This window comes from Lutjanus erythropterus, chromosome 10, assembly GCF_056507025.1.
Source record: "Lutjanus erythropterus isolate fLutEry1 chromosome 10, fLutEry1.hap2, whole genome shotgun sequence".
NCBI lineage: Eukaryota > Metazoa > Chordata > Actinopteri > Lutjaniformes > Lutjanidae > Lutjanus > Lutjanus erythropterus.
Window position 1 is genome coordinate 40,347,194 of NC_139326.1, and position 72,089 is coordinate 40,419,282.

General features: G+C 39.2%; 1 protein-coding gene across 1 annotated transcript; it reads left to right on the forward strand.

The window, feature by feature from the left end:
* Positions 1–1,771: 1,771 nt before the first annotated feature.
* Positions 1,772–39,143, forward strand: olfml2a (olfactomedin-like 2A). The gene is made up of 8 exons (XM_084729314.1): positions 1,772–2,045; positions 22,159–22,422; positions 23,781–23,888; positions 24,017–24,193; positions 25,813–26,059; positions 29,991–30,296; positions 30,487–30,672; positions 35,629–39,143. The coding sequence occupies exons 1-8, from the start codon at positions 1,977–1,979 to the stop codon at positions 36,231–36,233; spliced, it is 1,962 nt and encodes a 653-aa protein (XP_084585440.1). The 5' UTR covers positions 1,772–1,976; the 3' UTR covers positions 36,234–39,143.
* The last annotated feature ends 32,946 nt before the right edge of the window (positions 39,144–72,089 follow it).

Consider the following 72,089-nt stretch of genomic DNA (forward strand, 5'->3'; position numbering starts at 1 on the left):
TAATCTCTGTATATTACAGTGTGAGACAGGAAGAATGGAACAATTTGCAATGCAGCAAACTAACTGAACTATCACTTAAACACTAAAAAAAATACTGTTGTGTGGTCTGTTTTGTTATGGTTGGGATGGTTGCACCAACATGTTGCAACTGTCCCCTCTCTACCAGCCATGACAGAACATCATGTGTTGTTAGACACACTGAAAGGTCCAACAAAGTATGTATAGTATGAGTGTCATCACTCTAGCATGTTTCTGATTGAATAAAAAAGATTTGTTGCAACTGAGCCCGATTACAGCTGTCCCAAGTAGGATAGACTGGAAGACAGGAGACATATTCAACATCTGCTGCTGGATTTATAGAAAATGTTTGTTTTGTTGGTATACCTGTTTTGGGGGTATGAAAGTAATCTTTTTATGAGCTGTATTTTTGTTATACTGTTCCGATAATTTTTGGGAGTCTATCAAAACATTCGTAGTTTGAATCCTTGTTTTGTTGACTTCTATGTGACATTGTCAACATATGTCTGGGTCAATGTGACTAACTAGCACATGATGTTCCGTCATGGCTGAAAGAGTGGGGACAGTTGCAACAATTTGTTGAAACCGTCCCCAAGCTGAGCAGCCACATCAAAACAGACCACACAACAGTATTTTTCAACATGTCAACATTGTGGGGCACATAAAAGGATAGTTCACCCAAATACACTGGTTCACACACAGGAGTGTGAGAAAAAAATGTTTTTAAAACAGATGCAGATGCAAAATAAACAATAACAAAAGTTTGGTGCATTGCAATAACTTAATAACATCTGTAACATCTGCACATTGACTCAAAGTAAGTACATAAACAAACAAAACTCAGTAATAAAACAATAATATTATCATCAAAATTACATTTTCAGAATACTATGCTTATTGAAACAAAAAACAAAAGTTAATTGGAGGAATTTGATGTATTTTGCACCTGTTGCTTTCTCTTGATTGTGGTGCAACTACCCCCAGGGTTGGGGTCAGTTGCAACAACTGACGTCTTGCTGTCAAATAATATTCATAATATACATCATATATAATCATCTTTAAAGGGATAGTTCAGCCCAAAATCAAAAAAATATTTTTTGTTAATTTTTATTGTCTACAGTTTCCTACAAGAAATTCTCACAACAAGGTGTGTGGATTTTCTTGAGTAACTGGGATTTTTGGAAAGAGATGCTGGTTTTGAATGTTTTCAAATGTATTTTCTCAGTCCTTGGAGCAACACAGGACTTGTGTGATTTAGTCCTATTTTCCACTAAACTGGAGAGACGGCAGGCATCTCTACATCTCTACTACATAACAGAACTCTGCAACTCACACCAAAATATCTACATTGATAAACAGCACTACAGGTCAGGGGAATATGTATTCTTGATTTTGGGGTGAACTGTCCTTTTAAATGGTTTGGGTAATAAGCAGACCTGAGCAAGTTTAATATATCAAGATTTGGTTGCACTAGTCCAAATAATCTTTGAGCACATGAGGTAAATGCAAAGCATTACAAGCGTCCCTAGTCTCCCCTACTAAATGCAGGAGTTAAACTTGCAAAAGAGTGATTTTACTTTGTGGTATACGTACTTTTACTTAAGTAAATGTCTGAGTATATCTTCCGCCACTGCTGAACACACGCGCTGACGAACTTTGTGTGTGTGTGTGTGTGTGTGTGTGTGTGTGTTAACCCCTCCCCTCGCTGGAGGACAGCGGATGACAGATGATGCGCACTGTGCGCCTGGCTGGAGACGGAGCAGACAGGGCGCACTAAACAGCACACACAAACATACATACAGACAGACAGACAGACGGACACACACCGTATGATCTGATCCTCCCTGTGTGAGAAGGACATGGAGTTAAAATAGACGCACTGCTTCCCCTCCTGGACTGAACGCACTGACTGGCGCTTTGGATTTCTGAACTTTACGCGTAGAAACAGAGGAGACAAAATGTGGAGATACACCAATCTGCTCGCGTGCCTGCTGGTTCTGTGTAAGGGAGCGTCCTCGCAGAGCAAGGTAAGAAACAACATGTCTTGTTCACTGTATTTGACAGCACCCATGCATCACTGCATGGATCACAGCACTGCACTGAAACATGACTCAGTAATGGTCAGCGTTTAATCTCCGCATGTATCCAACCTCCACTTACTCTACTCTGCCTCACCTCTTACCTGCGTCATGTTCCGTGTCATGGTGCCTCTGCTGCAGACAAATTAGGGTCTTGACCGGGACCCAGCACCCCCCCCCCCCCCCCCCCCCCTCATACACACACCTTTAAATTTCCTGTCTAACGCAGCAGATGGTTCTGGTTATGTGTCATTTTTTATGATTGCAGGTAATCCTCCCAATGAGGGCTTTGTGTGACATGAGTAACAATAGGTTCGTGTAATGATAGCTCCAGTGTGTATGTGTGTGTGTGTGAGTGTGGGAGAGATGGCACTCAGTGGGGCAACAGTAATATCTGGCTGCCCTTGTTTGCACAGCTGCTGGACAGCAGTAACCCCTCACTCTCCCTCAGCTAATCCAGCTCCACACACACACACACACACACACACACCCACACACACGCACATAGAAGACAAAACACATGTACTGTATACATTATATACAGTAAGAAGACAAGAGGCTCTGTTGCATATTTCTAGCAGTCTGGTGTGTGATGGTTGTGGATTCAGAGTAGCATGCAGTGGCAGCAGTGTTTGCAGAATGTTTAGTTACAATAGTGACAAATGTGCTGTGTATGTGTTAGAGTTAGGAGTTGGATTGTGAAATATGGCAAAACAATCTTACTGATATTGCAATATCATTCACAGTTATAGGGAATGATGATTTTGCATCACAAATTTCATTTTCAATGAAGAACCTGTAAAAATAATGATGATGTGACATTTGTTGGGGTCTGTACTAAACAAACATGTTTTCTTACATCTGGAGAACAAGACTTGTAGGTCAGAGCATCTCTGCAGCTCTACAGCACTTCAATACAATGCTGTTTGTGACATACTTTACCTTCATCAAAAACTTGCAGCTTCTTTATTTTTGGATATCACACCTGTTCATACTGTAAATTTTGACAATGTTTTGATCAGTCGTGCAGTCCTTGTTGCCAATAGTATGTGGACACCCCTGTGTCTGGTTTGGTGAGTCCCTGTACTTCCAATGACTGGAAATCTTTATTTGATTTTGATCACATACTATCTTGAATGTTCCTTAACAACAAACTTTGCCCAGCATTTCCAATGACCAATTACAGACCTTAAGAGGGGAAAAAAGAAACTGAATAAAATAACACAAGCAAAATAAATAAATAAGTAAAAGGGGACAGATATGATCTTGAAGGAGATACAGTTATCTCCACAGAATATACTTTTTCTGTACACATTCCAACATATAATACAACTGATTCAAAGGTGAAACCTCTAAAATGGCTGTAATCTTATTTTCAATATTATCCCAAAATGTGTGCAGTTTTGGACAGTCCCAAAAAATATTGGTATGATCCCCAATCATTCTACAGCCTCTCCAGCATAATGGTGAGGATCCACCAACAAACCCTGACACTACTGGAGGGGTCCTTAAGTATCTAACCTTAACTTTCCAGTCAAACACCCTCCACATAGGACTGTTTGTGATCTTATGGCTACTTAAGTAACTTTCCTCTCATTCTACATCTAATTGTAAAATTTTAAACACTGAATATACACTTTTTCCAAATCTGAATGGAAATCTTAACACTAGAGCTTGGTAACAGCTTGTGTTTGTCTTCTTCCTCTTTGATTATGACGATGCCCCCATGCACAAGCAGCTCCGTAACTGTTTTTCTCAGTTTGTTGAGGACCAATCTCTATTACAAAAAAAAAGTGTCAGATGATTAAGCTGATGACTTCTGAGACGGGGCATGGAGGAACTCAACTGACCTGCACTGAGCCCTGACCTCAACCCTATCCAACACCTCTGGGATGGACTGTAACACTGAGAGCCAGAACTTACCCCCCCCCCACCCACCACACGCATCAGCTCTGGACCTCAGTCACGCTCTTAAGTCTGAATGGAATATAATCTGTGCAGCCAGCTTTCCAGCATCTGGTGGAGGGACTGAAATCAGAAGAGAGGAGGCGGTTGTAGCAGCACATTAATGCCAGACCATGTAGTGTAAATCTAGTAAAAGAAGACTGAGAAGCAGTAGTGTCAGTAGTAGGAGTAATTGTATGTGAAGACACTTTGTAATGGCATTAGTGGTAATACTACTTCTGAAACAGGGGCAGTTCCAGTTTTTTTTGACTGCTGTGGGCCAAGTGTGTGTGTGTGTGGCGGGGGGGGGGGGGGGGGGGGGGAGACTTATACAGGCATAAAGGTAAAGTAGAAGGTAGCATGACGTACGTACACACATGCTCACATTAATGTACCATTTCTCATATCTACTTTACATTATAGTATCCTACGGTTTTGTCCATGTCTGTATTGTAAATTTTTAATTTAATACATTCTACCATTTTTAATACTATTATACTTATATACTTTATTTCCTCAAAACTAAATTGTACTGCCAGTGTACTTCTTCCCTCAGGCTGTGAGCCCAAATTCATCCTCAGCATTCCACCATGAAAAACTTTTATTACTTTTATTCTTTATTATAATTTCTTTTATCATTTATGATATATTATATAATTTAACCTTGTAAAAATTTAATAGATGGTTACATCCAAAAGAAAATGATGCACATTTAAAAACAGTTACCAAACAACTGGTTCAAACTAAGGTCCCACCTCTCACTGGACAGATAACCAGTCATACTTGTGGATAATGAGATTTCAAGGGTGGCCAAATTCTGTTAAGTAAATTATGATACGTGTGCTACAGTGTTTTAATGATATCAATATCCTCTCACAGATGAAACAGGGACTGATTTAAATACTAGCTGTTTTTTTTAACTTACAATAAAGGACTAGTGTGTAGAATCTCCCCCTGGGGATTAATAAAATAGGAAATAGGTTTTTGTAGTCCTACGATGCATGTTACATTCTCACACACTAATGCAGAGGCTGCCATGCAAGATGCTCTGCTCCAAAACTAACCACACACACACACACACACACACACACACACACACACACAGATATTTTGACATGAGGAAGCCAGATTTCAAACTGCCAGTCCTCCCAGTTGTGGCCGACCCCACTTTTCTACTGAGCCACAGCTGTTGGTTTGCTCATCTACTAACAGGGAACGTGAGCTGGGGTGAAGCAGGTTAGTTTAGACAAAGAAATGAGAAAATACAATATATAAACAAATAATTAATTAAATTAGAATAGAATATGATAAAAAACTAAGCAAAATAAAATAATGTATGCAGTTATTTACATGCATCAAAATACACCTATTCACCAGGGAAATAATTCTGTAATGCATTTTTAGAATTTGCATTAACAGCAGCAACAAGATGGTGATGATAATATGGCCAAATATGACATCTTCATGTTAAAAATTCGACATTTAGGAAACATCCGTCAACTGTGACTGTGTCTGAGCACAAAGTACCATTGATCATCCTCCCCTCATGCTGCCAGAGTCTTGCATGTTGCGTCCCTCCAGCTCAGAACTGGTCCGCTCATCAAGTGCATTAGCTTGATCCGTGATGTGGTGGTGGAGCAGGTCTCTGTAACATGTGGGCACACCAGTCACTGGTTTCCTGTTGTTTGACCAGCCTGTGTCCCATTTCATCTGTTTCATTTTCCTCCCTGAAACTCCTCCTCCTCAAACTCCACAAATCCTTTTCCAGTGCCCATGAGGACATTTCTGTATTGTGGTATAGTTAGTGGCATCTAGCAGTGAGCTTGCAGATTCCAAACACCTCGACTCGCCCTCCCCTTCCAAGCATGTAGGAGAACCTACAGTGACTGCAAAGCTTGCAAAGAGTCAGTGCTTGGTTTGTTAAGTGTTATTTGAACATATTTATGCCTCCACCCACTGAAGGTGTCAGGCCAGAGGCATACTGTTCTCCAGTTGTCCGGCAGTACATGAGTCCGTGTGTCCGTCCTTCTGTCTGTCCGTCCTTCCGTCCGTCTGTCACAGATTTTTGTTTGCGCGATAACTTTTGAATGGGTGAACAGATTTACACCAAATCTTGTGTGCTAACACTCTATAACAGGTACATGAACTGATTAAATTTTTGAGGCCAACGCTTTTGAGATGGCCGCAAAATGGCTGCCTGACAGACCTGTCTCTAAAAACACACTTCTGCCAATAACTTGGTCAATTTTAAAGCTTTTTTATATTTGACTTTGATATATTTTTGAATAACTATGTTGGATACTATCAGGTAATAAAGGTAATAGATCTTTCCTTGCAATTTCTCATTAACTGTATACTGTATCAATAGAGCCATAATTCTCAAACTCCTGGGACACTTGCAAATAGGATTTATAATGAATCAATGGTTTCATTTAGGTTTAGGGAACACAAAAAGTCACAGTTGTATGAAATTTTTGCAGGCGGAGGCATCAGAATCTTCTACCCGTTTTCATTTCTATCAGCAATAAAATGTAAATATTGAAGTTAAAAGCATTGGCGTGTCTTGCGCTTGGCTGAGGCGCACACACGTCTCCACAATCACAGAACACTTTTCATTAATGCCGTGCGTGGTGTGTCTTTAAAGATAAACTCAATAATAAGGGAAAAAAATATAATTATAAAGCCTAATAAATCTAAACAGACCTGCAAAGTGCACAGGTTTAAAATATACAAGACACTATATTTGACCGCACAAGTCCCAACCTGAGAGAAAAAGTTCAGTGTGCTTCTATCAGAGCTGGTTGGATATATCTGTGCGTAATTTTGCGCACTTCAAACTTCAGAAACTCTCTCTGATTGTTTCGCAGCAGGTCAGAGGAGCGAGGATGGGAGGAGGAGATGAGGATTGGGTGGGAGAGGAGAAGAAGGAGGTGCACGGACAGCCGCGTATCTGCTCCTTCATCTGGCTCAGGTGGGCCAGCGAAACCGGGAACCTTCGCAGCTAGACTGGCTCGGTTCGCCTCCCCTCTCTACTGCACCATCTCTCTCCCCGCTCCTCAGCCAGCAGAGTTAATGATAATAATAATGATAAAATACAACATATTTTCAAGCTTCAGATTAAAATATAAGCAGTTACATATCTGCATGACATCTGCGGTTCATGTATTGTATTTTTTTTTTTTTGCAGGTGTTAATGTAAAATAAATTATTTACACATGACGCTGTTTAAGAGACGTCCTGCTGTCTCCATATATCGCGATTTCACTCCTCGTACCAGGAGATCTGTCTCCTCACTTTAAAAACTTTTTCTCTTCCATCCAAATCCACCATTCCTCAGTATTCATGCATGTGTCACAGCTACAGACTTGTGTCCACTGGAGACACTGGTCATAGTCTCTGTAGCCAGACTGGTGGGACTGGCATTAATGAGAGACAAAGCCTGCTCAGAGGAGGGCATCAAGGGCACCAGAGGGCTGCGTGGGAACCAGCACGTGCACCTGCTGTGTGTTTTGGTTGTCAACAAATCCGAGGACAATCAGTGCGAGGTCAACTGAGGGCTAGAGACAAGGAGACAGACTGGGATGCTCAATGTGCCTCAGTGAGACGGCACACAGCAGCTGATGATGAAGTATGGAGCGTGAGGTGACTGCCACAGTGTTCATGACATGAAATTCAGTCATGTTATGCCAACATGACTTCAGTTAATTGGGGCTGTCACATGAGGTTTGATGACGAGTCAACATGATCAGTCAGCAGAGAGCCAGTCTCTGTGTTTGTGGTTAAAACAAAGCTGAGAGCTGTTAGAAATGAGACACACTGATACCTCCTTCATACTGAGGCACTGACCCACAAAAACACTGCTTCTGGTGTCACTGATGTCAGTGTGAGAGGGTCAACACTCGCCATCCAACCCAGGTGCGTGACCCCCGCACGTGACCAGGGATTTACACACGTCTGACACTGTTTGGCTCTGTTACAGAATGGCCAGCATGGATACGTTCTCCTCCATAGATTCCCCTACACATGATTGTGGCCATTCTTGATCCTTGTACATCACACTGGTTCATTTAAAGTTGACCAATTAAATCAGTCTCTATAGTTGCTGTACCCACAGTAAGTGTGCTGTATAACAATTAGGGTTGGGTAACTTTCCCAACTGAACTGATACGGTACCAATACTGGTACCTGGAATTTGGTACCACTACCCAATGATACCTTTTATACTTTAAAATACATTGTATTATTATTATTATATATTATTAATATTAATATTAATATCATTAATAGTATATATATATATATATATATATATATATATATATATATATATATATATATATATATATATATATATATATTAATATTATTGTCTCCACAATAACAAAAATCGAATTTCTGCTGTAAAAAAAATCAGTCCAAATATAATCCCTCCCTCTCCCCTCCCAAACCTATAACCTGCCGCCTGTCAGTCTGTGCTCAGGGCATGTAACACCTTTGTTTGTGTCTCAGAGAAACATCATGTTGCTGTTTCCACTACAGTGCTTGCATAGTGTAATATTTCCCCATTAATAGTCTGTAATTCATGAATATTAGTTTCATAGTAAGGTTTCAGACATAAATCTGACAATGTGGTTGCGTGCTAAATATCATGGTCATGAGGAATTTCAGACAGCCAGTAGCTGAGTGTTGGCTAAGGCTAACACTGGTAAAAATCTTAAGCTAACCAAGACAGTGAAAAAAGCCTCCAACAACAACAACAACAACAACAACAACAACAACAACAACAACAACAACAACAACAACAACAACAAATTCATTACCTGAAGATGCTGACGAAGGTGCTGGTACCTCACTTAAAGGTTTGTTGTCCATGGAACACTAAGTTACACTGTTCAGACGTTAGCTGCTGGTGTGCTAACATTAGCTGCAGCTACTGTGAGGTGCTTGGCTTTCAGGCTATGAAAACGGTGCACACCCAAATAAGAACTTTAATCGGGCCTGAAAAGTTGAGCCCAAAAAGGCTAAAGCCCGAAAAACCTGAACCCATCTCTCATTAGCATATTTCAGCCCGAACCCGATTACAGCCCAACATTTTTCTTAATAAGCTTCCCTCTGTGTACCAAACAGCAGGAGTTGGCAGTGACAATGACAGTACATGGGGGGAATTTGAATTTGCAATGACAAAATTAGGGAGAAATTGAAAAATTAAATCCTACCACTACTACTACAGATAATAGCAATGATAATAATAATAATACAGCCCAAACTCAACGTAAGGCCATGAAATATATGAGAAATATGGCCTGACCTGACCCAAACCCATTGGGTTCTTTCAGGTCCTACTGGGTCCTGTCGGATTCAGGAACAGATCTCAAGCTCTAACCCAGATGTATTCCCTGGTATTGAAATTTGGCATGATTGCTTTAATGTAAATTGGTGCTGTAAGGGTATAGACACAATTTGCTCGATGCCCTTAAAAGTACTAAATTAATTCCCCATCCCAAATAGCAATTTAAAAAAGCTGCATTTTTCTATCAGTGTATTATTGAGTTCCACAGCAAATTAGACTTAGAATTAAAAGAGAAGTGGATGGACTTGCAGGTCACCAGACTGTCACAAGTCATTACAACACAGCCTTGTTTTTATTACAGACTCATTTACACTCCACATGCTCCCAAATTCTGCATTTTAAAAAAAACACTGCCCTTTCATTTTCTCAGACTTCTAATGTTTTCACATAGTTTAGACCATTTTCTTCCTCTGTGCACATCCCATAATCCTTGAGAGCAGGGCTGAGCAATACAGCTAGAAAATGTATCACGCTGAAATGTTTCATTTCAGCCGATATTGATGATATTGATAATTTTTAATGACCTATTTATAATAAAGGCCAGGAGAAAAATTAATCTAACCTTCTGCATTTACTCACTCCACACTGTTTCTTCTTTTGTGTCACATGTTGACCACTGAACAACACATCTGTTGAATGATTGGCTGCGTGCTCACTCGTTCATTATATGCCTTCTTGGTAGTTTGGATTTAATGCATTTAAGTGAAACTATGGAACTTTTTATTGAACAATTTTCTTATTGCTATTGATGAAGTGTCTGTTGGTGATACATATGTATCAGCAACAGACACGTCATCAATAGGCCAACTTGAAAGGAAGATTTATGATCACACATACATTTCAAATGTCTCTGTCTGCAGTATATGTCCTTATTCTGTATTGTCTATGTTAAGTCTCATGAAAGGGAGGCACCATCTTCCTGTCCTCAGGCCTTTGTGTCTTGCTGTGCTCTGCTTGCAAACATGGATGAGTAAATTAAGACATGCATAGGTCCTTCATTTAAAAGGTCAACTTAAACCTTCATATTCACTTGTGCACATTCACCGAACAACTATAAACTCATGCATGCAGCTCTCTGTGTGTGACATATTTCTGTCAACAATGAGGTGACAAAACACAACAGAGACACACTGTATTTTTGGTTTTGGTTTTTGTCCCCCCAGAGTTGATGTTGGGGGTGCAGCAACCCCCAGTCTTGAGGCAACACAGAAAAACAACAGTTTTAAAAAAGCTATAGACTAATAAACCTAATTGGCATGTGATAGGCGATGAAAATAAAGTCACAGCATGTTGCTATGTTATTCTTAAGATTTAATTTTCATGCAGAGTAGTGTGTGTTTTGTTGCTCTTATGTTTTACTGGCAGAGCACACTGAGCACTTTAATTAATTAATTAACAATCACAAAGTGCCATGAATTCAAACACTTCTGATCATTAATGCACTTAATACAGTAACTTGCATACAGCCACAGAGAAGGTCACAGTTTATATTATGTTCAATATAATATTGATTAATGTTGAAATTCTGTTTTTCTGCCTCAATAATAATTGTTAAAACCACAAGATAATAGACTTGAGTGATCAGGTTTGGAACCCACATACATCAGGATAGTGTGTCTCTATTTTCAGGATAGAAAATGTGTAATTTTCAGGAAAATATTAATCCCTACCTCTCAACTCAGCACACCTTAATATTATATAACCTGACATTTTTTGACCCCCCCTAATGTTCAACTCAAGACGGTGCCCATGGTCCTACATGCAGCAATAAAGATATACCATCATAGATCTGCAGTTACATTCATACTTTTTTAAAAACATTAATCATAACTACAATCTTTCCCTAAACTCAAAGGGATAGTACAGAAGTTGAGCAATGTACACAGGAGTTTCTGGTTTACCTCTGCGTGGATCTGTTAGTTTGTTTATGTGGTTATTTCTTAGCCTGCTTACATTGTATCAGAACATGCAGTGCTGCTCTCCTTGCTCAAACCCAAATTAAATGTAACATTGTAATACAAAACCAGTGATTGATAGATTTGTTCATTTGGCTAACACTACCTGCCAGAAAGTTGACGTTTTGGCTGACAAGTTTTAATTTTTTTAATATTTTTGTGTTTGCTCAACAAATGGAGTACAATATCCTTGACTGAGCAGTCATCCACTCTGCAGCTTTTCAACAGCTCCTATAAACATCTGCTGTAACAAATCATCTGGGGACAAGCCATTGCAACATCTGTCATTCCACTCAGCAGACACAATAATAATAATTAGCCAGTGTCTCTATGTGCTTACGAGCAGATTATTATAAAATGTGGAATTTATTAAGCAGCCACATTGTCAGCTTGATTTAAAGCTGTGTGATTTTTAGAAGATTTTCACCCTCAAAACAAACTCATGATTTAATTGCTGGGAAATAACTCAAGTGTGGAAATGTGTAAAAATCCTGTTAAAATGTTTCCCAGAGTTCTTTAATGTTACTGTGGCAAGAGAGGAATTTCACATAAGTCAGTCATTAAATCTTTTTTTTTTAATAGTATGGCAATAATTACAGTGGTGGGATGTAACTACATTTACTCAAGTTCTATACTGAAGTACAATGTACTGTGCTTGAGTATCTTCATTTTATGCTCTATACATCTACTCCACTACATTCATCAGCCAACATTAGTTACTTTGTAGAGTGAGACTATTAAAGGGACAGTTCTCCACAAACTCAAAACTACATATTTTTCCCTGGTCTGTAGTGATGTTTATCCATCTAGATTGGTGTGAGTTGCAGAGTTTTGGTGATATCAGCTGTAGAGATGTCTGCCTTCTCTCCAATATAATGGGACTAAGTGGCACTCAGCGTGTTAGTGCTCAAAGCATCAAAAAAAAAAAAAAAAAAAACCACATTTGAAAAACTTTCTTCAATATTCTGGGGTTTACAGAGATTACTTTGCTGTAATGGTATAGGGCTTTCCACTAGCACTTTTGGCCAAGTTGAGTTAAACCATCTCACATTTATTTGCATTTTCATTACCACTTTTATTGCACCAAACAGCACCCGAGATGGACCCACTCTGGAGTACTGCCAAAGCTAGCCTGACCAGCCTCCAAGCAGGCTGTGGTGACATCTCACTGACCGCAGGCAACCTGTGATGACCCTCCTTTCTCCCCCTTGAACAAGCAAGTGTTGTGATATTTAGCTCATGTGTGCAGGATAGCAGGGAGAAAGACATTTCTAAAAGTCTCTTTATGTTCAGCTCTCAGTACTTTTGTAGCTTCTAACTGAATCTCTGTGCTTTGAAATGGACTTTCTCTCCTGTGTCACTGTTTGTACTTTCAGGTATCTGCATTATTTTACCATTTCATATTTGCTTTCAGCTGTGTCAGAGTCATGTTAAGATACTGCTGATGAACGCCCCCAAGCCCCACGCCCACCCCCAAATGAAAACATTTCCTGTTTGTGCTGCTTCATAATAAGAGTGTTTCAATAACAAACATCAGGGGACTTATATTGTGAAGAATTTATGGATACAACATGTTTATCCCAGAGACGTTTATCCACTGGCTCAACCCAAGGCTCCTCAAGCTTGTCCTGAGTTAAAAGACACACCTTCAAATGAGTAGACCTGTTCTAATGAAAAGGCAAACCCCCTGCTGTGCTGACAGGCCAAGTCAAACCAAATAGAGCCAGGCCAGCTCTGTGTATGGAAAAGAGCTAATAGACAGCATCCCATCCTTATAAAGCATTTTGTAGTATTTGCTAAGCTGAGGTGATCTTTACAACATTCACAGAAATTTCTTAATTGATTCCTTTGGAATAATTTTGGAACCGATTCTTATTTAAAATCAGTTCTTGATGACATTTTTTTTAAACTGTATACAATCCCTTTAAAATAAATATATGTGAGTCTACTTTTTGATGACTTTTCTGAAAAATGTTTTAAACTGGCCAACAAAGCTGAAACCTGTAGATGTTTCCTTCAGGTCTGACATGGAGCATTTTTATGTTGACATCATTTTCAGTGGTGGTAAACAAGCTTCACACTGTACAGTCATGTGAGAGCCCTTTCCTGATGTCATAAAGAAGATATTGTTGAATTTCCAGCACTGATAGGCGTTTTTGTCTGACTTCAGGCCTTGATGTGGTCAGCTGGCTGCAGGCATGGCAGATGCTTGTCTAGAGCAGTGTGCATTGGATGGATATTGGCAGATGAGAGGCGGTACAAATTAAGGGAACCAATCAAAAACAACATTCAACATACAACAATTATTGTCCAATGAATGGAGCCTGTCTGGATGTAGAGACAGCTCCTTGTAATCCATTGCTGAAAACCAACAGCTTTGCTGACCTATGTTGTCTTTTCACAGCAACTATAATGGACTACAATTACATTTATTTTCTAATTTAATTACATAACTCTGTTATATGTAACTAGTTATTCCCTATCACCAGCTAAAAAAATACTTCATTGATCCCTGAGGGGTAACTGTTATTGCATTACTGTTGCTTCCATTCAGGAATAGAATAGAAGAATATACATACATAAGCATATAGAAATATAGACATTAAAATAGAAATCTTAGGTATGTACAAATAAAATATGTAAAAATAAAAACATGTGTATTATACATTAAACTATGTACAACAATAGAAAAATATGTAATCATCACAACAACCCCGTGCTAATGCCAGTGTTTTAATAGTACACATAATAGTGTAAAACAAGATGGGGGACAAGTGTGTTAGGATACACATACCATAATAAGAGTATAACAGCAACAAATAAATTATGATAAAGATTTATTAAAGGAACAGTTCCCCCAAAATTTAAAAACACATCAGCTGTAGAGATGTCTGCCTTCTCTTAAATATAATAAGACTAAATGGCACTTGGCTTGTGGTAATCAAAGCACCAAAACAATACATTTGAAAAACTTAACAGCAATGTCTCTTTCCAAAAATCATGACCTGGTTACTCAACATAATCCACAGACCTTGTTGTGAGCATTTTCATGTAGGAACTATTTTCTTTCTGCAATAGAATCTACTGGAACGACTTTCTTTCTTTTCTTTTCCCTAGAAAGAAAGTAGTTCAGACATTAAACTGATTACAGCAAAGTCTGTGGATCATCTTGAGTAACTAGGTCATGATTTTTGGAAAGAGACACTGGTTTGAATTTTCCAAATGTATTTTTGGTGCTTTGAGTACGACAAGACGAGTGACATCTAGTCCCATTATATTGGAGAGAGTGCCAAAAACCTCTCCAGCCAGTATCTCCAAAACTCTTCAACTAACACCAAAACTATCACTACACAACGTAGTTTTGAATTTTAAGTAAACTGTGACTAAAAAGTGACTAATTATTTAGCGGATTTAATATAATTAACAAATACATTACAACAAATACAAAGATTTATTTAACATTTGATGAGCTGCTCAGTAGTATATAAAGAACAGATTTTCAGCCTGAAAAGAGAGTGTCTGTCTGAACACATAAAGAGCAGCAGGAATGTAGATGTGTACCCCCAAAAGCAGCAAGTGCTTGATACACTTTTTGTTCAGCTAATTAACGTCCCCGTGCTAATGCCAGTGTTTTTGTTTATAGTCTGAGCCACCGGCCTCATGTTTCATCTGCAGACTAAAGGCTTGAACAGAATTCCCCCTTTGTGCCCAGTTAATCTTTACAGTGGCACAGTCAGACTGTTTATCTTAAGCACCACTAATTAGATTAAAAATCAGGCGGACTCTTTGGACTGGAATGCGGACCCCAATTTTGGTCTTGAGTGCCCTTGACAGGAGATGATGTGGATTTTAAAGGGATAGTCCATCCCTTCAAATGACAAGCTTAATGGGCTTAAGGCTGATTAGAACTGGTATTCACGGTGCCTTTTTGTGCATTTGTGGGAAAATAGTTCAAAAAGCAAAGAGTGGGGGGTTGAATAAGCTGTGGGTCATAACAGGAACCACGGTACTCATGTTTGTGTTTGAAGGTTGGAGCATACAGCTCAACATTTGAGCCTTGCCACAGGATACCTGCTCTGCCTGCCTGTTTCACCACACTGTTGTCGCAGCGATTGCCAGCTGGCAGAGCTCTAAAAGCAGAGGATATCCTTGTTTATATGAACAAGGCTGCAGATCCAACAGGCCAGTGCTACTAAAACATTGACTTTAACTCTGAGGCTAACGAAGGCAGCAGCCATTGTGTAACACATCTTGTGTTTTTAGCAATCCCGAGCACAATTGGGGTTTCACTTCATCACTGTCAGGGTGTGTTAGCTGTTAAAGGCTGCAGCCGTTGATCTAATAGAGCTCTCTGCGGCGTGCAGGCTCTTTTCCACCCATTGTGCAGACATGAGTTCATGTTTGAGCCGTGTTCTTTTTGACCTGAAACTTGACTGCACTTGAGAGGTCAACGCCAAAGACTCAAAGCTCAAAGCATGCGTTAAATACGAGGTTCGCTTAATTATTAGCACTCTTAATTGTGTTGCCTGTTCTCATGCTGGTAGGTCAGCTTGGCATGAGATGCTGGACGGTCAGTTAGCCATGCCAGCACATATGATTTGACAGGAGGAGGAGGCAGCCGCTCTGATTGGCAGATTTTTCTTGATAAGCAGCTGCCAAGTTTTTCTCCTGCAAGGTACTGGTTCACTCCTCCTTCACCAGACAAAACATAAAGTGCCAAAGTAAATCTGGCTGGAATTTCTCTGACTTCTCCAATTTAAAGCAACTTAAGCTGATGTTGCTATGCAGCGGTCGGTGTTTGGCTGGGGTTGAACAATGCAGCTCAGCAGGCCCGTAGGCAGAGCCTCCGCTAAAGAAGTTTAATCTGCTAATCCACACTGTTTTCATGTGGCTGTAGGATTTGTCAACCTGCTGCCTTTTCGCTTGACATGGGTCAGGATTGGCCCGGCTCTGCACACAGGAGTCCTGCCCCATATCAGACCCCCTCCCAGCATGTCTGCAGTAATGGAGGGAAATGCACACCCACCCCTCTACATCTTCCCCCATCACTCAGCCTGCATTCCTTCACTAATGAGCCCCCACCTCCTCCACCACTCCTCCCCTGAACCTTTAGCTTGCTGCTGACATATTAAAGAACTTCCCAAATTGTTCACATTACATCTATAAAAAGCCATTCACTAAAATAACAGCAACTTGACCAAATGAATAATTCAATCTACCAATATTGGGCTGCAATGTAATCCTTAGGGGCAACTGCATATTGTCAAATTGCATCCACTGACAGGCTGATATCGTTATTCTAATACTTTTATATTGCCAAAATTAGTGCATACATACAGTTTTTTTTAAAATGCAGGTAAAAATAGTCAATTGACCATTTTCCAATTCCCAGGAGACGGCAGCAATGTTGTAGCTTCCAAATAAATCTCTGTGGTTAGAAGTTCAGTTTGTACTTTCAGGTATCTGCTTTATTTTACTGTTTCATGTTCGATTTCAGCTTATTGGACTCATATTAAGTTACTGCAACACACCAAATGCAACATTACCTGGTTTTACTGCTTCTTAATAAAAGATTTTAGATTAAAAAATAACAGGGGGCTTTTATTATGAAGAATTTACAGCAAGTAACACATTACTAAAAACTGGCTACAGCATCAAGTCAAAATGAGTCAAGTAGCACATGTGGGTAAAAAAAATAGTAAAAGGTATTGTACCCTTTCCTACTGAAAAAGTAAAGCTGGTGCTTTTTGTCCAGTGTAAAGGGAGGTCACATGTCTGACAACATTATGGAAAAGATCCCTACAGAAATAGACCTTTTTTAAGAGTAAGATATAGGTGATTTATTGCTGTTGCCAAATTTACTCATCATGAAACAAACTTTTAAAACTCAACAGAAAGAAAATGAAATTCACCAAAATGGTCTTGGTTATTTTTTCCACTCTTCCAATAATCACCAACCTCTATTTGGTCTAAATAAAGTCTTCATTTACAGAGTTAGATACGAAAATATTCTGGTTCTACATCCCCGCTCCTTCTCTAATGTTCAACCTCCCCCTCGCTCCTCTCCTGATATTTTCACATCTAACGCAGCAAATTAAGGGTTTATTTGGGCCATTTGTTTGTTAGAACAGTGAAAATAGTAACCAAGACAATTTTGGTGACTTTTATTTTGGTTCTGTCCAGTCTGAATGAAGATGATGATGATGCTAAAACTGTTGTCTGTAAATGGAGTCTGCTGAGTTTTGCAAGAGCAATCAGGCTTCAACACTTGCTTGGTTGGACAAGTGGGTCAGAAAACAAGCACTTGTAGTTAACTGTTCTTTTCACAGCGCTCTCCCTTGATAGTGGACCAGTGTCAAAAATCGTTGTCCACATCAGTCACACAATTTTTCTTTAAACCTCTTCTTCATTTATTGGAAGCCGTTCGTACAAATAAGGACTGGTTGCCATTCAGAGGAGACCAAATTGTGCGGAGGCTGGTTTATAGGGTGAATTTATATGCATCTGGCCTGCTACCTCAGTAAATCTTTGACCTGAGTTTCTACAAATGTGTTCTTCATATTCTGAGCTTCAGTCAGTTGAGGACAAGACCTCAGCTCATTAATGAAGAATCTCTGCATTGCTGAACTGATAAAAGTGATACCACATGTGCACCCATCCTGCAGTTTGTAGAGGTCCCTAAATCTCTCGAGGGAGAGATGACAGTCCAAACCTCCATCCAACAGACATGACTCCAAATGATGGAACTCAGCATGTCAGGAGTTAAGGTGCATCCCATGAACAGAACACAAGAGTGAGACACAAAAGTAGTACTATGATAAGCTGTATGAATATGAACATATAACACATCAGAGTGTGTTTACAGGTGTTTGGGAGTACAACTGCCTATGTGAAAAAAGTTGTATAAAGTCTTTTGTGTCTTCAGAGGGAGCTGTGCGATGACTGACAAGTTACCTCAAGTGATGTCATTTGAGTCACTTTGGCTGAAGACTACAAGTTTGAATGTTCTAAAAGATGCAGAAGTACAGATTCAAAGTCATTACTCAGGAAACACGTTGTTTTCGTCTTGTTACATCTTTTTATGTCTTGTCTTTTATGACTTGTCTTTAACGTTTTTGTCTCGTTCGTCTTGTCGTTTTATGTCAATTTTTGTCATGTTATGCCTTTTATATTGATTTTTGCTTATTTTTTCTTTGAAGTCATTTCTCAAATCTCTTATGTCATTTTAATGTTGTTTTGTCTTTAACATAATTTTTGTCTACTATTGCATTGTTATCATCTTGTTTCATATCATTAAGTTGTTTTCGACTTATTACATCTTTTTATGTCTTTTGTGATGTTTTTGTCTTGTTACATCTTTTACGTCAATTTTTGTTTTGTTATGGCTTTTAAATTGTTTTTGGCATATCATGTCTTTTAAGTTATTGTTATCTTGATACATCTCTTATGTCATTTTCATGTTGTTTCATCTTTTACATAATTTTTTTTTACTGTTACATCGTACTACATCTTTTACATCGTTTTTGTCCCATCACATCTTTTAATGTGTGCTATGCACTGATAGATATGCAATGGATGCCATTGTCTTTTTCTATGTGTTATATTTCCTTCCATTTCCAGAATTTTTGCAGTAGACACTTTGACCTTATGACAAATATGACAGAAAACATTGTGGAAACTTAGCCACTGTATGATATTTTGAGATGCCTTGTCATTGCCAAAATGAGTGGCTGACTTTCTTGTCTCATCTCTGGTGCAACAACCGACATCAGCTCTTATCTCACTGGTCCTTCAGGATACATGTATTTCAACATTGGTGCAGGCCTTCTCAGGATCGGCCATTTAATATAAGGATGAAAAGGAATGTGTGTTCAGACTGAGGACAAAGCAAATTTCAACCTTGTGTTATTTGTGCACATTTGACCACTCAAGTGTTTTTGCAGTCTGTGTTTACTCACCCCAGACAACTAGCTAGCAACGTAGCCAGCAACAGCTAGAACATGTGTGTGCAATGTGTGTTTGTGCTTTGTTGTAGGGATTCCACAATTCTCCAAATCCACAATTCGGTATGACTTTTAATTTTAAGGTCATGATTTGATTCAATTTTATTTGATTCAGTTCCAGGGGGGCAAATACTGGGAGAACTGCCAGTTCTACCCTTTTGAGTCGATTCTTGAAATTGGAAGCTCATTTTGATTATTATTGAAATTATAACACTCCTATTTGTTTATGTGACAGCTCAGACTGTGACTGATGTCCTGCTGTCTGCCTCCTGTTTCTCTCCTTTTTCCTCTCGCCCTTGGATACACATGCATTTGTTTTCGTTCAAAGTTCAAAACCTCTTTATCTCCATCTACATCTTCTCTATCTGCACCGCCCAGTACAAATGTGTGTCCCATTGTGTCTCTGCAAGCCTGACAGTAAAATGAATATCTTTGAGTTGTGGAGAAAACAAGACATTCAAGGACATCATTCAGGACTTTGGGAAACACTGATTGACATTTTCTGACATGTTATGGACCAAACTACTAAGCAGTTACTGGAGAAAATTATCACTTGGTCCAAACATGTGGCGCACATGAATATATTTTTCAACTCACAAGACTGTGACAGGATTAATTGATCGATCAATTGAGAAACTACTCTACAGATGAATTTATAATTATAATAATCCTTAGTTTCAGCTCTATATTAATCCCTGATTATCGGGCTCAACACAAGTCGAGGCAGAGCTGCACTCATCGCCATCTTCAGCGTGCCGTTGACAACAGCACCTCCCAGCACTAACTTCTTGTTCCACTGAGCCTTCTTCTTTTTTTCTTTTAATAGCACACAACAACACTTGTAGGCTAGTCTTATCAGGTCCAGAAGAACTGTGTCACTGGAACCTAAAAAATAAGTACTGTCACATTTTCAGAATTTTGGCATCAGCTTAGTAGCATAGCATTGGTTCTAGTTGCAAAACCAGTTTACAAATCTAACATACTATGGTTCAGTCTCTTGAACTAACCTGCCCTTCATTGTGAAATAAGGGAAGGTGGATTTTAATCTACAAAGTGGGGAAATTCAGAGTTCTCAGTAGACTTCAGTCTGCCAACACACTATCAGCATCTGAACATTTCACCAACCCTGCCGTAAATCTGTCTAGTTGAATTCTTGAGTGAAAGCTCTCTCCACTGTGTGCCATCCTGCACTTTTCTCACATAGGAAGACTCTGTCTGCTCAGGTTGCCATGCATCGCTTCCTGTTTATTAAGTAAGCCATGACCACAGGCTGCCAAGGCTCTGTCATCAGACATGGCAGCCAAAAGCCAGCTGGTGATGCAGGAGTCTTCTGAGTTCTGTTTGTCCCTGAGGCTTTCCTGTGAGTCACACCGGTTCACATTCAAAAGAAAGGAAGTATGTGGTCACTTTTTAAGATAATCTTTCCTTCCCTTGTTTGTGTTTCCCTATAATAAAAATGGATTTATTATTCATGGGGGTCCTAACGGAATAGACTAATGGAATAATTGAACAAAGACACTCACCAGTGGAAGAAGGAACAGCTCAGCTCAGCTTGTACCTTCAACAAACTGCCACACTTTATGGCCGTTCAGAGTGCCTCTTCAGAGTGGGACAACTCTCAGACCTGGAAGTGCTGCGTTGAGCGACACTTATCCAATTGACTTCACACTCCACAGTGCACTCCCTCAAGCTCTTAGAAATACAGCTGCCAAGTGTGAAGTCAATCGGATGAACGGTGCTCCAGATTTGTGAAGGACAGGCACAAACACATACAGAGGCAGAGACAGACAGAGGTTCCTTCCTTTACAGTTAAGATGATACTGCTACAGTGACCCCTATAGAGTGTTGCAGGAATGACGTATTCTTCCAACCCTGAAGTTAGCATCATTCTGGTTCGATCCACAAAAATCCAGTGGATGTTACATTAATGCAGAAAATAACACCACCTTTGTAATTTTTGAAGCATAAATGCAATCACCAGAAGTAAAAAACCTGATGTTAGGCAATAAACAAAATCATCATTGACTTTGAGATGAGGGAACCAGAAGTGCTAATATGCTAACTCCTTTCCAGGTTTAAGGACTCATTCCTGCAACACTCTATTGGCCAAATGATGCCAAATTTGTCCATTAAGTGTGGTTGCAATAACACAACAGATTGAGTAGATATGGCATTTTTTTGTAATATAAGCCCTGGTCACAGCATTTGAGGAAACTCTGAGGGACAGCTATAGCAGTATAGCTGTATGGAATGTCAAGACTGTATGTTCTGTACCTAATTTGGGCTGTAAGACTAGTGAAAAAACAGATTTGGACATCTACACACACATGGGTGTAGATGGATTCAGTGAGACTCAAAATATCCAGGAAAAGAATTGCTTCTGTGACCGGTGGTTCAAAAGTTACAGACCAAAAATATAAAGTGCATTATTTTGGCACCACTATCCGGCCAAACAGCATCAAATTCAAGACCTCACTCCTCTGGGCCATCAGCAATACAGCCACCAACTTTGATGAAGATTAAATGAATGGTTCTCAAGATATCTGAAGGAAAAACATACACACAGACAGACAGATTCTCCTTCCTTTATGGTGAATATGCAGCAAATCCAGGTTATTGATATCCAAGTCTGGTGTATTAAATTATTGCTCAGCCCTGAAGCTGCTCATTTACGATAGTACTATGACATTTCATGCATTCAACACACAACAATGACAGGAAATTACAGTGACAACAAAAGCCACAAAACAGGACTCAAAATACCTTTTTTTCGTCATTGAAAATGGAACTATTTGCATTCTGTCTTCCAGATTTTTGGAGAGACTGAGCCTGTTCGGATGACATCAGAGGGCTCAGACTGCCGCTGTAAGTGCATCATGCGCCCTCTAAGCAAGGATGCGTGCCTGCGTCTGCGGAGCGGCAGCGTGCGCGTGGAAGATTTCTACACAGTGGAGACGGTCAGCTCTGGATCAGACTGCAAGTGCTCATGCACAGCCCCGCCGTCTTCCCTCAACCCCTGTGAGAATGAGTGGAAGATGGAGAAGCTGAAGAAACAGGCCCCTGAGTTACTAAAGGTGAGGGACAGTCAAACTTGAAGCTACTGTATGCAGGAAATAAATGCAATTATAGCACCTTTACCTCTTCCTAACTACCAAGAATATTTGAGATCATCCTCTGGAAATGATTTTTAAATTTTATTTAGCCTTTATTGAAGGATCTCCTTTACAAGGGAGACCTGACCAAGATGGCAGCGTCATTAATTCCTGTATAAAATTGATCACCATACCATACCATGAGCTGTTCTAGACCAATACTGAAAAAAACAACTTTTATGGGGATGTTTTTTGACAATTAATTGTTCCAAACATTAGTCCCAACTTCTCAAATGTTATGAATTGCAGCTTTTCTTTGTCTCATATGACAATAAAATAAATGTCTCAGGTTTTGGACTGTACAAACAATTTGAAGACATCTCGTTGGACATTTTTCACTTTTCTTAAATTTTTCTGACTAAAAGATTCATTGAGAAAATAATCACCACATTTATCATTTGTGAAAATAAGTGATAGCTGTAGCGTGACAGTACTGCTGTTCTTAAAGGGATGGGCCAGATTTTTTGTGTGGCTTCATGAGGTACCCATCCATAGTCAGTGTAATACCTACAGTAGTTGGTGGTCAACATGTCCCCAGTTTCGAGAAGCAGCAGGAGTACCAGTGAAGGAAGCAAAGCAATGTACTGCTGTGGACAGGGTCAGCAGCAAAATGTATTTTAGAATCTAAAAAAGTTTAAGTTTACTATATTTTTCTTTTCTGATGGGAAACCACCATTAGAATGTTAGAAAACACATAAAATTACAAACTAAGATATAAATAGTAAAAAGAACAAGCGACCCTCAAGTTTAAAAGTATTAAAGGTCTTTCTTCAACTGTCTGAGTGATGAAGAATCACCTATTATGCAACTCTGTTCACTGGCTATAGCTGTATGTAATCTAACATGGTTTGTGCACACGTCAGCACACCGCTGCACATACGTAAAACACACTTTCATTTTTCACAGGCGGGGAGAAGCACGCTATGTACCATATGCCACATCTATGTACCATATGAAACATACAGTCAGGCAGCTCCAGATGTTTGATCTGACTCCACTTTGAATGTAAGATTTAACCCAATAAATGTCTGAAGGAAGTTATCACAGTGGAAAGGAGAGGTCTATTTAATTAAGGTGGACTCTGAATGAACCCCATACTGAGTTCACTGGGCTGCCTATTGAGCAGAGTGTGGGTGTCAATAGTGTTAATCACAGCAAATGTTTTGGAGGGCACTTAAGCTATTACTGCAGCTGAAGTGAAGCACATAAAGCTGTCAGGTTTGGGTTCAGGAGATGGTGAATAACACTAGTTCTTCTCCTTTTATGGCATGAATGAGCAGCTCCAGTCTATGGTGGACCTCCTCGAGGGAACACTTTACAGCATGGATCTAATGAAAGTCCACTCCTACATCAACAAGGTGGTGTCTCAGATGAACACCCTGGAAGAGGTAGGCAAACAAGCACACTCGTTATAATCAGTGGGTTGGCAGGAGATATGTTATTGATAGGTGGTTTAGGCAACTTAATTTAATTGATGGTGATGACTGATGATGATGATGTTGATGTTATCTTGCAGACAATCAAGACAAACCTTACGCGAGAGAATGAATTTGTTCGGGACAGCATGATGAGCCTCACCAACCAATTTAAGAGATATGAGAACTACTCCAACGTTATGATGAGCATCAAGAAGGAGATCTCCAGCCTCAGCCTGCAGCTGCTGCAGAAAGACGCCACTGAGAACAAAGCACAGGTCGGAACAAACACTTTGTTTTTGTATGTGCAGGTTAGCATTAGAACAACTAGTAGCACTACTACTTGTACTTGTGGTAATAGCCTAGCCCATCCTCACCAGAAAAACATGCGTGTTGGTAGGAAGTGCAAGCAGCTTATTCCGACTGATATGAATGTTTATTGTTAGGTGACGCCCCCTTGTAGATGTTTTAAGTATGACAGGAGAACTATAAGGAGCGAGAAAGTCCACATTTGGAGGAGGCAAGTGGATGGATGGCACAGGACCTTCACCCAGGAGACTGGGAGTCCACCCCTGAGTGGAACAAAAAGTAAATGTAGAGTAATTTAAATGTTTGAGTAAGTATTATTATGGACATGGTGTCCATCGCGTCACCTCTGTCATGTGACATACATAGTTGTTTTAACCCAAACCACAATCTTTTCCATAACCTAACATATTAGTTTTGTTGCAGCCTTTTTGCAGCATAAACCACGTGTGTAATGTCACGTGAGTGATGTCACAGACTTACATCATTTAGTTAAGGCCTGATAAGCCTGTCGCTGCTGATGTTGTGTTGGGAGTGATTGACGATCAACCTATTCTCATGTTTACATATGAGGATGTGTCGTAATAGAGGTGGGACCAAGTCATTGTTTTGTGATTCATGATAAAGTCCCAGGCCTTTGCACTCAAGTCCCAAGTCAAACCTAAACTTTGAGTTTCGAGTCCTAAACAGGTCGCAAAAACTCTTAACAGAGCTGTGACTTCATTTTCAACCCACACATTTTGCATACTGCAATTTGTTTTTGGTGACTAATGAAATTACCTTTGGTATCATCTTTTGTGACCTGAGCTCAGTAACGTAAAGTTCTTCATGGTTCTCTCCTGCAACTTGATTGGATGCTGCCAAAATGGAATAGGTAATTGCTGAGAATGAATAGCATTGAAGTTAGTTGATTCAGAAAATTAAGAGAAATGCATTAATTCACGGATTTGCATTTTTTAAATAACAGACTTTTTAATCTTTGCGTTTGTGGGGAAAAAGATTGAAATTCACATGAAGTCACGAGTCCAAGTTTCAAGTCTTTTTAAATATCAAGTAAACATCTCTGAGTAGAGATGGTTTCAGCTGCATGATAATATGTTTTCTGTTAAAGGGATAGTTCTCACAAAAATGAAAATTCATTCATAGGAAAACAGTGTTGCAGAATTTCCCAAACAATGGAAGTGTTGAGACTTGGATTACACCAGATGAGCAGTATGGAGGCATTTTATATTTTTATTAAGTTCTTTTTTTACATTTGAAAACTGGTCACCATTCACTTCCATTGTTTGGGTGATTCTGCAACACAGTTTTCCTGTGAAAATCCAGCAGTGTTTTGTGGACTAAAAAACTAAATCTAACATTCAATCAGCATGAGGGTGAGTAGATAACGACTGAATTTTCATTTTTGGGTGAACTATCCCTTTAACACACAGAGAGCCATTATCAATAGAGAGACTGCATGTCTCTTTTGTTTTTTTTTTCATAAACCCAGAAGGTACACTAGCTAAACACTTTTTCAGTGTAGTCAACATAAAACCCAAAGCCAACATTACCTAGTGTCCTGGCATGACCTGCATGTCCATGTTTACAGGACACTAATGATGAGAAAACCAAGGAGGCTGTAAAAGTACCCAACAAAAAGACTCCTGGAGCCAAGCCCCCACCCAAACCACCCAAAGAAAAGGTCGTAAAGCCCAAGAAAGAGGTCATTAAACCTGGGAAGCCGGTCAAGCCTGACCCTACGGCCAAAGCCAAGGTGGTTGGACACCAGCCCGGTGTGGTGAGAGGCATCACATACTACAAGGCTGCCAAGACCGACGAGGATGAGCACAGAGGAGGTGAGAGTTTTTTCAGCTGACCAGCTCTCCCAGCGTAGTGGTGTGTTCATAGAACTCCATGCTCTCTGAGCTAAAGCAAACACTGTGCTCGCGCTTTAGCTGAGTTTGCACTCCCATCTGTGTGCGATCATCTGTGCGTGATCCACTGTGGGTGTTGAAAATTATCCAAATTAGTTTCTTCAGCAATCTAATCTGACCCCACATGGTACTTTGCTGGATCAGGGTAAGCCAGCAGCCAGAGAGCCTTTATTAGCTGGATTTAGTCTCCAGTAGGGGACAATATCAAATTTTCCTGAGAAAGTTGTTTAAAACAAGAGTGAGATAAGGCTTTAATTGTGTTGCAAACCTTACACTTAAGCGCAAGGCAATAAAACAGGGACTCTATCTCTATGTGATCCCCTCAATACGAGATTTACTCCAGTGTTGTTTTTGCAAAGCTGGTTGAGTCAGCGCAGGATTGGATTGCTGCATTCAGCGAGCAGGAAATCCAAATCTTTTATTGACAAAATACATGGAGTTGATGGAATGCTGTGTCAATGGAGGGCTGCCATGTCCATGACATGCCTCGGCTTCACTCCTCACAACAATGTGTGGGGACCCTCACCAATGCAGAGAAAACATTTCCTGACTCCTTCCAATCCTCTTTAAGTCTAGATGAATGAATAGGTATGCTGCGTTTGCACAGGGCACACGCACATAACACTGTCACACCATGTGTTCTGCCATGTATGTGAGCCTCAGCGAACCCAGCCACCCTTGTCAAAGCACTGAAACTGGTCAGCTGCATTTCCATAATCTCTGTCAGAGAGCAGGTTGAACCTTTATTCATCAGTGGAATGTTGATACACCTCCATGCTTCCTCCTGAAATTCCTCTCTTCTAGTTACAGTGACACATATATTACAGAGAGAGAAGAAAATGTTCAAGAGAGTCTTGATGGTAAATCTAGCTAATTGAAGCAATGAATTTCTTGGTGCTGCTATGCTGACAGAGAAAGTTGAGTTCTCCTGCTGCAAAATCTGTAGTTATTCCTGCATCCAGTGATGTCACAGTGATGTAGTTGTTGTTTAGGGTTGTGTCTATAGGGACTCCCAGATTCGTGAAAGATCTTACAGTATTGATCATTTTAACCCAAACTATGATCTTTTCCTAACCCTAGCCAGATGTTTTCCATCATAAACCTAAACAGATCTTACCCACAGCATTATAAAACGTAAATAGACTCACAGGAGTCTTGCATATCAAGGGTTCCCTTCTCTTTCAGCTTGGATTTTTAATCTCCACTTCTGGGCAGCTAGGAGGAGGTATAGATGAGTATTTTTGTCACCTAGTGCTGTGAATTGGCCAACGAGGTCATAGACATAAGTCAGAAGCCTGTGTGCAATATATCCTGGTACAACAGCTCCATGAGCAGGAGAGCAGGAAGCTGAGACAACTCAAGTTTTTGAGGCAACGTACTGCAGTACATTTTTGAAATTTGAGCCCAACTCAAAACTTGAGATTTACTATTGAGATATAAACTTCAATCTTTGAGTTTTAGAGATCCCAAAAAATGTATTTAAAAAAATCAAGTTAAAGTGAATGATGTTTCAATTTTAAAATACATTTTTTTGACTTCCTAAAACTCAAAGACTCAAGTTTATATAAAGAAGAATTGCAAATTATCTCAGCTAAAGATAATAAACTTTCAAAAGTTTGAAAGTTTGAAATTCTGAGTTGCCTCAGCTTTTTTTTTAACACTGCCAACTGTAAAAATATGTAGCCTATACACCAAATTAAAAAGTTTTAATAGTTCGTCAACTAAAATGTGCATCATAGCCTACATCTATGGGTAAGTGTTTTGATGGTAGCTGGTCATCTTGAGTCTCACTGGCTGTGCTAGCTATAGATGCCAAATTAAAAAAAAAAAAGTCTTCAGGGAAAAGAGAGAATTCAATAGTTGCAGCTCCAACAGATTTTTTTTTCTTTTTGTGGCCAAAAATATTTCTTTTGATCATAAAGGTTGCAGACCACTGACTTAGACTGTTGTAAATTGACAACAGGAACTATACGGCTGAGATGAAGGCATTTTAGCCAATGAGCATCTTGTAGAGGTCCTTACAGGAATAAGTGCAGATTGAAAGTCTGAAGTATACAGAAAGTATGCCCTGTTTTTACCACACAACTAGAGCTCTACTTTGACAATGATAAAAACAAATACTGTCTTCCAAGTTTTATTTTCCAACACCTAATAGAATTTGGTATTAGCAGTAATGTCAAGCATAAATGATTGAACATATGAACTACAACATGTAAAAAAAATGCATGGCCCTTTAAAAGCTACTTGGATATCTTCATCACAGTATCAGAAATCTTTTAAAGGGCTCTTTGATCTGTGTAATAATAAAGTAACAAAAATGGTACAATGTGTGTCCCATCTGCTTTACAGAACACAGATGGATGTCCCATCCGTTAACAATTAGCTGATGTCCTCCTTCATGGACACAATCAGAAATACATTGGTGCCTCTGACTAGAGCAGAACACTGTTTTACAATCTGGAAGATAGCACATCCTTTTGTGCCTGTTTCAAATCATCTTTTAATTTGTATCACTCATTCTTGAGAATTGGGACAAAAACGTACTTCGAGGGGGTTTTGATTTTTAATTTTCACACATCTGATACCAATGTTATTTAATGAATTTGTTGAAAAACTTAAAGTTTACTAGTGCTTGAGCAGTATTCCTGGGATTATTAAACCAGGAAGTGAGACAGAGGTCCTTAGGGAATAGGTAACCCCTTTTATTCCTGATTAAACCATGTTTCTGCAAAAATCAGACAAAGTTGACAGAAATCTGGGACACAACTATAAAGAGTCAACATTTCATTAAAACATGATTTTAAAACAAAGATGATTATAATAGCACATTTTTGCACCTATGTTGTCAGTAGGTATTATTAGTTTTAGATTTTAAAGGCTCTTAACACATTTTTAAATTTTTTGAAGTTGTGAATTCTTGTCTGAGACAAGGCCTCTGGTACAGAGCAAGTTTGGAAATTTAAAAAATTCAAGCAAACCAACACATTTCATAAATACATATATTTCATATATATAAAATCCTTGTGGAGTACTTTTTTTTTACCAAAAAGAAAATGGAATTAGAGTGATGATAGTAATATTTTTTAAAGGTTTCTGATAGGACATGATTTATCCCAATTCTCAAGAATGGCTGGTATTAATGAGATCATGAAAAATGTAATGCATATTGTCTGATTTTTCATACATTGCTAGTGTTTACTTAGTTTTAGTCACTATTTATCGTGTAAAAAATGTTGTCAATTCATTTTATGTCATGGTTGTCATTGATAATATTAACACCGTCTGTTTGACAATCAGACATCTTGAGACTTTAACTCTGTCCAATGAAAGCCTGAGCAATGATGAAATTGTTTTATGTAGCAGCAATAATAGTAGTAGTCTGAGGCATCTTGCTCCCATTTTTGTTAAAAAACAAGAATGCTGCCTCCAGTTTAAGCTAACAGACAGCAGAACAAGGTCAGGAAGGAAAGAGGAGAGGGAGGATGTTGGTGTTCTCTGTGTGCTGCATTGATAATGTGTCTTCTTTGATGTGGACGTCTGGAACACAGCAGACTATAATGTTTCCCACTGTCAGGGAGCCATATACTGTATGTACTGTACAGTGAATGAAAGGTTTAAAAACCCTTTTTAAAAGATCATTTAATGATAATGTCTCTGCACACTACTGTATCATGCTGTTCTAATGTGACCATCACAAATAATAATAACAAGAGGACCTTGTTCAGTGTCACTCAGCCACAGGACTGTCTGATCTTGTTTGATCTTGTGTTTTAAATGAAAACTAGCTTTGTAGACTCTTAGATTTCTTTTCTACCTCCTGGCCTGACTGCGTACTTCCTCCTCTCCCTTTCAGACCACTCTGCCAAAACGTACACGGTCCATCACATCACAGAGAACCAGTCTGAGGATGGAGGAGCTGAGATGGTCCTGGAAACTGAGGAGGCCACTGTGGCTGAACCCATCGCCACCACCGCAGTTCCCACCACCACAACTACTACCACCACCACCACAACTGCAAGCACCACAACCACCAGCACAACAACTACACCCACTACTATCACCACACAGCGTGCGCCAGACTCTGAGAGACCAGCTCCAACCATTGTGCTGATGCTGGACAACTCCAACAACAACAGTCGGCCTTCTCTCCACAGAGCGGGTACGTACTGAAAACTCCTTTGTGGAAAAGCTCAATGTTCTGCTGCAGGCTGTGACTGCACTGACAGCAGAAAAACGTGTATGTTCACTCTGACAAGAAATGCACAAGTGTGAAATTGCTTTAAGTCCGTGTTAATACAAGCCATTCCCTCCCAGGCACACATGCTGAATGTTCTGCTTGTATCATCCAGGGAAGATCCTCAACTGTGAGGGGACCGTAGCATCCATTGAACAGCCAGAGAAGCAGCATAGTTATGGACGTAACGAGGGAGCCTGGATGAAGGATCCCCTGGCTAAAGACTCCAAGATCTACGTCACTAACTATTACTACGGCAACAACTTGGTGGAGTTCCGCAACCTGGACAATTTCAAGCAAGGTGTGCTTTCTCTGGGTCTTTAACCCTGTCCCATTTACCCACCATTAGTCCTAGACTTTAACAGAAAATTTTACTTAGTGTTAATGGTAAATGTAGTCAATTGGAGCAATAAATTCCTCAGTGCTACTATTAGGTCTGCAGTTATTCATAGTCGATTATTTGGCTGATCTTTTCTCGATTAATTGATTTTCCTATAAAATGTCAGAAAATGGTGAAAAATGTTGAACAGTTTTTCCAAAAGACCAAGATGACATTCTCAAATGTCTTGTTTTGTCCACAAACCAAATATATTCAAATTATTGTTGTAGAGGAGTAAATTAAGTTGACAGTATTCCCATTTAAGAAGCTGGGATCAGAGAATTTTGACTTTTTTTCTTAAAAAAATATTCAAACTGATTAATCCATTAATAGCTGCAGATTAATCAAATCATTGCAGCTCTAGCAACTATAACAACAAAGAAAGCTTAGTTCTCCTTCTCACTGAGTTGTGTCGGCTGAGCCTACATGAACCAGGATGCATTGGAGGCAAGCCTGTCATGTGGACTTAACAGCATTTTCATAATTTCTGTGTTCCAAGAGAAAAGATTTGTGTTGCAACCACCTGGCTGATACTTTTGTCCTGACCCAACCGGAAAGACGAATAACTAGACAATGACAACTTGGTCAACTGAAGCTCTTCTCATCGACTAAAGTTTGGTCAGCTAATACTTCACAGGGACATAGCTGGACAACTAAAATGAAATTCAGCCTATCAGACTGGCTCTATTGTACTTGTACTCATTTGTGCTCATATTACTGTACAAATTCAAACACTTGAGTTCAGTAATATTGAATGCAAACTATCACGTAACCCCTTGTAACCTGCTTATAACAACACCTTTAAGCCACAACTAAGCAATGGAACATTTGCTGTCCAATCAAACAGCCTCAGCTTGGTGATCTGATGTTTGAGGCTTGTTGTTAACCTGGGCTAATAAAGATAAAGTGACATGACGTTAAGCTAGATTTAGGGCAATGATATTAAATGTGAAACACCTTAAAGTCTGTCTAAAGCAATTATAAAACATGTGTTGACTTTGTCACGTCACAGAAACATATGTCTTAATAATCACACAGCCAAAATTGCCCAATTAGGTCTCAAAATCATGACAAAATGAGCAGTTTTCTCTGCTCTGAAATGCCAGGACATGTCCGCTCTGCTGTGTCCAGTGTCAGATATCTCTATGACCTGAAAGATGAATGCTTCATCTAACAGCTTTATCGGACTTGTACAGACATGTTTGAGCCACCAGAGCCAGAGGACAGTGATCAGTCCGTCCAGGATTCCGCAGGCTGTTTTTGGGATTGATGTGGTCTAAAATGCCTGATTTCACAGCAGCTTTTCTTTAAAAAAAAATTGTGATGCATGTTGTGGTGCTTTTTTGTATTTTTTTGCAGTGAAATTGTGGGGCCAAGTGAAAATTGCAAAAGAAAGTTGTGATTTTTTTAAAAAATAATTAATGAAAGGCAGCTTGTTCCTGTGAGAACAAAACCACACTCTGTTCTGAGTGTTCTAACAAACCTTACCAAAAAGGCTCAGACTTACAAAAGACAAAGAAGTAGATTTTTTTCTTGGAACTCAACCCGTCAAAACAGCATAAAACTATACAGTAGAAGTGTACAGAGGAATGATACGTTTGGGTGGGGGAGTGCTGTGATTGGTGGAACTTGCAGGAAGCAACAATGATTGGTCAAATTTGAGTTGTGAGTTTGGACAAAATTGCAAGGTTGTGCAGAATGCATGGGGATTGGTCGAACTGAATTGTTGCTGTCCCTACATTACAACTTCCTGGAGGGACTGAGTGATCTATCAGCTCACTGGTGAGATTGTTGGAACTGAAATGAGCAGTCGCTGCCACGCTGACTTGGACTTGGACTGGGGAGTCTGTTCAGTGTTTATTTATATAGTGTTAAGGAACATGTAGCTTCTGTGCATTATCGAGTAATATTTCAGGTCCGCCCAAAAAACTAACTTTACAATTCAGTATTTCATAGTTGTCAGATTTTTCACGTTTTAGCAACCATTTTCTAACTCTGAATAAATTTCCTTTATGCAGACTTGATAGATGATAGATTGAGCAGTATAAGTTTTCAAAGACCAATACCAACATTTTGAAGATTCAAATGTAATTTTTAAAATGTATGAAAATTGAAATATAGATTAAGATATGGGTTGGCAGCTTCAGGTTTTACAGACTGACACATATCTTCACTTTTACATCTTTTTCATAATGTAACTTGAAACACCATTATCGTCCCAATCTATTGGTCTAACTCTAGTGTCACCCTGTTGTAATGTATAGCTGTGTGTTTTCTCTAATAACATTGCTGACATTGATTCATGTTGATTGTCCAATAAGCTCTGTGAGACTGATGAGATCTGTGGAATGCAGGTCTTGGTTGTTTCATGGCTCCGGTGGGTGGGAAAATCAACTCCTTTCACATCCAAATCAACGGAGGAATTGGATTACACTCTCTTAGAGAGTTAAGATGATCTCCCCTCATAGGGCTTGGCTTGTTGATCTAGATCTGTTTGGACAATGGGCTTTCTAAATGCACTTACATGTGAGGCATCCTACAGTGCCGTGAGCTCACAGCTGTGTGCGGATGACTAGGTATTTGGAGTGGCGGTGATGCCTGCTGTTCCCTGACATGTGCTCCGGCCTTTCCTTTGAACTGGGCACAGCAGAGAGGGATTAAGAGTGTGGGCTGGCCTCAGGGATAGGGATGGTGGGGGGTGCTCTACTGCACGTTGTTTTTGTCCTTCACTGGGCTTTACATTTATTATCATTATCTAAATCAGACTTCCTGAGGTTGGAAGGTTAGGATAGCAGATAGGATGTGATTAGAAAACGACACCTACAGTACACAACGTGTTGGTTCAGGAGTGAACCGCTAAACAAACTGTGTCACTGTCACATGAAGCCAGTGTGTACACAGTCTGGCTTTGTAATAACATTGTCATTGGCTCTCTGAAGAGCATAATATCAGCTTAGCCACACACTGCTGAATGTATTCAACTCATAATAAGTAAAGGATAATGTCTAAATAAGCACAACAGCACAGCAGAAGGGTCTTGAGCAACCTGAGGGGGTTTAGGCCTACTTTACTTTGCAATAATGACCAACATACTATATATTATCTTGCTTATTTCATTGCCGCTGTTGACCAAACACATTAATCATTTAGAATTTTATTGCAAGCTAAATTTACCACAAGTTGTCCCTCTGGACTGTATAGCGGAGATGTTTTATGGGGAGAATCCAAGTCAAGTCTCGAGGGATCATAAGCAAATAGCATGTCAGCTTCCAAGTCTGTCAGGTCTGAGAATTTGAACATTTCAACAGTTTCCTTTCAACATTGTGTTAATAGAGTTGTTTGCATAGCTGAGACTGAGAGCATGAGTCTGATAACAGAACACTCAAATATTATGTCCACTTACGCAAGGCTTACCTCTAGCTGTCTTTCTTACTGGTTCCAGAGCTTTAAATCTCCCCACACATCTCCAAAGGACAGGCTTTTCAAATCACACATTCACCTAACCAGTGCTCCCTGCAGTTTACTCTTTTATAACACAGGACAATATTTTCTCCTGTGATGAGACTTCGAAGGCTAAAAAGCTCTTCCGCAAGCACACTAGTCTGGATGGTGTTGAAGTATTGACCCAAAGAAAGTTTTGACTATGGGGAATTTGTTCAGTGCATCCAACTCTAGACCAAGCTTGAGACCAATTTCATGGTCTGCCAAGACTGTAAGCTGTCTGTCCTTACCCTCAGAGTCTCCTCCGGTGGCCGGTGATGCTGGCAATAGTTCTTGCTGTGGTGGAAATAAGTTAAAATTGTAACAGTACCTAAATATCTGCATTGTTGAATTGCAAAATTAAAGCATTACATTTCTTGTTACAACATAAAAGTGATCTGAGAACAAAGTAACAGGTTACTCCTAACACTTGTATTTACTCCAAATGACCTTAGTTAGTCACTAATGGATTAAAGCAAAACAAACCAAAATCCCTAACAAGAAATTTGCTAGTGGAGCCAAGAAAATTAAGGCAATTCAGTCACTATCAGGCTAATTACATCAGTCAAGTCTCATGTTGACGCACATGTTGCCATCCATGTATCACCACCCTAGCCTGTAGCTACACCGAAACATAGTAATCTCTGCTGTAACTCTGGAAAAATTAATCGGATTGTGCTAATGTTTTGGCATAGATTCACTGACCACTGACTTGTGTGGTTACAAGGTTCATGAGGCAAAAGTCCTGCATATACTTTCATCCTCAACCTAGCAAAAAGGCAATAAACCAAACAATGAAACCTAATACATGCATCTCAAGACCCAACATGAGCTAATCCAGAATTTCATGAACATAGGCAGTTCAGTTACTATCAGGCTAGTTACATCAGTCAAGTCTTATGTCCAAATTTGGTCTTGAGTCTACAGCATTGTCACTGTAATAAGAAGTAATTTTGATCGCCAATCAGCTAAATCACCAGCACTTCTTGACTGTGGAGTAATCTGATCATGGACTGTAGAATAGCATAGACATAGTGTGATGTTTGTCATATAAGGGATATTAGAGTCCTGGGTTCACTGCAGTCCTGGCAGTTACTGGAGCCCAAAAAATCATAAGGAAGGAGGTTGGCTGTAGCTGAGGTATTATCAGAGGGATAGACCTAAAACAGTTTGGCTCTTCTTGGAGTCACAATTGAGTAGCCACTGGTGATAACAGACACTTCCACAGGGGCCATTATGGGCCTCTGTTATCGGCCTTTATGGGGGCAGTTGCCTCAAAAGTGAATCTGTGGTCTGTTTTGTGCAACAGAATGTGCTTAGTGGTGGATCAATACTGACTTTTCACCCATTCTTTGTGCTAAACAGTAAAAGCTAATGTAATATTCTTGTTTACTGCAGGCCGATGGAGCAACCTCTTCAAACTGCCTTACAACTGGATAGGCACAGGCCATGTGGTTTACAACGGAGCATTCTACTACAACAGAGCCTTCACCAAGAACATCATCAAGTATGATCTAAGGATGAGATATGTGGCGGCCTGGACCCTGCTGCATGACGTGGTTTATGAGGACACCACCCCCTGGAAATGGAGGGGCCACTCTGACATTGACTTTGCAGTGGACGAGAGTGGTCTGTGGGTGATCTACCCTTCCATGGACTACGACTACAACCAGCAAGAGATGATCGTCATCAGTAAACTGGATCCTGGAGACTTGTCACTGAAAAAGGAAACAACCTGGAGGACAGGCCTCAAGCGGAACTCTTACGGGAACTGCTTCATCATTTGTGGTGTCTTATACGCCGTCAATGTGTACAACCAAAAGGAGGGTGAGGTGAACTATGCTTATGACACCCACACCAACACTGAAGCCATCCCACACCTGACCTTCACCAATGAGTACTCCTTCACCACCCAGATTGACTACAACCCCAAAGAGAAGGTCTTGTATGCCTGGGACAATGGCCATCAGCTCACGTATCGGATTAACTTTGTCGACCAGTGAGCTCTGCTCACAGTAGGCCTGCCAGTGCGGCACCTAAATAGAAAAATGCTCAGTATTTGACAACCTAGAAGCAGCCATATTGGACTCAACGGGACAATGGATGAACCTACATCAGCCTTCCACTACCAATGCATGCTATTCAAACACCTGACCTCACAGAGTACCAAACATACAAGCCTCAAATGTGTATTGGGATGTGACTGTACAATATGTCAATAGAATGGACAGCGGACAGTGGAAATATTCTCACAGGTTGAGTTAAAACTTGTCGGGCAGAGCCAAGAGATTTCTTTTTATCTTCATTTATGAAATGTCAGCAGGCTGGCTAAGTAGCACACAGACAGATGGCTGTAAATGTTTAGTTTAAATTAGAGAACATGGCCTACTGCTTCCTGAGGGCACACTTTGAAGCTCGAATTTTGGATTAAGCCAAAATGAGGCCAAATTTGGGCTGAGGTATGAGCAGTGGTTGAGTGAGATGGGGTCACATCAATCTAGCAGATACTTTCCCAAACATGAGCCTTAATATCTTTTTAAAGGATTGCTTCAGATAAGTCTGTCTTATTATAATACATATATGGCTAAAGATGAAAGAGGTCTTGTTGCTATAATTATTCCTTCAATTCAGACTGATGTGAGGTGATCTCTACACCATCAAACATAACAGAGAGAATTCCATGTGTTTTGGTTAACTCAAACTAGCTTTTGCTGAACTTAAGAATCCATTTTTATACACAACAGAGACTGGAATGTGGATTTTGTATCCGTTTTCTTAAGATGGAGTCAATTCACAACCACTGTAGACAATCCAATCATTACAGCAACCAGTAACTCTGTAAACGTACATTTGGGCTTGTGAGTATTGTATAAAACAGACACAAGCATTTCAGAATCTATCCCTTAATTAAACTATCTGTGTCTTCCAATACTTATACTAACATACTACTTAATATGCCAGAAAAAGATTTCATATGTCCCGATTCATAGTATGTCAAATACAGTATACCAAAAATACCAGGATGTTCTATGTATGCAGCCAGCATGCTTTTCTGGCTATTCTTACCCATAATCCTGTGTGATGAGTGCATGAGTAAGAGGGTCAAAGTTCAAAGCTAATATTACGAGAAAGTAGTATGTTCCAATTGTACACATACTGCATTAAACAGTGCATACTTTGTAAGGTTGCTGCAGTGCTAAAAGTTGGAATGCAGGGCAGATTTTTAGATATTGCTAACATGACATGAGTGTCATTGAGACATTAGGCCCCAGTTTGACGATCTATAGCACATGGTCTACAGTGCATGGAGCAGGAGAATTTAGGGCAATCATTTAATACAAGTGGGTGATGTCAGTGCACTACCTAAATCCTGATGTATTTTTTCAATCACAAGTTTTCTTGAAGCTAGCATCTAGTTAGAGAAAACACAGTATAAGAAATGTGTATTTACCTTCAGTATTCAGCCGTGCTTGTGACTTGGTTTGAATCATTGACTGTAAATAAAGATGGACAATGTTTCTTCACTTTTTCTGACACAAAAATATCCTGGATATGAGCGCTGCCATCTTGCACTGGTGGAGAGTCTGTGATAAGGGTTGGTGCTGTGGTATAGAGATCCTGCCCACACACAACTGACTCACGCAAAGCTCAGCTGTCAATCACATAAAACATGCTTTTTATAGCATCAAATAAATGATTAAAACCAAACTGATCAAAAAGATTAACACTTGAACAAACATCAGCGTGATAAGAACTATCTGATGATGGAAAACACTGCTGGCCCATGTCCCATCTGCTAACATATAGGGGGTGGGGTTTATAACCTATACTGCAGCCAGCCACCAGGGGATCATCCAGATGTTCTGGCTCCACTTTTCAGGAGTTGCTGTGTTGTCCATATGTCAATGGTTTTAACTTGTTTTTTAAGTCAAGATGACCAAACTAGCTAGTTAGCATAGCATGGCCAGATTTAGCAATCATCACCAGGCTTTCCAATCTTAGAAACCTAGTCTTTTATCTTTTTTTTTTTTACAAGTGTGCTTCAAATATTTTTACACAGCTAGTGTTGTGGGGCCCCATCCCCAACATTTAACTCAACCAATGAGATTATTTCTGCTCCAGAGTAGTGAGAACTGTTTGTAAAAGTAAAAGTGCTATTTTTGCCCATCTACTCCATCCTATCACCGAGCACTTTGATCATGAATCTGCTTTGATTATTATTCCGGCCTCATGCTTCCTGTCTACCATTCGTGTTGTTTTGAGGGATGTGTTGAATATAATATAAACTCCCAAAACAAAACCATGTACACATGTTTCTAAGCTCAAGATTTTTTATATTTACATGAATTTGACAATATCATACAGTTTTTTCTAATTTCCATGCATCTTGTTAAATTCTATGTTGTTGTATAAAAGTATGCAGCGTCTGTATTGTTAATAATATTTACGTAACCACTACATTTGTTGTAATTATTGAGTATTTGAATATTGTCACCTCAATGGAAATTAACAATCATGATCAGTCATGCTAATACAAAAGGTACACTGTACCATTAGCTGTCCCACCTTCAATACTGAACACCATAAACCATGAATGTTTTTATTTCTGACAGTGACTGACAGTACTGTGTGAGGCACATAATGGGACTGTAAGCTTTAAGAGGTAGCTTTTACAGACTTTATAGTGTTGTTTTAGTCTTATACACCATTCATAATTCTAAACCACATCATTTTGTCTGTTCTTGAGTGTTTTCCTAAAGTCTGTTCCTAAAAGGCATGTTGATTACAATGAAGTAATTGGTTCAACTGCAAGGTCTTTATACATAAATAATAATGACATGAAATGTAACACAACACTTGAAACCAGCTGTGTGTGTGTGTCTGTGCTATGAAATAAAAATTCCATTATGAAAGTGTGTTGTGAGCCTTATAAAGTCAATCTGCAGTGACCCAGTGAATGGAGAGCAGGACTCGCCTTGCCCACCTCGTGTTGAAGGGATGATGACTCAGATCTTCTGATTTCTGGTTAACAAAGCTCTCATGAGCTGTGTTTGGTTCTGGGGTAAAGGTCGCCATGCTCTGCTTGATCTCCATCCCAAAATACACCAAAAGGAGCAGCCCGGGGTCATGGTAATAAGGGCATGGCTGCCTTGTTTCTTGGCCGGGGATTTGAATATCTTGTACTCGAGCTCTAACTCATGCAATTCTGCAGGGAGTCATTGAAATATACCAGTGGTGGGTGTGGTAGGTCCATGCACGTGGTCCTCATTTAAGAAGATCAACTCATCTGTTCCCCACAGTTCTCTATTAAAAGAACATCTCAGTACTGAGCTCTTTTCACACCCAGATAATGACATTCAGAAGTGTCAAAAGTACACACAATCTGTACTCAAGCAGAAGTACAGATGTTTGTGTAAAAAAGACTGCTAAAAGTAGAAGTACTGATTCAACTTCTTTATTAAAACTGAAAAAGTGCTGAAATGTACTCAGAATATCACAGTAAAAAGTTGTGCTCTTTATACTGACTGTTTTCTGTGCAAAGTAAACTGAACCTCAGCTTTGCAGCTGAATCTTTCTTTCTTGTCTGCTTCATATTATTAGGGTCTTGTTACACCTTTGTTGTTTTTATGCCGTTTTTGTCTTGTCACATTTTTTAAGATGCTTTAGTCTTGTTGCATCTCCTTACATCATTTTAGCATAGTTACATATTCTTGCATCTTCTTTCATTGTTTTTGTCTTGTTACAACTTCATTGTTTGCTTCTTGTTAAACATTTACATAGTTTTAGTCCTGTTACATCTTCTTACATTGTTTTGTATTCTTACATTTTCTTTGTTTGCATGTTGTTGCATCTTTTACGACGCTTAAGCATCGTCACATCTTCTTGCATCTTCTTTTGTTGTTTTAGTCCGGTTACATCTTCTTGTTAGTCTTTTACATAGTTTCAGTCTTGTTAAGTCTTCTCGCATCATTTTTGTCTCATTACATCTTTGTCGTTTGCATCTTGTTACATCTTTTATGATGCTTTAGTCTTGTTACATCTTGTTACATCGTTTTAACATTGTTACGTCTTCTTTTGTTGTTTTTGTCTGGTTATGTCTTCATTGTTTACATCTTGTGAGATTTTCTACTTTGTTTTAGTATTCTTACATCTTCTTTTTGTCTTGTTAATTTTTTGCGTAGTTTTAGTCTTGTTATGTCTTCATTGTTTGCGTCTTGTCACAGTTTTTACGTTTTTTTGTAAAAGTTTTTACATCTTTTACATTTTTGTCTTGTTACATCCATCTCTTTGTTGTTTTCATTTTGTCCCATGTTTTCATCTTTTTAAGATGTACTTAATTATTTCCCACCTCTGACATTCATTAATGAGTGCAAGGCAGGGCTGTAAGTTTGATGAGCGCAGCACTAATGGTGTGTCCAGTCATGAACTCTGTCATGTTGCATGTTGACATGTTCGACTGGAACAATGACGTCCACGCTAGCTGTAGTGATGAACACTGACAATTCACATGACCTATGCTGCTCAGTCCCAGCGCCTCATGGCCAACACAAAGGCTCTCCTGTTGCTAAATCAGGACTCAACCTGATCCTGTTCACATCAGCAGGGCCTCTTCTTCATCATGTACCATCACGTCCTCGCAGTGCTCGGCATGTAAAGCCTTTGTCTCTATGTTACATGCCACTGTGAAGCCAGAAACTGCACTGTTGAGTCATATCATTCATGTTCAAGAAGTAATTGGGTTAATGTAGGTGGAGGCTCTCCGCAAGACCCCATCACCCGGCCTCAGCTATACTGAGCTCTGTTCTCCCACACAAGGACCTTCCATTGCATCACCTACCCACATGTATAGATACACACCCAGCACTGCAGCAGTTTATCAGGACCTCTGTGTATTAAGTACATTATAAACAAAGAAGAGTCTATACATCCCACCAAGAACATACCAGAATCCCGAGGTGTGGAGCCACCTGAGTCTGGAGTCAGACTCAAGTCAGAATCTTCCATTGCAGACTGCTGCTTTTTATCTTTCCATGATTGCATGACAGACCTCTCAAATTTTATCAGCTGTGGCTAATTAAGGAGGTGGGAGTGACCATATGTTCACACTGCCGGTAATGTTGCACACCCATTCTTGACAAATGGGACAAATCAAGTCCTACCAAAAAAAACCCTAAAAGGTTATTACCACTAACACTCTGTGTATGTGTATGTGTGTACTCTTTATTTAAGCGGGAGTCGAATCCACAGCCACTGAAGAGGACTCACAGCTTTGGTACATGGGGCACATGTTATAGAAAACAAACTCCTGGCCACCTGCTTAAATTTCTTTAATTTCTAAACTTGCTCCATGCCAGAAAACACCCCTGTCCCAAACAAGATTTCTCTTCACAACTGCAGCACTCTTTACAGGTTCTCTCCAACACACTTTTTCTTTTCAAATTTGTTTTGCAGGTTTGAAGCCTTGTAAATGGAGATCTGAAAACTGCACTGTAAAAACAAATAAGTTTGAAAATTCAAAATGTCAAGGCAACAGACTGCAATAGATTTCAGTTCTGAACCCAACTCAGATTCTCAAGTTTTGCCAACTACAGAGCTTTTGTTGAGATACTTTACTTTTCTTCTTTGATGGTTAATGTTAAAATTGTATTCTTTTAAATTAAACCTTATTCACTAAAAAAACAAATCAGGTTTGCTGCTCACTTTGACCAATTTTTCAGTTTTTTTTATTTCTAAAACTCAAAGATTCAAGTTTACCTAAAGAAGAAAAATAAATAATTTTTAATTTGATAACATATGATAAAAAGTCCACTATTAATGGGCTTTGAGCATGTTGTGTGAAGCAGTTGTGAAGAAAAACTCAAACATAAGAATTGTTTTTTCCAGCCTAGCAAAATATTATACAAGTGTTCAAAACATGGTATCAATTTTGCAGAAGAAAAAGAAAAGAAAGAAAGAAAAAAGCTTTCAATCTTTCAAACGGTGAATTCCAACCATTAAAGCTTTTTTTCCTCTGTTTTGAATAATGACAGGATATTCATCCCACAGAGGAATGGGACAAAGGAAATGAGGGCCAATACTACCTACAGCATTCAAAGGAAAAGAGGAGAAACAAGAGAAATCAGTAGAAGTAGAAAGGAGGACATTTGGTCTCACTGGTTTCAACAGGACATTAATGTATAAACCTGCTACAGGTGATGTGGACATTGTGGACTACAGGAAATGGTGGGACATGTCATTTTATATTGGCTCGAGACAAACATGAGACACTTAAAACTACACTTCAAATAAACTAAATGACACGAGACATTAGAGTATGATAAAGTCTGTCTTGTGCAGACTGAACAAAAGCTTTAAATACACACATGAGTTCAGACCAGAGAACCAATAACATTTGGAGAAACTACAAAAGTAAAAGAGGTTATCCTCCATTTGTCTCCTCTAACATTAACACTCATAAACATTTCATAGAAGTAATTAATTAATTCTTGAATGTACCTGTGAGCAGTGAACATATATAGTGACAAAGTCAAACCAAATAACGCACAAGAGGAAAACAAGATGGACACCAAATACAAGACGAAAACTAACTAAAGCCTGACCCCGCCTCTGACTTGGCAGCACATGGTTTGGTCTGATGAACTGGCTTTCAGATTTAAGAGGCTCCACCCCTCAGACACACCTTTGACTCAACCAGGAAGTGAACCGCCCCCAACAACCACAGTAAGTCCAAGACAAAGAAACACAAGGTTTATATAAGAGAAAAGAGCTTGTTTAACCCCACAGTGTGACAGTGTGTTCACTCCATTTATTAAATAGAGAGAGGATACAAACAGATGAACAAGATTCACATCATACAAACTGCGTCATGTGAATTGTTTGGTTGACTGCAGAGGAAATGAACCTGTGCAGGTGAGTGTGAATGGTTGTTAGCATGTGTGGCTGTTAGCATGGCTGTTTACATGGCTGTTGGCGTGTGTGGCTGTTAGCATGTGTGGCTGTTAGCATATGTGGCTGTTAGCATATGTGGCTGTTAGCATGTGTGGCTGTTAGCATATGTGGCTGTTAGCATGTGTGGCTGTGGTCATCAAACATTTAGCACTCTTTTTAAAAAGACCACTCATACAGAGCAGCAAAATGTTCTCTGCACAGTACAGTACTGTACAGAAATGTACCAAAAATAGTAAAACTACTGGTGTTAAAATGATTAAAGGGACATGCATCCCCAAATCCAATTTTTTTCTTCTCATCTGTTTATCCATCTAGACCAGCGGTGCCCAACCCTGGTCCTCAGGGACCCCTGTCCTGCATGTTTTAGATGTTTCCCTGCTTCAACACACCTGACTCAAATGATCAGCTCATCATCAAGCCTCTGCAGAAGCCTGACAACAACCTGGGCCCCATTTCCCAGAGCCTTCGTAGCACTACGTGCGTCGTAAGTTTTATTTTAAGGTCTCCCTTAAAGGGGACCTATTATACTCATTTTCGGGCCTTTGTATTTGATTTTGGACTCCTATAGAGCAGCTACACATGATCGCCCGCACAGAAAGCTTTGTAGATCTTCAGGATGCTGTGTCTCGCACTGCATCTCTTCCTTGTATTTTCTGCATCCCGCGAAAACGGTCTGTGTAATTTATTCCACCCCCCGGCCCTCCTCCATGTGCGCCTCCCGCCGAGCCCAACTCCGCTGTGATTGGTCACACTCCCGAGGACTTCCGAAGGGCTGCCGAGCCTGGCTACCGGCTAATTCAGCTTCGTACTGGCCCGTGTTGACAAAACAGTCGCCTGTGAAGTGCCGTAGACAGACAAACACGGAGGTATTTTTCCTTTGCTGGCCGGGAAAAAGCAACTCTATCCACTTCTGCCTGGTGCTCGCCTCTTTAGGAAAGCTAAACAAAGTTAACTTTCTCTCACACCCGAACGAACATTTTCTGGGAGCCATTGCTCAACATACTAACACTGTGAAATCATTGTAGACAGCAGGGGGCTGTACTACGAAGGAAGCTCAACACAGCCAGGCTTTCTCTGCATGATCTGGATCAACAAAGCCTAAAACTGCAATCAGAGATAACGGGTATCACGATGGTGGTTATCAACTCACTTTGTTAATCCAGGCTTTCGTCTTCAGACTCTGTGCGCGCTCACATAAAAGGGGTGTCTGTTGCATCATTTGACTCTTCTTCCACATGAAATGAAGCAATCGCAAGCCACTTAAGTCAAAATCATCAAGTTGTTATAATTATGAGCTGTGGAAAATATACAAAATACATTACGGCTAAAAGCAACATTGTTGCTGCAAATAAAGCAGGAGAAGAAGAATGATGTCAGAAAATTACTGATGGACTAAATGTGGTCTTAATGCTGCGGTTTATTCTAACATGAAAACTGCACATTAAACGATAAAACTCCATACAGTAGATTTAAACATGATGAAGTCTGTCTGACACTGTCCTATGATGACAGAGACGTGGAGATCACTGAAGTTTCTGACCAAACCAACGTAAAATGAGTGTAACTGATTTAAGATTGTCTGTGATAAATGATGATGAATTTTCTAATCAGTGATCTGAGCTGCAATATCACCAAGACAAAACAGATAACAGTAAAAAGTATTCAAAGTGTCTGTAGTTGGTTCATCATTATTTTACTGTGTGGATTATATACCATGTCAATTTAAAGTGTTAATATGATCTGGAGCAAACGGGAAAAATGACTCTGCATCACCAAACAGAGGTTACCATGACAGCGTGATGCAGACAGTTTGTGCCGCTGTTACATTTTTACATTATATGGATTCGTTCGGTGATATTACGAGCATACAGCTCAGTAATTTTTCAATGTTAACGTCCTCCCTCAGTTTAAAAGCTAAGTACAAAAATTAATTAAAGAACAGCGCGTTTTACAGACGATTTAATTTGAAACTCTGAACATAACCTGCTCACGACCAGGTTATGAATTTAGTATAAGTTATCATGGTGATCTAGCAGGTTAAAAGAGAGCCACCTTTGTGACACTGAAAATCCTGGTTTTAGACTCAACATAGCTCGCTAACACATTAATCTCACTTTGTAATATACCCCTCAGGGCAGCGATATAACTTCCGAAGCAGAGTGGGGGAGCGGGCAGGCCTAGAGCACATGCCAGGGTATGACCATATACGTAAGTCTGGCACGCACTGACGTCAATGTTACTACACCATTAAAAAAAAGACAGTAAAACACAGCGTGCAGAGCCATCCAAAACAGCTTGCAGGGCTCACTTCCAAATGCATGAACCTCAATATTTGACGCTTTGGAATCATTTAACACGAGTATCCGACATTGTGACAACATTTATAGGTCAGAAAAGAGGAAAAGCAAAATAGTTCCCGTTTAAGGTTACAGGCTGTTTCCCAGAGTTGGGACAACCTTAAGGGAGACCTTAAAATACAACTTACGATGCACGTAGCGCTACAAAGGCTCTGGGAAACTGAGCCCTGATCATTTGAATCAGGTGTGTTGGAGCAGGGAAACATCTAAAACATGCAGGACATGGGTCCCTGAGGACCCTGGGCACCACTGATCTAGACAGTTCTGTGAGTTGCAGACTTTTGAAAATGTCTGTCTCTCCAATACAATAGAACTATATGAAACTCGGCTTGTGGTTAAAAGAAAAAAAAAAATAATAATAATATTAAGTTGAACAGTAGTGTCTCTTTCTCCAGTGTCTGCAGTCGTGTCTACAGGTCTTGGGAGGGTTAAACTGTTTTGAGTTATAAACAAGTCATTTGCCCCTCACCGAACTGAATGCTATTTTAGAATGTTTAAGTTTTATAGGGATTTATTGTCAGAGTATAGCAGAAATTGAATATAACATTCATAAGTATGTTGAAAATAATAATCATTTTGTTTTCACTATACTTGAATGAGCCCTTTACATGAGGGCTCAGGTTCTCCTCCATGTTGCATCGCTATGCTTTTGGCCTGAACAGACAAACCAAACACTGGCTAAAGATACGGCCCTTTCCTGTTTTTATGTGGGTTTTGTGGCCACTGCAGGTACAGGCTCGGAGGGAGAGGGTGAGATCAGGTATTTGCAAGAAGTTCCAAGTCCTAAACTTCAAAAGTTTAGGATTTTGTACTTCTTTGTTCTGATTTTAGACTGAATTGGGACTTTGTAGCCCAGACTTGACATGTGCGACTTGCAAAACATTGATTTTGTCCCAGCCTCACCGGAATCATTCTGACAGTTGAAACAAACTAGAAACTAGAAATAACCTGATGATTGACATGTCTGCATTTGTGATTCGCTGGCAATCATACTGCAGCTATTTATATTGCATATGTTTTCACTCAGGATGATAAAAAAAATCACAAGCTTTGAAATAGAGTCTAAGGCACTGCAGTGACACATTTTTCATATGGATCTTATAGAGATTAACTCCTCAATAACAGATTGCAGACACATCGGTGCTCACACTGAAGTATGTGTAAACGGAAATGAGGCTCGTGACAGCTCGAGTGTTATGCTGAACAGAATGTAGAGAACTTCAACGTGACTTTAATTAAGAGCCTTTGGGCTATTTCCTGTAACAGTTACTTAAGAGAAAGCGCTGGCTGAGCAGGATGTTAGAGCAGAGCGAGGACAGCGAACATGCAGCGCCATCCTATTCAGAGCTGCATGGAAACTTCTGCTTGGTCAACCTTCTGTCAATCCCCTGAGCTTTATGAAATCTCATGTGTAAAATACAGCCAGGGGGTCTAATACTCAATAACAATCCAATTATGAAGCACTTTGCTCTGAGCTGTTGTCTATGGGAGCTGGCACACGCTCAATAATGTCTCATGTTCTCTGCAGAGGGGGCTTTCCTGAGGTGTAGGCCAGCAACCAAGGAGCACCAAAGAACCATTGTACCAGATACAATGGAGGCCTTTGGAAACGACGGAGGAGGAGTGGTCGTGTCGGGACCTCACATCAACATTTTGTAGAGGAGACGCAGACAAAGATGCCCCCAAAAACACCCACGCAATTTGGCATGTGATGGAGGAAAAACACTGCAGGGAATCAACAGATCTCAACAAAGATTGTTTATGAAGATGAAATGTTCCTCTGAACACATCCATAAGTCTTCTCCATGAAGTGTTGACCTCTTTCTCACTCTGCTTCAGTATAATAGAGGCTTTCAGATGAGATGACAAGATAACAGGTAGTCTGGCAAATTTATAGAGCCTTAAATAAATCTCCAAATGGACTCTAATATCTTTCCAAAATAGTATTTTAACATTTGGCGAGGAAAGAAAAGCCCCATCTGTTCACTATCACGATAGTGACGGGAACATCAATCTGTCAGCAATCAGGAACAATAGATCTGCTGCATCTGGATGATTACACTATAGTGCTTATATTTTATAAAGATGAAGTAATAGGTCTCTAAATGGGAAGGTAGCATTAGAATGAAGCAGTGCCTTGTGTTACAGTCGTACAGTACCATCCATTCAAACCAGGCTGTCCTCCAGACCTTTACCGCTATCAACAGTCTGGCTCTTGTCCGTTATTTTGTTTTGTTGTTTTCTCATGCAATCCTTTTCTTTGTAACCCCATGCTCTTCATTAGTTTTTCATTAAGCCCCTCTCAGATTTGCAATCTTTTACTTGAATCTGATGGCATTTTAACAAACTGTTGGTTTCATATCTGAATAAGTAGTCGAGATATTTTTACATTAAAGTTAATCTTACCTTTGGACAAATCATGTTGTACCAAAAAAAACCTTTGCACTCTAGGGGTTTTTGGTTATCTTTTAGGGTTTATACCTACAAAATATATGAAATTTATGAAATGTGGTTTGCTTTAATTCCTTTAATTTCTAAACTTGCTCTGTGCCAGGAATCACCCCTGTCCTGGACCCAAATTCACAACTTCAAACAGTTTAACTATGTGTTGAAAGCCTTCTAAATCTAAAACAATATCTACTGATAGCATAGATACAGTATAAAAATGTGTCATTAGCATCCTAGTTGGCCCTTGTTGAATTTGTGTCCCAGATGTCCTTCAACTGTGTCAGACTTTTACAAAAACATGATTTAATCAAGCATGGAAAGGTTGTTTACTACGACACTATGCTGTGAAATGAAATTATGTAACATTTTGTCACCTTCGTATTTAATAAAAAATGTAATCACTAGGAGGTTGGCCTGTTATAAGCCAAGATTTTGATATTTTGAAATATATTTTCCAGGATAATTGTGAGTGAAAATGAAAACCCCCTAAAATGACATTTTTGTCCAATCACTGTGGTGACTTTCTCAGTGACACTTTCTGCAAAGGTCATCTCTATAATGCATTATAAGTGAAATAATTCATAAGACATTATAATGCATTCACAAGGCTTTATAAAAACCTTCATAAAAACAGCAACATATATCAAGGTTTATAAAGTATTATAAGTGCTGGACATAATGGATGCTTTGTAGAGCCAAAGTGACAACAGAAAAAGAATCGGAGTCCTGGGTTATAGCTTATTACAACCAGTTATAAAGACACATGAAGCATTGCTCTAAGATCACATAACAGATTATAAACAGTTTCCCAGAAAAGAATTCCTGGAAAGGTTTCTGTACTGGAATAATGTTTTATAAACATCAATAACATGCTGCAAGACTGTAAGTTTTAGATGTCAGCTCTGTATTAAGGTTAGTAGCAACTGTATGATGTTTATAAGACATTATTCCATGTCAGTAACGAATACTGTTAGGATATGTTCAAGCAGTTCTCAATATGTCTTTATAACTGGCTAAAGTCATGGTTGTTATAATGCACTGTGTAACCCTGGACTCAGATTCTTCTCTGCATGGGGCTATAATCAGTCCCTCCATGATTTCATGGACCTTTTCTAGGATTGTTACGGTCTAAAATGTCTGATTTCATGGCAGCTTTTCTAAAACAGTGCAATGCATGTTGCAGTGGCATTTTTTGCAATGAAATTGCAGGACCAAGTGAAAATTGCAAAAGAAAGTTGTGTTCTTTAAAATAATTCATCAAAGACAACTTGTTCATGAGAGAGCAAACCACACTTTGCTCTGAGTGTTTTCACAAACCTTACCTAAAAGGCTCAGAATTACAGAAATTATTTTAAATTTCTAGTTTATTTGTCAGTGAAGCCATGCACCAGGGGGATATTCCACAAAGAAGCAGATTTTTTTGGAGCTCTGTCAAAACAGCACAAAACTAGTGCACAAAGTGTTGATAAATGTCAATAACTATGACAAATACTGTAATAGATATGTAATAAATATGTTCTTTTCAGAACCTGTGACAAAATTAAATATATAATACAAAAAATAGTGAATAATAAAACAATACACTGAGTCGGTTCGTTGAAATGTAAATTATGACACATGCATGTTTGCACAGGGAGCTGCTGTGATTGGTGGAACTTGTGGGAAGCAACAATGATTGGTCAAATTTTCAGAGAAGCTGCGAAGTTTGAACAAAATTACAAGGTTGTGCAGAATTCACAGGGATTGGTTGAATTTGTGTAAATTGTTGCAACATCACAACTATAACAACACAACAATATATAATGCATCATGAATGCTGATATTATGTCCACCACTTCTAAACCTTCATAAACCTTGTTATAAATCATCATGCATGGTTATGAACAGTTCTAAACAGTTTTATTAAGCCTACAATACAATGTCTTATGACCAGTGTTGGGACTAACGCATTACAAGTTACTGTAACGCCGTTAATTTTTGCAGTAACTAGTAATCTAACGCATTATTTTTTAAATTCAGTAACTCAGTTAACGTTACTACATGATGCGTTACTCCGTTATTTTACGTTATTTTTTGTGTAGTCTCAGCTAGAGACTGAGCTGCAGCCAGAGCCGTGTAGTCCTGAATCTTCCTGTGTGCGTGTGTGTCAGCGGGGAGATGGGAGAAGACACGCCGTGTGGGCGTGTCTGTTTACAAGACTGGTATCATCATGGCGTCGGCGGCGGAGCCCAAGTCAAGTTTCTTTACATGGAGATATTCTCACTACTTTACCTTTGTCGAGCACAAAGACAAGAACGTTTTAGTTAAATGTAAGTTGTGTCTTGGATCAAAGATCTTATCTACTGCCCAAAATAGCAATTCAAACCTGTTGAAACACCTACAGAAACAACATGCTGCTACAAAGCTAGTAGCTAAGAGTACAGACACAGACTCTGATGTCACTTCACCTCCACCACCTCAGCAACAGCGGCTGGATTTGAACCGAGGGACTGAGTGCTCCTGCTAACCAGGAAAAAGTTGATAAAACCATTGCAGGGTATGTTGTAGAAGACATGCAGCCAATTTCTATTGTGGAGTCGCCCGCTTTCAGGAAGCTAGTTGGCATGATACCGGGTGTCACACGGCAAATGGGACGAAACACTTTTTCTAAGTACCTGGACAGCGAATACGCAAAAATGGAATCCAAGCTAAAGAAAACTTAACTCAAAACTTAATGGGAGACCTTTTTTTTCATAGTAACTAAAAAGTTACTTTTCACAGTACTGCGTTAACTTTTGGTGTAAGTAATCAGTAAAGTAACTGAGCTACTTTTGAAATAAAGTAACTAGTAACGGTAACTAGTTACTGGTTTTCAGTAACTAGCACAACACTGCTTATGACATGACCATCATTGTATCTTTATAACAAACAATGACACGCTATGAATGAGATGATTTTACATTGTTAGGGAGATTGTTATCATGTCAGATTAGGCTATAAATGTCATTTTTCTCTTGTGATGTGCAGACATTAAAATTCTGTGTGTGTAGGACGTGTGCACCATGTATTGAAGCTGTCAGTCCTCTGCAGCAGCTGCCGGTTCGATTCCTGCCTGCAGCCCATTTGCTGCGTGTCATCCCCTCTCTCTCTCTGCCCCCTTTCCTGTCATATCTTCAGCTGTCACTTTCACAAAAAAGGCAAAAAGCCCAAAAACTAATCTTGAAAAAAAAAGAAAAAAACTCTGGTTCAGACTGCTGCTGCTTATAGGAGATGAGGACATGTGTCCTCCAGACCTTCACTGCTATCAATAGTCTGGCTCTTGTCTGTTGTTTTGTTTTTTCCTTGTGATTCTTTTCTTTGCAACCTCATGTTCTTCATTAGTTTTTAATCAAGCCCTTCTCAGGCACGCTGCACCTCCTGACATTAATCTGGTGGCACTTTAACATGTAGGTATCAGGTCTGAATAAGCAATCGAAACGGTTTTCCTTTAAATGTATGAGGGTAGTTTTACTACTACAGGTCAGACCAAGCTTCACACTTTCAGCATGAATTATGATTAACATCAAGACTGCAGCACAAAGCAAATTAAGATCACTGTCATGAATTTCTCTGTCACACTTTCTACAAAGGTCATATCTATCATGCAATATTATAGATATGACATAGCACATAGCTTTATAGAGCCAAGCTGACAACAGTGTTTAAAAGAATAATCTAAGTCCTATAGCACATTATAATCACCATAACAACCATATACAAGGACACATAGAGAACTACTCTAACATCTCATAACATATAAATATAAAATCCTAAATTTCTGAAATGGAATAATGTGTTATAAACATCAATAATGCGCTATAGCACAATGTTGTAAGTTTTAAGTAAAGTGACAGCTCTGTGTAAAGTTATTAGCAATTTTATGATGGTTATAACTCCATGTCAGAAACTTAAAAACTAAAAAACAAAACAAAGAGAATTTTTAAATAAAAGTATAATCTGTTATGATACATGACAGAACATTTTTCTGTGTCTTTATAGCTAGATAAAGATATGGTAGTTATGATGCATTCTGGGCTTTATAAATGCTCGCCCAAGCGGCATGACTGCAGCAAAGAAATGATGTTCCTCTTCTATGTCTAAGTCCTCTGACATTTTCTTCTTTGTTGAAAGTTTGTGAAGTTAACTGTGCGCATAACAAGTCACTATTTCTGAGCAGATCTCTCTCTGTTGTCTGAGTCACTTCCAGGTAGCATGTAAACACAGGTGTGAAAGTATCACGAGATCTTGTATCTCGTGTCACGCAGCTTGGGCGAGAAAGCCTGTGACCGCTTCAGGCGTGTGCACGAGGATCAGGTCTGAGAGGCTACAGTTGACATTTAGGTTAAAAACAAGGTGTAAATGGTGTCTTTTTGGGTCAAATTTTAATGTCACAGCTTACAGACACTTGGATTACACCACACAAGAAGTATGGAGACATTTTGTGTTTTTTGTGTTCTTCTTTTACATTTTAAAATTGGTCACCATTCACTTCAATTGTACTGGATTTGGCTGCAATGCTGTTTTCCACTGAAATTTCATTTTTGAGTGAACTATCACTTTAAGACCCAACTTGACATCTTTTCATTGTCTGCTTGTGGACTATGTGTCTTTCTAAAGCAGGCAGCAGAATTTAATAAATGATGAAAACGATAAGAAAATATAGGAGAGAATTTTATTAAGAGAGAAGTTGTGCATTCTTTGCTCTCACAAGGGTTAGTAATGAATTCTTCCATGCCAAAATAAGCTCTCTGCTGCTCTCCAGAAAGAACACTGCATCCTCTCATGCACCAGGTTCCAAATATTGTTGCAAGCACAGACTCGTAACGTCTGAGTACGTCTGTACAGAATATTTAGGTCAAAGTCACCTACGCCTCAATGACAGAATCAAGCACAGTGGCGGAAAGACTAGTGAAAATCTGTACTAAAGTACAAGCACGGTTACATTATTGAAATATTACTCAATTACAAGTAAAACTACTCCTATTAAAAATACTTAAGTATAAGTACAAAGTATTCTTCTAAATTACTACTCAGAGTATTTGTTAATTTTTAATTGTTGATTTTCATCCAGTCCCTCCAGGATTTTTTGGGATTGTTTCAGCCTAAAATGTGATCTGATTTCACAGCTTTTCCTAAAAAATTGTGATGCATGAATGAAACATCGCAACATCCTGGAGGGACCACTGAATGCATTATCAATAGAGGGCATATGATGTCATAGTAGGCGGAGTCACTGAGGTTACACCCATTGAGTGTCAAAAAGAGAACTGAGTGAGCGACAGCATTATAACGTTCAGCTTGAATGGCATGAAAACACAAACACATAAAATGAGAAAGAGCTGCTGTGTGATTGACTGAGCAAACAGATTCAACAATAAATCATAAAGATCTTTTTACAGACAGACAGGAAGAGAAGCAAACGCTGCAATTCACAGAAACAACTGGAATCAAAGGCACTGAAATGTGGATTGGCGGTTGCCATTTTGTTCCAGATATGTTGAACTTTTTGCCAAAATCATACCTAAAGTTACATCTTGTACTGACAAATGTTACTTCTGCATTAAATATCTAGCTCACATGCAGACATCTGTCCAGTAAGTTCATTAAATAAAAATATCTCACCCAGCAAAAAAATGATCTTGAAAGAGATCTTGAAAAAACAGCTTTGCCAGTCGTCTAAGAAACGTTTTATTTTGGTTGTAAGTGAAAGATTAAAAGCTGCCTACATCATTCTGTTGAAAAGACAACTATATAAGGACATCTCATCTACGTCTGGTTTTAGTTGACAGTGAAAGGTGATAAAAAGGTGGTAAAAAAAGGTGCTAATATATACATATATATGTACAATAAACACATTTTAAATGCCTTATAAAACCTGTATTCCAGATGTAAAACTTAACTTTTGCTGAATTTCTTCTGAAGTCTTTCATTTATTTGGTGGCCCAAGTAAAATGTCCTGCGATCCACCTGTGACCCAGTCTTTGGAAATGACTGGACTAAACTCAGTCCAAATTTGAACTTCCTTTTTTGGGCTACATTTGGGCCAAATCAGAGAGACATGGTTAAAATCTACTTAATTACAGTAGTTGTTATTAGTTGAGCATCGGTGCTCATTCTTGATCTTGATCTTAGTCCAGTCCCGTCATGAGACTGTTCTGAAGACCACATACCATCAGCAGTGTCCATCCACTGATAAAGTTTTTGTCATTGTATATTTAGATGTAATTATATACAAATGTATCACATTTATCAGATATCATATCATATTTTGCACTACAACATGTATATTCCTTTTTAAATGCATGTATTTTAATAATGTATTATCTGTTTTCTCTTATTTGTATTCATGCATTTCTTCATGTTTTTCTAAGGTTACACAACTGTTTCTTTATATGTTTGTATTGTGGGCTGTGATACATTTCATATCCCGCCATCTGCTCTGTTATTACTGTTTTGTTTTTGTTCTGGCCCGGCAATAACCCGTTGTCCTCAGAGCGAGGATTCAGATTTCATTGTACAGATCCCATCTTACACTCCAGGTCAGTGCGAGGCTTTATCAGACTACATGTGGCCAGTATCTCAGTCCTAAACACACACACACACACACACACACACACACACACACTGTGCTCAGAGTGAATAAATGGACCTCCATTAGAGTCCGGTAATCACATCATTTGACTCTTCCAGAACTTGTCCCTCCATAAGAAGTGAAACAACAGTGATGACTCTTTTACAAGGCAGGCCCAGAGAGGCAGAAACATGGAGTCTGCCAGAGAGAAATCCCCTTAAAAAAAAATCTACAAATTACTTCCAGACCACATTTATGTGGAAAAAACATCTTCTATCCTTCTGAGAAACAAAAGAACAAATATATGGAAAGCTATCTATATTTTCTGTGCTTTGTATTGGAGGGAAATGTGATGGGAAACCTGATGGAGGGTGTGGTGCAGGGGCCAGAGGTGTCTTGCTTTCAGGCCAACATTGTCGTGATGTAGTGCAGGGTTCAGAGACACACCACCCTGCAGACAGCTTAATGCAGTCCACTCGCCCACACAGTCCACCCCAACAGCTGCCCTTGGCTGGCACCGATGGAACTACAGCACCAGAGAGACTTCAGCCCCCGTCAGCCCTGCCATCCGTCACACTGCCCCACCCAAGCATCAGACGCCAGCTCCAGTGAGGCCAAACATCAACAGCACTCTGCAGCTGTTGGGGGGGTGATGGAGTGTTGAGGTGTCGCCTCATCGGAAACACGATTGATTTGTTCTAAATGTCAGAAAATTTTTCACAGCTGTCGAAGAACTGACTCTGGTATCCCAGAAACAAGGCACAACAATTAAAGCTGGGCTTACTAGGCCTGATTTCAATTAAAGGGACAGTTCACCCCAAAATCAAGTTTTGGAGATATCGGCAGTACACTGTAAAATAAATGAATAAATAAATAAAAAATTATACCCGAATTTTAGTGGAATCAACTAATCTTTTTTTCATTATGCTACTCTTACTTATGTTCAGTGAGGCAAATGACTGTTGGGATAATTGTTTATTTTTCATAATAATAAAAAAGAAATTGCCACAGATCCCCTGAAACTGTGAGGAGTGACATGTCATCCTTTCTTTCCTTCTTTTCTTTGTGTTTTTGGAAGAGAGAATTATCTTTAATATGAGACCTGATATTGTTCCAGTGGCACTCCAAACCAAACCAAACCAGGTTCCTCTCTCACAAGTCACTGCTAGCAAACATGGTGTGCACCAAGTTTGGGGGCAGGACCAAACCATTTCATGTAAATAGAGGAGGTGTTGGGCAACAGAGGCGCTCTACATTTTTATTTTATGTTATGTTATGTTATTTATCTATTTATTAATTTGCCATAAAGACGAAAATACAAAGAAACACTAGTTTATTAGTACATTGTAAATAAAATACTCTATGATGTACTGCTCCAGTCACTGTTACTACAGACACTACTGCAGTTACTATTTCTAGGTTCACTACTGTTGATCTTCATGCTTGTGTTGGCAGTAATGCATTTGTAAAGCCTGCTAATGCTGTATACTGTTATAAAACATGATGTAATGCCTTATTGTACCATTTGCTTCATATATAAGTGTTTTAATGTCTTATAATGTCCCATAATGTGTCATGAAGTATCTGTCTTGACTCTTCAGCACCGCTGAAAGGAAAGTGTTTCCTCTGAGTTTTGTTATTTGTAACTGTGCAGAAAGTGAACGTCATTTTGCTTTGATCAAAGCTTCTGTTGATGGTTTCATGCAGTCCCAGACATACTTGACATTCAGCACAAAGCCAGTTTCTCCCCTGGCCTTGAGGAATGCTGGCTGGGTGACAGCAGCCTGAATCTGGGCTAATAAAGAATGTGACCATTGTAGTGACAGTCAGATCTTCCTTTTCTGTGCACAGACAGCTGTTGTCTACAGGCTAAAGGCTACGACACATATTTCTCCTGCATTCACACTCTTACACAGGCTTTATTCATCTGACAATACCAGAGGGGACTTCTGGAAGTGATCTGGGCGGCTTTTGGTTTATTAAAAGGCATAACGAGAAATTTTGGAGGATAAAAGTGTCTTCCCTTTAAGTGATTAGAGCTCAGAGGGTGTTCTGTTTGCACCCAGGACACATATCTTACAACGGAAAACTTAAGTTGCAACAACCAGGTGTCCTTTCAGTGCATCCTCTGACCTCTGCCTGCTGTGCTCCAGTATGGACTGCTGTTCCAGTTCCACATTTTAAGAGAAGGGAGCTATTATCATGTCTGCCATCAGGGAGGGAGCAGCATGACAGGAGTCACTGTCTGATTTTCCTCTGACTCAAACCCAGCACAAACAAAACACACTGTCTCTTTTAAATCAAAGCCTGCTATGACTTAACACATCAAGAAATCATTCTACATGCAGTATTTGATAGCTGGTCATCTTCAATTTCTTCTTTTTCTTTGACTGAATATGTGATGCATTCAAGAACTTGTAGTCTTTTCATTTATCCCATGCCATGAATGAAGAAGCCTTCACAGAGCAGCTGATGCTACTGCTCATAGTCATTTCACTGTAGTTGGGTTGGAAGGTTGTTTTTATTTTCAATTTTGTACAATTTAAGATGATAGTTCACCCCAACAACAAAAATATACATTTGTTATCTGTAATGCTGTTTATCCATCCAGATCATAGATGCTCAAACTGTGGTGTGTGTACCACTGGTGGTATGTGAGATCCTTCTAGTGGTATGTGGAGAAATATTGGAAATAAATGCTACAAAATTTAAATTGAAAATATACAAAATATGAGATATATAAGTTCAAATAAGTTTTGACTTTTTTCTGTATTTTTGTTTCAGTATCAACTTGTTACATAGTCTCAATCATGCACATAGCATGTGCAAATGTCATCCATGATTAACAGTGGTTAGAAGCTGAATTGAACATGAAGAGACTGATTATAAATGCTTTCAAAAAGGAACTATTATGATTGGAAGTGCAGATCAGGAGGAGACTATTTTGAGCTGCTGTGTTGAAAATAAAGTGGATGATAGTGCTTGTAGCTACTTAAGAAGTGACAGTGAAGTGCCCATTTCATCCAGTACCACCAAACAGCACAAAACAGTAAAGTGGTACTTGGAGAGCTCAATAATTTCTGAGGTGGTACACAGTGTTGGGGTAGTTACTCAAAAAAAGTAATTAGTTACTAGTTACTTGTTACTTCTGTAAATTGTAATGATATTACTTTACTAGTTACTGCATTTGAAAAGTAACTTCACTACTTATTACTTTATTTCCCCGTTTCTTAATTTACCATGTAGATACATGGACAAACATCATAGCCGTATCCTCACTTAGCCTGTCTGCATAGTGTAGTGTGTAGTGTTTATTGTATAAATGTATACAAAATGTATGTAAAACCATATGAAAGAACAATATCCCTGTCTGCACAAAGAAATATGCCTCATTGTAAAATCCACAAACAACAGGATAAAGGAGGCTGATGAGGTCAATCAGTAGCAACACACAAGTTTCATAACACAGGCTTTAGGAAACAAGGAAAAAAAACTCTTCTCCTGAGAACAAAAAAAGCTTTTCATTAGATTCATGGCAAACAAAAAATTAAATGGTCAATGAAAAATATAAAAATAAAGGTATGGTCACTTAAAATTTAAAAAATTAAAACAGAAATGCACTTAAGCCCATAAAAAGGAAACAGCAATTAGTTAAATAAACAGAAAACCCACATCATCCCAAAAACATTATTTTCCCCTTAGCTCGCTCTCCTCTGCCTCCTGGAGATACAGCTGCCAGAGGCGGTAACGTACCAAGTCACAAAGTCTTGAACATACTAATGAATTATTGTGTGTTGCAATTATCACAATGCAGAAAATAGAAAGTGCAACAAAAGTGCAACAGTGCAACAGTGAAAACAGAAAGTGTAACAACAAGTTTATCTGATAAACTTCATCCCATTCAATTCATTTTTCTCTCTATTCTTCGAAATAACAATTTTATCACATAAGTAAAAGTCTTTCAAATCTTTTATCTGACAGCCTGTTCCTCCTTGGGGTCAGAACAATACTGCCCAGGCTGAAAAGCCTGTTGACTGGTGCACTTGACGGTATTGGAGTATTGTACTGCCTTGCCATTTCCTTAATCCTGGGGAACCTGGAGAGAATCTCCCAGTCAGATCTGCGCAATTTTAAGTACTCCATAACTTCAGTCTCTGCTGTGTAGGAAAACTCCTCTTCAAACTCAAAAAAGACATTGTGACTGGAGGTGGCAGGGCTCTGAACTGCTGGTCTCATCAGTGGCTCTTCAGAAGTCCACGCACGACACTCAGAAATCAGCATGGTTTAAACAGCATCTCTTCTCTTCTCATCTTTCAGCCAGCCTTGAATTTGTGCATTGTGGCAGCAGCCATCAGAGCATCCTTGCTGTCCAAGACAGATGCAAATCTGTCTTTGATCGCCTGTGATAAGAAATACTATAGGCTACATTAGACAAACATATAAAGTTCAATTAACAGCTTTTACAACCTCATAAATTTGGGCTAAATCAGCTATATTAAATTGTAGGCCTATAGCCTGCAAGCTATTATGTAAGGGGTAGGGCCTATTCATTAAATTATTTAATATGTGTTTACCTGTACAATAGCACCAGGCATGCCAGCTGTCATCTGGGGAAGGCCATCCTTAAACACAAGCAACTTCGACATGAGAATCTCCAAGGTTGGCAGGAGGGTGCCGTAGTAGCACTCATCTTTTCCTTGTAGTATATCTAATGCAGCAGCAAGAGGTCTTGACACTGCACAGTATTCCTTCAGGAACTGATACTCTTACTCAGTGTTGCCCTTAACACTCAGTCTAGAACAAATGGTGTTTAAATCTCTGATTGGGATTTCTGTAATGGGAGACAAGGCATCATGAGTCAAGGTCCAGCATGTAGCAGTGGGTATGATGAGCTTTCTTTTTAGCACATCCTCAACCTGGTCTGAAGCCACAGTAGAGCGACTAGTTTTTGTCCAGAGAGCTGTACACTTGGCGAGAGCACTTCTGTAAACTGCTTTACAGTCATTGTTACTAGTCAGCCATTTCTCCAGGTCATTTTTTGAGATCAGGTTTAGTGTATGTGATGCACAGTGCAGATGAGGTGGCAGTGAAAATGTCTCATCTGATCCTGTGGGGAGTGCTTCGGCAACATGAGTGAAAGTGACCTCCTCCTCCTCATCATCAGATGGCACGTCGGAGTCAGACCCATCATCAAGATGGGATTCAAACATTCTAAAGACTTTTACAAAATTGCTGCCATTATCGGTAACACATGCTATTATTTTACGTGATATTCCAAAGTCTGAATGAACCTGTTCTATTTCACTAGCTATGACATCGTAAGTATGTCTTCCTCTCACCCTCTTGCAGGCAATAGCAGCTTTCTCATGTTTAAAACTAATGCTTTCTATCCAGTGCACCGTCATTCCTAACTAACTTTTGTTGTTGGCAGACCAAATGTCCGCGGTGGTAGACACATGATCCAGGGACTTGAAAATTCTTTTGAGCTTCGATTCCATGTCGGAATAACACCTTTCCAGGTCCTGGGAAAATGTTTTCCTGTCGGACGTTGGCTTGCGAGTCGCAGGTATTTTATCTAGTATTTTTCTAAACCTGGGCGATTCAATAGTCGACAGGGAAAGCATGTCTTCTACAATGAACCCTGCAACTAGCTTGTTCATTTCTTTCTGTGTTACCTGCTGCGCTCCAAGACTTGTTGAGAAAAGCTTAGCTTGTTTAGGCAAGGTCAGCTGCTGAGTGACTCCTTCAGATGACCGGCGAGCAGGATCTTTCGCCACAAGTTTGGTATTGCCATGCTGTGCTGACAAATGCTTAGACAGGTTGCTCATTGACTTGGCACTAGTTGAAAGACACCTGTCGCCTGCGCATAGAGCGCATTTCACACAAATATCTTTGTCTGTCCTGTTTTTACTGAAAGTAATGAGAAAATCGCCACTGGCCGACACCCCGTCTCAGTCTCCGTCTCATCTCCATTTCCCTCTCTCCTTCCTTCGCACGAGCAGCTATGTCACTTAAATCGATCTCTATGGCAACGTCCCCAGGCAAGTACACACACAGGCAGCACGCATATGTGCACCACTAAAACAGATCAGAACTTTACACACAGGCAAACAGGGCTTAGGTAACGCAGGAAAGCACATTCCTATAGTCGTTTCATTAGTAGTTTCATTACCGATATTTTAAGTGTAATGTGTTACTTTACTTCGATACCAAAAAAAGTAACCGCGTTACTGTAATCCATTACTTTGTAACTCGTTACCCCCAACACTGCAGGCAGGCAGGTGAACCCATGCAGCATTCAGCAGCTCACGACTCAAATATCTTTCTCAGGAGTTACAAGGGACGAGAACAAAACGTATAGGAGAGTGAATATTGGACTTATGTCCATCAGGTCAGAGTTTCCTTAAACCTGACCTTCTTTGTACTATGATAGGAGACTCATGGAGACATGGAGAAAACATGCAGAGACAGAGGTCAGCCAGCTAACCACTGCGTCACTGTGTCCCTCTTACAGTGTTGAAAATGACCCACATTTGAGGAGAGCCAAGTCCACTAAAAGAGCATGGTCACAGTCTTGACAGCAAACGTGATGCATTGAGGCCAACTGCCACTTGAATCAATCTCACCATGGTGTCAGAGGGGGAAAACCCTGTGTAATCCCCTCTGGCTGCTTCACACTGACACCCATCCAGCGGTGCAGATCAGTTTCACCACTGGCTGTGTTGCGGTTTGGCATTTTTAAGACGCTTAATGCCTGCAGATCCATAGGGACGAGTCAAATATTCAACACCTAATGCTGCCTCTCACAGATGTCACATTACCAGCCCTCACGCTGTAGAGCTGACAACAGACGGCTCAGACAACTGACCATGTTGTGAAACATGAGGCGAGCTGCGTTATAGTGACTCATGCTTTCTTTAATGGCTAATGTAGGCTGATGTATCTCACAGCCACTCCTGCATCATGTTCCAAAGTAAAACTCTGTTTACATTCGTCATCATCTGTACTCAAGATGTGGTTAATCTAATTAGTGAGGAATGTATCTGACACCCTGCAGACACATATGGAGCGTTATGAAAAACAAAAGGGAATCATATCTCTGCCCTTTTACAGGTGGCCTGTGCACTGACCTCAGAGAACAGGCATTCAGAACAAAAGAGAGCAGCGTGTGGTCATCTTCATGTCCAGGCCTTAAAGGGACAGTTCACCCAAAAATGAAATCTACTCAGCCTTATGCTGACTGAAGGTCTGGTTTAGTTTTTTTAGTACACAAAACACTTCTGGAGTTTTACAGGAACACAGAGTTGCAGAATCCCCCAAACAATGGAAATGAATGGTTTTCAAACTGAAAAAACTAAATAAAACACAAAATGCCTCCAATGCTCATCTAGTGGGATCCAAGTCTCCTACAGTCCAGACATGTTGTTCACTTGCAAGTGCACACCATCACACCACACACACCCAGTTCAGATTGTGTGAACATGCACATGACTATGGCTCCAAGCTAAAGATCTACAGTGAAGATTTCAGCTAAAAACATGGTGTAAATAATGGCATGTGGGAGCTTTAGATTACACCATATGAGAAGTACAGTGGCTTTTTTTTTTTTTTTTTGGTTGTTTTTTATATTGGAAAACTGGTCACCGTGAATGGTCCATTATCTGGGAGATTCTGCAGCAGTGTTTTCCTGTGAAACTCCAGCAGTGTCTTGTGGACTAAAAAGCTAAACCCGATCTTCAATCATCATGAGGGTGAAAAGATAATGACTGAATTTTCATTTTTGGGTGAAATATCCCTTTAACTACAGAAGATCAAAATATTGAACAAGGAACAGATGCAAAGTTATTAGGGATTATTCAGTGTCATATCCCATTCTGTACCAGTCAAATTCATACACATGCTCCACATGATGGTCATGTCATGTATGCACACATGCTTGCATGAGGTTGGTGTCACCAAACAGCAGTAAACCTTCTAGCTCTTCAGATTAAAGTTAGCCAGCAGCATCCTACTGCTCACAGACTATCAGATAAAATCTCACCTTCTGTTCTGACTGAACAACTAACAACCTGTGTTGATGCATCTCCTCAGACAGTTTAACTCAGACACCATGTCTGTTTGTTGGCATCTGCTTCCACAAGATCATCATCTCCTGAGATCATGCTCCCCTCTGGTACATAATATTAATATAATAATATAATAAGGCCTGGCTGTAATCTGGAGCATTTTTGGAGAAAATATTTTTAATAGTTTTATTATGAATATCCAATTGAATTTTAGATGAAAGAAAAGTTGTTTGTGTCAATTATAGTTCTTAGAAAGACAGAAAATCAGCATCGGCCAAAATCAGAATTGGCAGGTCAGACGCTTAAGAAATACAGAAATTTAAATCGGCCAAGAATATTGCAATCAGTACACCTGTCTATACAACACTGTAGGAAATTCATGCTTAGCTGTTTGCCAATAGTGTGTGCATTAGTGTTATGACAGTTGAATCATTGTTGAGTGATTTGGTCCAACACAGCAGGAGGTAATCTGCACAGGTTACAGGTAGCTCTGTACAAAACAGCTCACATCCCTCCGTGCCCATATAGACCAAGAGTAAGTACAATGCATAATCATTTGGCTTGGTTAAGTGTAAAAAGCAGATTGCATTGTTCTCTAGTGTGCTGTATTAAAAAATATTATCATAACTAAACCCCCAGCACCTCAATTTGTAGAACTAGTTTAAAACAGACAGCAGTTTATTACAGAGCAATGGCATGGAATTCATTACTAAGTATTTTTAGCTTCAGAAACCAACACAACACATTTTAACAAGAAAAGCTTGTATTTGTTTACACAAGAAATGAAGAATGTGATTTTTGTTTTCTGTTCTTGAAGATGTCAAATGGACCATTTTTGTGTGGTCATGCAGAGGGTCAGGGTGTGTGTCTGGGTCAAAGTTGGTTCAGGATGAGGCAGGTTACATTTAATGATAAGTGATATTTTTCTGAACATATGTCTCATTGTATAAATTATTATATAGAGTTAACACATGTATTAGACAGTTTGAGTTAGTGTTGTGTGGCCTAGTTGTGTTATGTCTCGAGTGTTATTGTGAGAATGATAGTTATGAATTTGTACTGTCATTAATATCTATTATTGGAGTATTGTTAAAATATTAATGGGGACCCCAGGGAAGGTAGCTGCTGCTGCTGAAATACAGTAGCTTATGTGAATCTAATAAACAAACAAACCCCAAAATCAAAACTTCCTCTGGTCTGTAGTGCTGTTTATCCATCTATACTGTTGCCGAGCACTCAGCTTGTGGTGCTCAAAGTGCCAAAAAGTAGATATGAAAAACTCAACAGCAGTGTCTCTTTCCAGAAAACATGAGTCAATTGCACATTTCCTGAAATCATGACCTGGTTACTCAAGATAATCCACAGACCTTGTTGTGAACAGTTTTGTGAGGAAACTATTTTCTTTCTGCAGTAGCATCTATCACAAGTTTTTTCTTTTGACTTTCTGTCTACTAGAAAGAAAGTAGCTCCTACATGAAACTGTTCACAACAAGGTGTGTGGATTATCTTGATTAACCAGGTCATGATTTCTGGAAAGAGGCACTGGTTTTGAATTTCAAATCTATTTTTGAATATAATTTTGGTGCTTTGAGCTCCACAAACATTTAGTCCCATTATATTGGAGAAAAGGCAGACATCTCTACAGCTGACATCTCCAAAACTCTGCAACTCACACCAAAACTATCTAGATGAATAAACAGCACTGCAGGCCAGGGGAAAAATATGTATTATTTATTTCAGGGTAAACTGTCCCTTTAAAGTGTCCTCATGGTTTACACACCACAGCAAATTTTCCTGCACAGCTCCACTTCTTTGGATACAAGTGAGCAGTAATTCTTCCTCTAGAAACGAGGGATGGGAACAGAGACGCCCCAGACGTCCGGCGTGGCAGTGATTTCACCCATCAGGTTGGCCATGCCAAGCATATCAATGAAAGGAATCCAGTTTCTGCATCCTGCTGTCCTCAGAGACAGGGATCATGTGGCGGATCCCAGCATGCTGAATGATAAAGAGTCAAATATGAAAGTAGATTTACTGCCAGATGTTGGCAGAGTAAGCTTCATTTCACTTGTAAAACAGAGAGGAAAGCAGAGAGAGCATGAAAGCATGAATAATTCCAGGACATTCTTTCAGGGGAACAGTCTGAGTTGTCTCATGAAGGAAATGGCAGCAGGAGTGGATGGAGAGGTGTCTGCTGAAGACCTACAAATACTGTCTGTGGAGTGCACAGAGTCTCAGTTAAAGGAATAATCTGTTCCATATCATCTATCAAACATTACAGAAGAGAACACAGAACACAGTTCTTCAACCTGTTGTCAGCTGATGTCAGATATCTGATTTTCACAGAAGGGAAGGTTCCCAGCAGGTGCTGTGCTTTGGTTGAGGGTATTTTTTTCTTTTTCTCCTGAAAAAATGTCGACAGTAATCACTTACTTTATACTTCTACTCCACTATATGCAGTGTTGAGCCGGGTACTTTTAAGATGTAATAGTTAACAAACTACTATTTACCCCAGTTGAAATGTAATGAAGTAATGCAACTGCTTTAACTACTTGAAAGTAATACTTCCCAACTACTTTTCTGACAAATGGTTTAAACTGGGCAATAAAACTGAAACCTGGAGATGATTCCTCAGGTTTGACATTAAGAATTTTCATCATTTTCATGGCTTGCAAACAAGCCTTATTCTATACCGGGGTGGGCAATTATTTTTCACAGGGGCCCGCATGAGAAATCGATCCAGCTGCAGTGGGCCAGACACAAATGATATAAGGCCCTGATAATGGCAAATGGAATGGTCAGAAGTGTTGTATATAGTACTGTTGGTCACCCTTTCTGAATTGATATGTGATGAATTGTGGGCTAATATTTTGTTGACAATGTCCAAACCTTGATGTTTTACAGTGAACCATGCTGCTGCATACAGGCTGCAATGATAGTAGCAGCAACAGTAGAAGAAAAACAACATAAACAACATGGATGTACAACACTGAGTGAATAAAGTTACAGTTTAATATAAAAGATACAGTTCATTATCATTACCAATGAACACAGTACTGACCCCTTTCAAAATTAAAGTCCAGTAACAGTTTAATTGTAGACAAAATGCTGTCTTTGCTAGACTTTTAATTTTTGGTATTTCCATGATGACTTTGTGGGCCAAATGAAACCTTTCAGAGGGCTACATCTGGCCCCCAGGCTGCATTTTGCCCAGGTCTCTTCTATACAGTCATGTTAGAGCCTTTTTCTGATTTTTAATGAAAATCTTGCAGAATTTCCAACATTGAAAGGCGTTCTTGTCTGACTTCATGGCCACCCGCCTTGATGTGGTCGGCTGGCCGCAGGCATGGCAGACAGTTGCCCAGAGCAATTTGTACTGATGCAATTTGTTAGACAAGAGGTGGTGCAAATCAAGAGAATCAAGCAAAAATAATGCTCAAAATTTAAGCAGATAATTATGAATGAACTGAGACTGTCTAGACGTAGAATCAACTTCTTCTAAGTCATCTGACCTTTGATGGTTTTCCACTCAGTTTGTCTCAACAGCTTTACTGATCCATATTGTCCAGAAATAGGCTAAAGGAAGGCATTCCCTCACAGCGAAGAGATGAAAAGCAACAGGCTGAATGTTATATTCTACATACAAGCTTTTGTAGTTTTTAGTAGTTTTTTTGGGGGGTACTTCTATTTTTATAAGTAGATTTTCAAGTCTGTACTTAAACTTGCACTTAATTATGCATTATAAGATGTAATCTACTTAGATACTTTTAAAACCATAGTTGAGTACTGAGTACAATTTGAATTAATATCCAAACCTTTCATCTGTATTTTAGGAGCCAATAAGGGTAAAGTAACAGTATCATGTGTGATTCTGGTGAGGATAGTGCAGATATTTGGGAGTCCAGTGTGTTTGTGTGTGTGTGTGTGTGTGTGTGTGTGTGTGTGTGTGTGTGTGTGTGTGTGTGTGTGTGTGTGTGTGTGTGTGCATGATGAATGAGAACCTGCAGCACAATCAGGACATGAAACCAGACACTGAGCTCTGATCATGGTGGATGCCATCCACGCCAGATCCATGATCTGTGATGCACACAGTAATACTACTATACATTACTGACAGTGTACTGTATGGTCTGTTAATTCACATATTTGTGTCCAACATTTACTTAATATTTACCACACAAGATTTAATTTTTTGTCTTTAATTCTGTGCCATGCTGTTTACTCTGTATATATCTTTTGCATGTCTGTTCATCCTGACAGAGGGGTCCCTCCTCTGCTTCTCCGTTTGTTTCTTAAAGAGTTGCTTTTGTGAATTTTGTCTTCATCCAACCGAAGGTTCTATGGCTTGAGAAGTCATATAAAGTCCTCAGACAAATTTGTGATTTTGGGCTGTATAGATCATATTTACTTGACTTGAGTCAGCAGGGCTGTTGGGTGAATAGTGTCTCTAAAATGGCAGCCTGGAGCACAGAACAATAGTCTCAGTGGAATACAATGCATTTAAAGTAGTTATTCCAACCGAGTCTAAGTGATTCATGAATCAGCTGGAGCTGGATTCAACCATAAGATGTACACAACCCTTCCAGGAAGCAAAATCATGAGAATAACATAACTGGAGATGCAGGGTTTTAAAATGTCACCAGAGTCCTAACTCAAATTAAGTGTCTGTTCGAGGGTCAGAGCCAGATTGTGGACATATGTGACAAAGATGTCTATGTTCTCATCACATTATGAAAACACTAACAGACTTATTTCTCAGAAATGTGACATAGCCTGGCCTGCATTACTGACTTATTAGAGTTTTTTTTTTAAACAAAGGACATCTGGAATCTCCCTCAGGAACACTGAACCTTGTTGGAGAGTTTTAAGGTGTCGACTGAAACCAAGTACCAAGTAGCACTGAAAATTCTCCAGTAAGTCTATACCTTCATTTGATCCTTTTTGTACCCAGATCTAAAAAATAAATTCCTATTTGTATGATTTTGCCACCAATATATTCTATTGTATGGATATATTGCATGCCTGTAGTGTCTGATAAATATAAATGCATAAAATGTGGAAGGATTATTTCAGGAGGAACTGTGAATATGACTAACTTGATGACTCACCTAATCAAGCGTGAGGAAAACTTCATGGCGGACAGGTGCACAGTGTACTGAATAGAGGTAATTTTATTTGTACTGCTAACCTTTTAAGGGCACTATATTGGTTAGACATGTTGGTGATTCATTTCCCTGTCAATTAAATGCAAATTTTAATTTAGAGTAGTTGTCTAACATGCTGTGTATTGAGAGCTATTTGAAGCTGTTAGTCACAGTCAACAACTGTCAAATTGTATTTTTAATTTTGGTGACAAGATATCTTGACCACAGAGCCTGGGCACAGAGCAGGGCTGCTCACACCGCAGTCCCCGGACCCCCACAGCAGCTGGGACACAGAGAGGCTGCTCACACTGCAGCCCCTGGGACACACTGCAGGGGAAGAGTTAAGAGGAGTCAGTCAGTCACTATAAAACAAAGTAGTCAGTAAAACAGATTTTTCAAGATTTGAACGTTGTGAATCACCATAACCACGAGAGGTCCTTGAGCATACAATCATAAATGTGCACAAACCTCAACCCATTGCACGATCTCACCATCGCTCACGCCTAGCAGAAATAATAAAACAACACTGGTTCAGTACGGGAAACAGAAAGAACTGCAGCTGTATTTGTTTGTATTGTAATGTTCTGTGGAAGCTTTTCTTCACATGCTGTTGAAACACATGCTTAATTGCTCTACCTTGTGCTTCAGCAGTCACAACACACACACACACACACACACACACACACACACACACACACACACACACACACACACTGAGCTTTTCCCAGAGACCTTCAGACTGGATTGGTTTACACCCTAATGTTAACATGTTAGGAGTGTTTTGGAGCATCTGGACGTTCCTTATCTAGAACCTCTAAATGCTGTTTTAATAATCTGGCACATGAATCAACAGTCAGATGTAAGCAGGCCAGATGACCTTTGTCAACAAGCTTGTTTCACTGGAAATGTCCTCAACCCAGACACACAAATGTCTTTTGACCAGCAGACTCACACATTAAAGGGATAGTTCACCCACACAATGAAAATTCTGTTATTATCTACTCACCCACATGCCGATTGAAGAGTCACATTTATTTTGTTAGTCTGCAAAACACTGCTGGGGTTTCACAGGAAAACAGTGTTGCAGAGTCTCCCAAACAATGGAAGTGAATGGTGACCAGTTTTCAAACATAAAAAACAACTGGAAAAAACATAAAATGCTTCCATTCTGGCATAATACAAGTCTCCTAAAGTACCGACATGCTGTTTGCACACCATCACAACACACACACCCAGTTCAGACAGTGTGCATGTGAACGTGGATCTACAGTGAAGAATCAGGCTAAAAACTATCCCTTTAAAGAGATTAAACTCATATCTCCAGTGGGTATGAAAATGTCAACACAGGTTAAACGACCTGCTTATTCTACTTATGTGACACCAACTACATTAACACGTCATTCAAATGTATAACTAATCCCATCAGGTTTAGCTGGTTGGCCAGTTGTGTTTGTGTATTCTCAATGGCATCATGTCATCACATGCAAGTATCTCATCTCAGAAGCTTTTGTGAAGATGCTGGTCAATGTCAGGCTCAGGTTCTGCAACATGAAAGTAACAGCAGCCATTATTTTTCTCATATCATCTCAATACATGAGTATAAATACAGTACAGAGGAGGAGCTGCTGGAGTATGCTGATTTACATCCAGGGATGTAACTATGCAGTCTTTGGGGGCTGCTGTTACATTACTAAAATATTACTCAATTACACGTAAAAATACTGGTGTAAGAAAAATACTTAAGTAAAAGTAAAAAGTATTCTGCTCAAAAAGTACTTAGAGGATTAGATACTTTTTAACCAATAGCAGACATTCAATCAAAGAGGTTTCTGTTTCTCCAGATCTTCAGTCTAAATAACTCCCAACTTCACAATCAATTAATCATCAATCAATCAAAAAGATACAAAACATTTTTTTTCTCATCATCATTTTTTTCTGTTTTGTTTTGTGGATACAGTTTTAATTGGTTAAATTCTCAACGCCGATTAATCGATTAATGATTATTCATTAATATCCTCACTCCAAACCTGTGCTGCTGCAGTGTTTAGTTCTCTGTCCATATATGTCCTGGTTTTCATTGGCCTGTTTGTGATCAGATCAGCTGATTGGCTACAAAAATGCAGATGAAAGGTTTGCATATTAATACCAGTGGTGGACAGTAACGAAGTACATTTACTTGCGTACTGTACTTAAGTACATTTTTTGAGTATCTGTACTTTACTTGAGTATTTGTTTTTTTGGAAACTTATTACTTTCACTCCACTACATTTCAAAAACAAATATTGTACTTTTGACTCCATTACATTTCTAGGAAGGTTGTTGTTACTTTTTGACTGAGCACATCGTTGAAGTCAGGTTTTGCTGTTTTTTCTTTTCTAAAATGCAATTGGTCACATGCTGTGTTTCTCACAAAACACAGGAAACCAATCACAGTAGCTCCTCTCAAATGGGATTGATGTAAAAGCAGAAATACGTCCAGGCGCACTAACAAGCACAAACAAGCTCTCCCTCTTTTATTCAAACAAAAAGCAGTAATGGAGACAGCAGGACAAAGACAAAATTAAATCTCAAGATGTTATTATAATTATTCATTATTCCAGGTAGCTTTCAAAGTTGGATTGTTTTTACTGGGGTGAAAAATACCACATAATTCATGTATATATACTGCCTCTGAAGACAGAAAGAAATCTCAGTTATTTAACAGACTTGGAGAACTCCTTACAGTCTGCTTCAATCTAATATTATGATGTGATTTTAATACAGTTACATCAGAAAATGACAATAGCTGTCCTTTTTGTGTTTGATTGTATTTCTATGTTGAAGTTTTAATAGGTGTTTCTATAGACTTTGTGTAGCAGAGTGGTTCTACAAGCATCAATGCATCATTAGATGGTTTCAGAGAGTTACAAGCTTCTGTAAATGCATCATGAAAACAATACAGCGTGTATTGATATTAGAAAATGTACTTTGTAATTTGTACTTTTGAATACTTCAGTATTTTTATAAACGTGTACTTCTGAATACTTAAGTATTTTTAAAACCAAGTACTCTAGTACTTTAACTCAAGTAAAATTTTGACTGAGCAACTTTCACTTGTAGTTGAGTAATATTTGACCAGGAGTATCTATACTTTGACTCAAGTACTGGGGTTGAGTACTTTGTCCACCACTGATTAATACAACTTGTACCCATTACTCATTTCTGATTTTGAAAGTACCTGAGTAAATTACATGGTGTAACAAATACTTAAGTACAAGTAAAAATACAGACTTAAATCTATTCATAAAAACACAAGTGCCAAAAAAACTACTTAATTACAGTAAGTTGACTATTTATAATTAGTTACTTCCATGCATCAAGTATGAATCCAGTTTAAGTCCAATACTGGCTTTTCTTTTAGCTCTGCTCCTCACCACCCTCTGAAAAAACATCTGTCTCTTTAGCTGATAAATGCTTGACTATGTCCCCCCTGCAACTTTGCAGGTTGTGTACAGTGTGTTTGTCTGCCTGCTGCTGATGGAAGCTGTGCTGAAGGGTGTAATCATACTGAACCAAAACATTAAAGCTACAGGCTGTGAAAGACTCTACAAAGCTCTATACAGAGATGGTGATGATTCTGTCACCATATACATTTCCTGTTAGTTGAAGTCATCTAATCCATTGTTACTATAAATGCATTGATTACAGCACTTTAAAGTGCAAAGTTTTTATATCACTAATTCTTCAGAACTGGGACAAAAACATATTTTGAAGGCGTCTGAAGATCTAATTCTTGGCTGTTAAATCTTTTAACAGGCCAACGTCCTTGTGATTCAACTTTTTATTATATGTATATGTCAACTAGGCATCTTACGGAGTCGACAAAATGTTTCATTTTTTTCATTTCACAGAATAGTCTTTGTGAGCAGCCATTTTATTTTTAAAGTGTCTCAGAGTTCTCTTAATGTTAATGTTAAAATATACATTTTTAAACCATAATTCTTATTAAGCTTTGATTTAGAAGGGCTACAGAGTTGACATGTTATAGTTGAGATACATCTGATAACAATATTATTGAATGAATTTGAAAGTGTTTGAGCAGTATTCCTGTCTTCTTTAAACCAGGGAACATGCATGGTTCAAACTACGAGGGAGCTGAAAGTCCACTTTGAGACATTTGAAGGAAGTTCTAAAATAAATCTTCCTGAAATAAATTAGTAATAGTAGAAATATGCTGTGTGTCTGTATGCTGTATGTTTATTCACTCATAACATTATGATTTCCAAACATTTATCTTCACTAATTAACACAATGCTGTGTGAGCTGT

Bases quoted from the DNA above. Each gene is read 5' to 3' on its own strand.
- olfml2a (XM_084729314.1), top strand. From the start codon at position 1,977: ATGTGGAGATACACCAATCTGCTCGCGTGCCTGCTGGTTCTGTGTAAG. The intron at 2,046-22,158 runs GTAAGAAACAAC...TCTGTCTTCCAG, and splicing joins GAGCGTCCTCGCAGAGCAAG to ATTTTTGGAGAGACTGAGCC. The intron at 30,297-30,486 runs GTACGTACTGAA...TGTATCATCCAG, and splicing joins GCCTTCTCTCCACAGAGCGG to GGAAGATCCTCAACTGTGAG.